The sequence below is a fragment of the Sturnira hondurensis genome, unplaced genomic scaffold, assembly GCF_014824575.4.
Source record: "Sturnira hondurensis isolate 20B ecotype Veracruz unplaced genomic scaffold, ASM1482457v3 Scaffold0020119, whole genome shotgun sequence".
NCBI classification, from domain to species: Eukaryota; Metazoa; Chordata; class Mammalia; order Chiroptera; family Phyllostomidae; genus Sturnira; species Sturnira hondurensis.
In genome coordinates this window covers 97,190-158,137 of record NW_028092750.1, presented here as the reverse complement: position 1 = coordinate 158,137, position 60,948 = coordinate 97,190, and the positions used below count along the sequence as shown (strand labels likewise).

Genomic DNA, 60,948 nt, shown 5'->3' with positions numbered 1-60,948 from the left:
TAAACAAAGGATTAATTTGCACTAAAAGCATTTACTGAGAGCCTACTATGTGTGAGGTACTATTCTAGACATTGGGGATACAGCACAGAACAACAGACAACATTTTCTATATTATATTGTAGCAAAAGTACATAGATGAAAAACAAATACATAAATGAAAGTCTTCACTGGCCAGGTGCTTAGCTTTCATTCACCAAGTGGAAAGTGGATAGGAGAGCTTAGATGTATTATATGAAGGGATATGCAACGTAAAACAGAATGTGCAGAGAAGATCTTAATGAAGATGCTATTTGAGGAAAGGACTGACAAAGGTGAGGTATGGAGACCTGAAGTTGAAGTGACAATATTTGTTCTGGGCACAGCACAAAGGACAGAGCAGCTGGAGAGAGCTGAGGGGAAGACGAAAGGACGAGATTCAAGAGTCACAGGGTGCCAGACAGCGCGGGACCTGTAAATCACTGCAAAGAATTTAGCTTCTACTCAGATGTTAAGCCTTTGGGATATTTTAAGAAGAGGGACCACACGAGATTGCTTCCATTTTAAAGGGAGGTTCGGTTCCTTTGGAAAATAGACTGTGAAGGAAAGGCAAAGACGGAACAGTAAAACAAGTGATCAGGAAGTTGTTCTGACCTAGGTGAGAGATGACTGTGGATTTTTCTCAGAGAGGTTGCAGTAGAGGCCATGAAAAAAGGTTAGATTCTGCATGTATTCTGAAGGATGAGCCCATAGTATTTCCCGACCCTTTGTGCATGGAGTGGGAGAGAAAGGGAGGGCTCAGGACAGCACCACAATTTTTGGCTTGAGTAGCTATATAGATCGACAGCATTGCCATTTCCTGAGATGAGCAAGACATCTGGAGGGACAGTTTGAATATATTAAATTTTTTATTAGAAAACTCCAGGGACATCTGGAGGTTTTTTTTGAATATATTAAATTTGTGATACCCAACAGACATCAAAATGGAAAGGGCAAATAGACAACTGAAGAAAAAATATTTCTGGGACATATAAACTTGTCAATTAAGGGCATTATAGTAATTTTTAACTCATGTGATTCTGTCAAATCTCCAAGGGAAGAATTATAGACAGGAAAGAGAATAAATTCAAAGAGTGAGAACTGGGGCCCTCAGATGCTTAAAGGTCTGGGGTCTGAGGAGAAATGAGTGAAGAACGTCAAGTCAGAAGGAGCAGCTCATGAGGGAGAAACAGCAGGGCTGGACTTCGAGTAAAAGAATGTGTCCAAACAAGAGAGAGTCAAATAACACATCAGACATGACTGAGAAATGAAACAGGCCTGAGGACTGACCATTGAAATTAAAATCCAGAGATCACTGGTGACCTTGATGAGTAATTTCAGTAAAGTGATGATTACAGAAGAGAAAGTATCTTGTCCCCAGGTGGAGTGGATTGAAGAGAAAATGAGGATTTAGGGACAGTGACCGGAAGATGAGTCTTTGAGAGGACTTTGCCATAAAGAAATCAGAGAAATACTGAGGTTGCTGAAAGGACATGTGAGGTCAAGAGAATTGGAATAATGGGTTGAAAGATGAAGATAATTACAAGTTGTTGAAAAGTGAGGGGAAGGTGTGACATAGTTTTACAGGAGTATGGGACTTACCAAGGCTATCACCTCGGGCCTACTTATCCAACACAAGAATATCTCATTAGATTGCATTTCACTTTGTATTCTAAAACCATTCGGCTTTAAGTCTGTCCTGTTTAAACCATTTGACCTTACTAAATTTACTGTATTTCATAAAGCTCTTACAAAACACAGTTAAATTGAAGGTGAAAAATAATGTCAACCTGTTGACAAAATTGAGAGTATGTCTTGTGCATTATTCATTAATTATCATGCTTAACCCACACAGTGATCCAATGCTGAGAGTACTATTGTCCCTAGTTTTTCACGAGGAAACAAAAACTCTAGGAAAACTAAGCAAATTGTTCCATGTCTGTAGTGAAGTAATGGGATTATCAGAATAAAGAGGTGAAATTACCACACACTGTGTTTACTCTGCGTCTGCCATTTCCCCAAAATAACCTTGTCCCTTTGGGTGGCAGAGTGAGTTGATCTTTAATGACTCTTGTATGTATCACACAACATTTACTATGCATAGTAATTGGTAAGTCTGTGGTTACCATTGGAAAATATGATAGTGATAAAAACTCCAAATTTGTCATTATTCCGGTAGGTCAAATTTCTATTTACAGTGAAAAAGGTCTTAGAAAAAAATCAGTAAAAACATGAAAACATAGCATTCTGGTGTTAAAAAATGTATTAAGGGATCAAACAGTTTAACAATTTATAAATAAGACTCTGGAGCCCAGGAAGTAAGTGATCTGCCAGAAGCAGCAGAATTAGTCACAGGAGAATGTGGAGCTCCTGACTCTGCATCTAATGTTCTCTGCAGTGCACATAAAAGCCAATTAACGGGCTGAAATTAGCTCCTACAAAGAGAATTACGAGTTCCCCTTAGTTAATGTGGTTTGGGAGTACTTTTATAATGATACTTCTTTTAAAGTCAGACAGAAAGTGCCAATTTGTTGTTTCTCTGTGAAGCTTTTGCCAATGGTATTATAGTTTGAATCAGATATTTTTTTCATCATCTTTATTCCTTTGAATTTATTGTCCTTTTTCTTCCTGTTTCTCTTTACAAAGGTGGTACAAGAATACACATTTTTGGCCTGCTTCTTATTTATGACTTAGAATGTAATCTCTATCATCTGTCATCCGTTCTGCACTTTCACCATGATGAATTTAAGTCCTTAACAAGGTCCACAGGATTGCTTGCCAAAATGCTCACGAGAAGGAGAGAGGGAGCAGAACTGAGGGGAGAAGGGAGGGAAGGGAGCTCAGGAGGGCGAGACTGAGGGGTGTCTCGAATGTGAGGGAGGCCAAAAGGGGAGAGCAGGCGAGCTGTGTGCAGAGCTGGGAGTCCTCCAAGAGACATACTGCTGGTTGACTAGACTACTGTGTGAAGAAACCACCCTGGTGGCAACTGGAATGAACATGAGAATCTACAGCCTCAAACCATTCAGGGAAAGCAAATGGGAATAGATTACAGAACCTCCTATGAGAGGTTGCAGCACTGACTTGCCGCAGAGAAATAACAAGGGGACAGAGCATCCCACACTTGTCTAATCTTTAAGATCTGCAGTGATGTGCAAACAATGCAGTATATGGATAGTGTACTGTGGATTTGTACACCTGAGACCTATATAATGCCACCCTAATATATTCAATAAAAATAAAAAAAATAAAAATCTTTTTTCTAACATTTGGACTCCAAAGAGCCCCCTTGATACTGGAACCTGTTTCAGGGATCATTGTTTTTTCTTTTAAGCTTTACATACTTTCAGTGATCATGCTAATTTAGACAAGAGAGCTGGAACCTGAGAGTGAGAAAAAAATTATGGGCTATTTATGGTATAATATTACACTATTCTACACTAGTCACTTGATAGAGTTTGAAATTGAGAGATTAATTCTAGATGATGACGAGAAAGAATAAAGTTTGCTTCCCCTCAAAAAAAGAAGCACCAGTGTGTTATTTTTTAGAAAGAACACAGAGTCAGGTAGAAATTTTCTTTTAATCTTTTCTTTTCACTTACTGATTGTGTGGCTTGAGTAAGTTACAAAATTTTTTCTCCTTTGGAAGTTCATGGTTGTTTCACTTGGGTTGACTATAGATAATGCTATACCTTTAGTACTTAGATATGCTAGAAATTAAGGCTGGCCATAACTTGCTCAAAGATATCAGACAAATGCCCTAGAGCCTTATCATTTAACATGACACCATAAATAATTAAGATTTTATGAGTGGTATTTTTAAAAGTTGTTCATCCTCTTGTATTTTCCACAATTTCAACTGTAATACAAGGAAGCTCATAAAGTCTTTATCATCCAATAAACAATGTTCTTTTTGACTGTTATAGTGAATGGAGCTGAGAAGTTTCATTTGACTTATGGAGAAATGTGTTTGGTAACCACTTAGTGTGCCCACCAGTCTTCAACCATCTCTTGTATTTGGATAAAAGTTTTAGTTATGTTCAAACTTGCTGGAGACATACAAGGATGGAACCAGACACTAATCATACTAGCTAACTGCACCCAACATGTTTATGTTGAAGACAATGTCTACACACAGGCACTGCTTGGTGTGTGTGGGGACAGAGCAAACGAAACAAGCAGAGCCTTTGCCTTCTGGAGCATCTCATCTGCTGGAAGAGACACATCATCAAATAACCAGATAAGCAAATGTGTGACAGACTGACATACATTTTCAGGTAAAAAGAGAATCTCGTTTCAGACAGAAACTTGGTCTAGACTGTGGGGTTGGGAAAGGCTTTCCTGAGTGAGGAACCCTTGAACTGAGAACTGAAGAAGGATGAATTATGATGATTTGGCCACAAAAAGACAGACGAGAACTCCAGGTAGAGAAGCAAATATGTCCAGGGGCCCTTTAGTGGCAAAAAGCATGGTGTGTTGGGCTGAGGAGAGAAAGCCAGAGAATCTGAAGCTCAGAGAAGAAAAATGAAAGGTGGGTGAAAGTGGTGAATAAAAAGTAATAAAAGCCAAATTAGCATTAATATACCTCTGAAAAAGTAACACGTTTCTAGCTTTTAATATGTATCAGGCACTGCTTTTGAATGATTTACACAAATTACTTCCATTAATCTTCACTACAACTGTAATGAGTTAGGGTACCATCGCTACTCTGTGGATTCCAGAAACTGAGGCAGAGGGAGAGTGAGCATTGCCCAGGCCTACAGGGAGGAACTGTCAGTGCTGGGTGGGACCTGCACCCCAGTGGGCTGGCTGCATCTGGAGGTGTCCTTCTATTGACTATACTATCTAACCTCCCCATAATCAAAAGCTAAAAAAATAACTATAGTTTCCTTTTCTTAGGTGCTTACCATTACTGGGTATCTTTCCAAGTTCTTAAATGTACTGCAACCTGTCATTCCAGGTAGTGAACAAAACAGACAAAAATTCCTGCCTTTATGAAGCTACATTTCTAGAAGGAGAGGCAAGCAATTGAAACATAAATACATAGCCCTGGCACATGTGGCTCAGTTGGCTGGAGTGTTATCCTATAACCACAAGGTTATAGGTTCGATCCCTGGTCCAGTCTGGCGGATACAGAAAAGCAACTGATTGATGTTTCTCTCTTGCATTGATGTTTTTCTCTTTCCCTTATTTTCTCCCTTCCTCTCTCTCTAAAAGCAATGAAAAAAAAAATGTCCCCAAGTGAGGATATATATGTACACACAATATATAAACAAGTAAATATATAGCATTCTAGATGGCATCTAATGCAAGACAATGAAGGGCTTAAAGGTACAGGGTGGAAGTAAGCATTTCTATTTTGCATAGGGTTTTTGGAAAAGACTTCACTGACATGATGACATTTGAGTAGGGACCTGAAGACAGAAAAAAAGCAGGGCATGTGCCTGAAAGGAGAGTATCCCAGGCAAAAGAAAGAGCAAGCAGAGATACTTGAAGGAGAAGACTCTTGACATGTCCAATAAATAGCAAGGTACACAGTGACAGGATTAGATTGAGTGAAGAGAGAAGCAAGAGGAGAAGCCAGAGAACATCAGGCTATTTCATGTAGGTCCTGGAGGCTGTGGTGGTTCTCCAGCTGCCACTCTGAAAAGCCACTGCAAATGCTTGAGAAGAAACACATAATGTGATGTGTATTAAGGAGATCATCCTACATGATGTGTAGATAATACATTGTGACAGACTGGAAGAAATAGAATGAGATCAATTAAAAGGTTGTTTAAATAAAGAAGGGTAGAGATTGGTTCAATTTGGGGGAGTACTAGAGGGATAATCAATAATGTGAGCTACAGGTGGAGATAGAATCCAAAACCCAAATAAGGGGTTGTATCGGCAAAGGGATATCTATTCTGATGCAGCAAGAGAACACAGATGGATAGGAAAGTTTACACAGGTCCTTTGCATACTTACCATTAATGTTTTCTTTTTCAGGTTTGATTAGAAAGACTTCAATATTATAAGGATATGAGGACTTTCCCCCTCAACTTTTATTATATATGTTGCATGCATTTCTAGAGTTTTTGTTTGTCTTTTAAATTAATTTGCATTTTATAGCATTAATAAGTTTCCATCAGTGAGTTTGGTTGAAGGTGGTCAAAAGGCATGGTCCTAAGATAAATAAGTACTAGGGATATGATGTTCAGCGTGATGCTGCAGTGGACACTGCTGTATGATACATGGTAGGGTTGGTAAGGAGTAGATCTTAAGAATTCTTAACGCAAATATTTTTATCTTTTTTGTATCTCCATGAGATGATGGATATTAACTAAACTTATTAACATTGTTTCACAATGTAAGTTAAATCATTATGCTGCACGCCCTAAATAGTGCTGTGTATCAATTATGCCTCAAAACTGGAAAGAAAAAATGATAAAGCTATTTCTCTCTCTCTCTCTCTCTCTCTCTCTCTCTCTTTTTGGTTGCCCCAGTGCTGCCTGGGTTCTTTCATCTGGGTGGGAGTGAAACAAGGGTTCCTGTCTTGTGCTTCATCCAGCACTCTAATGGCCACTGTAGCCATGGCCCAGAGCTTGATTTAGCTAGAAAATAAAAGCTCTCAATACTTTCATCTAGTTTGTTTTATCAAATTCTCCTTTACAGGTTCTACATGTGGCATTTTGCATAGAAGTATCTTTTCCAACCAAAGTTTATATAAACATTCGTTGGTCACTTATTTCTAAGGCATATATGACTTTTCTCTCATTTTTGAATCTTTAGTGCACCAGGGATCAGTCATATTTACAGTAGGAGTCAAGGAGGGGTCCCTGCCCAGCCTGCCTGCACCACCACCACCACCACCACCACCACCAGGAGCATGGCAGTCGCTCTAATTAGGACATGATGTCCACCCTCCAGGCTTTAACCTCAAGCATCTCACCAATTGTGCAACGTGACCCAGGAACACTTCCTCGAGCCGGATTAAAACTGCCAATCTGCCTGGTGGGTCCTTCATCCTCACTGTGGAAGCAAGGACAAAGAACTGTGAACACTTGTTCTCAAGCCCACACACCCTCTTCAACCAGAATCATTCAGAATGCTTCTTGGGAGTTTATTTTTCATGATTCTACTCACTTCTCACATTACAGGTATGTCTTAATCTTTTCTTATTATGCTAGGAGAGAATGTCTCTTTAATCACAAAGTTTAAATTGTGATCAATAAAAGCATTATATCTGCTGTGGAGAACACAGTACAGGATTCGAGACCAGATCCAGGCTGCCCCTGTGGTTCTGAGATTCGGGTCCTCCGAACGCTCCGAGGATCCATGCGGAGGAGGCAGGGGTGTCCTGAGCATCTGTGGTCCGGCAGCCACTGTGCTGCCATGAGCTGCTCTGTACAGTAGCTGGCTCAAAATTTTATATCATGACCTCTGCTTTCCAGAAAAGGAAACTGAGACTCATGTCGACGGATTAGAGGGATGAGATTGCTACTCGTGGCCGTACTGCTAATAAACTGGTAAAAACTTGATTCAGATAAGAGCAGATTCCACACTCCCACACTTTCTCCTCTATATGGCTCTTCAGTGAGCGTGAAGTGAGTGGGGCTCAGCTCACAAGTGACCCTGGTGTGGCGGGAAATGTGTGCGTTGTATTTAGCCTTGATTGAGAAGCACCCAAAATCCCTTTAACCAGGGAAGCCTGCTATTCAGCTACTGGAGTGCAGACTTGAAATGCAACTGTCCCTAGGAGGTAAAAAGCAGCTTATATGGAAACAGTCTGCTCTGTGAAGAGAAGTAGGTGAGAACTGAGAACAAGATGAAAAGATGGAAGACGCTGACTTCTGTGCCTCCTTTCCAATTTTACTTGTATTTTGCCTGCTATGGAAACATCTGTCTGGATGTCCTTCCCTGTAGAGTGGGGGTGCTCTTTTATAGAGATGTTGTTGATGGCTGCTAATTGGGAGCAACTGAACTCTTGTAAGAGTGACTCTGTTATCCAGTCCCCGTGGTGAATGTTAATGCCCCATGTATTTCCCCCTTATGCTTCTTCTCAGAAAAGGCAATCCTCCGAGCTCAAGGTCAAGAACTGGTTTATCCTAAAAGGCTCCCCCTGATACAGAAGCGAGATGTTTGGCACACCCATGATGATGATGTACAGGTATAGATTTTGAAATAATAAATAAGATGTATGGCCTTCACAGGCATGTGGAAAGCCACCTCTGTTTCTGATTAGAAGCAATCAAGAGAAGAGTCTCAATTTTTCCCAGGACTCACTCTCAGCTTAGAGTCCATGCTTGGGTGGGTGGCAGGGTGGCAGGCAGAGGATGAGAGGAAGCAGCCCCTTGACAGATTGAGAAACAAAAAGGAGTGAAGTGTGAGTTTTTGGGAGTGCCATGAAACATTTTCCAGTTTGTGTGAGGCCTTCCACTAACAGCTTTCTAGATGGGTGGAAGGCAACCTCACTTGCCCTGAGCTGACTCCCCGTGCATCGTGATCTCAGGGTGCTTGCTCTCCAGTGACCTGATATGCAGGCTTATTTGCCTTCCAGATTCTGCAGCAAAGTTAGATGGCTTTCACAGGCACAGCAAGGCCTTCTTGGACAGTTGGCTGGAAGGGTGCTTATTCAGGTATTAAAATTAAAGACAGTTATAATTTTATTTTCAACAGTAATTGAGGTTTATTTAGATAGAAAAGATGTAATACACATCATGGGGCACAAAGCTTAAAATGGAGTTATTTTCAATTCCCACTATTGTAAAAGACTTTCAATGACTGCCTTTGGAACCTCGGGTTTTTAATTTGGCCCACAGAATATGGTCACTTTGCACCAACACACCTTGGGAGGGCTAAGCTTTCCCATTGTGATGGCTTTGGTCTCTTCCACCACCAGAGGAGCCAGCCTTCCAGGCTTTCACTTATCACGCTTCTCAGTGGTAAATGAGGCACCTTCAACTATCCCAATGGTGCCACTGAGGCCTCTTTGACACGGCTTGAAATGATGGAAAGCAACTCTCTATCTGCTGCCATTTGGAGATCGCGTCTAAACATTTTGTCTAATAATCTCCTTACAGACAGATTTGTTTTAAACTCCAGTTCTTTTCTCACCTTCTCAAACCTTTTACTGGTTGAATGTTGGTACTCAGCGAAGGGGCAAACCCCAGCGTTCCACCACTCATTGTGTCAAACCTGGTGGGCTCTTCTGGCACCTATTATCTTAAGACTAATCAAGACTGAATGAAACATCCTGTAATGAGTTTACAAGATGAGCCTGAACCCAGGCAGGAAATACACAAGGTGAGTTTGGAGCACCTGGTAGTACAAGAAAGTAAGGAAGTTGTCAAACCAGCAAACAAAAATCCAAACCCCCTGTGAGGGGAGGATATTAAAAGAACCCAGGAGCCAACTGAAATAGCTCCGAATGGCCAAGAAAAAACAATTTGAGAAAAACAAAACAAATAACATAGATTTGGATGATAACGTAAAGTATAAATGAATATCCATGACACTATATTGATATAAATAATTAATAAGTAAATAAATAGGAGCTGGGATAGATAAATATTTCATACAGAAGAATCAGAAAGTTGCGGTAGTTATTCCCCACCCTGGGAGGTGGAGCATGACTCCTCACCCTGTATGCATGGGCTATGCACACTGACTGCCTTTCAAAGAGTAGAACAAGAAGGCAGGAAGGTACAACTTGACCATGGAGAAAGCTGTCAAGTGCCACCTCAGCCAGTAGAGCAAGGCAAACCTCTCCAGTGATTTCATGTTGCTAGTATGTACTCTTGTCATGATGTGATGAAAATGGCACTTTATTTTGTTTTCTCCCAAATGTCCCTAACCCCATCCCAAGCATAAAAAAAAACACATAAAATCCTAAATTAAGGGACAGCCTACAGAATAGCTGGCCAGTACTCTTCCAAATAGTCAAAGTCATCAAAAATGAAGAAAGCCTGAGAAACTGTCATAGCATAGAGAAGTGTAAGGAGACATGACAGTTAAATGTCCTGTGGCATCCTTGATGGAATCCTAGTGCAGTAAAAGGACATTAGACAACAACTAAGGAAATCTGGCTAAGTGTAGACTAAGCGCAGTATCAACCTTGGTTCATCAAGAGGATACGATGTTAATCAACAATATGGAGACCTGAGTTGTGCGGTACAGGAGAATTCTCTGTATTGTCTTTCCAACTTTCCTCTAAGTTTAAAATGATTCTACAATAAAAATAAATTCACCCTGATTAGTGACTCAGTTGGTTGGAGCATCATCTCATACTCTAAAAGGCTGTGAGTTTGATTCCCGGTCAAGGCACATGCCTAGGTTGCAGGTTCAACCCCTGGTCACGAAGTGTATGGGAGGCAATCAATTGATGTTTCTCTCTCTCTCTCTCTACCCCCCTCCTTCTTCTCTCTCTAAAATCAATAAACATATCCTTGGGTGAGGATTACAAGATATAAAATGAAAAAATACATTTAAAAATTAAGTTAAAATAAATAAAATCAGAAATAAAATATAAAATTTAATATTCTGTTTATTAAAATATTTTAGTGACAAGATTAAACATAATTGTATCACATTTGCCCCTATAAGACAGTTCCTCAATATTAGATAACATAAAAATCATATTCAAAGGGACAAATTTCAAAAAGTCCTGATATCCCGTCTTGTTACTCACAGAGACACAGACACACACCTACACATCCACACAGAAAGGTCAGCCTATTGTAAAATGGGAGTCAACCCTTATTTAATTGAACATCTGTTTCTTGCCTGCCCATGGTGAATACTGTATCTTTATAATCAGGTACTAATTTTATGTGAAACTTGCCATCAAAAAAGCCCTAATTGATGCACACTTCACATTCAGTAAACACAAAACTCCCTTCTCCCTCCCTCAAAGCTGCTTCTCTCTAACTAAACAAACCAGAAACCTGAAGTAATTCTTGACTCCTGTCTGCTGCCTACCCCATCAAACAATCTCCTAGCCTTGTAGATTCTAGCTTGTAAATATCCTTCAGAATGATCAACTCTTCCTTATTCTTGCTGCCACTCCCCTGCCAGAAGTACTATGTTCCATCCATAGCCTTTAAATGTATCGCCTGCCTACAGTCATGATTTCTGCTGAGCCATGACCTATAATAAGGAAGTATCTAAAATATCATACCTACTGAGTTATTCTGCCCAAACTTTTTGCTTCCCTTTGCCATTAAGATAAGGTCTAAATCCTCTTAGGTGACTTACTAGGCTGTACATGATTAGGCTCCTTTCTGTCTTTTCATTTTTTATTTCTACTCAACTTTGACTTTCCAGCAACATTGAACTTCTCTCTGTTCCTCAGACATGTCAAGCTCCTTTCTACCACAGGACCTTTGCATTTGCTGTCCTTTGTCCCTGACTCCTCCTTCCAATAACCCTAGCACAGTCTCTGTGATGACTATTCTTTTATGATGCTTACAACACTCAATTACATTTGCCTGATTTTCTTTTTTGCTAAGCTGTGGCTTCCATAAGGGCAGTGACCTTCAACTCATACACCATTGTATCTTCCCCATTGTCACTGTGGCTGAAATAACAGTGCTTGAATAAGTGAATGAACACTAAACTAAAGAAATACGTAGAATATATGGCCAATAACTATGAATTCTTAAGTTATAAAGAATTCTTATTAATTATAAAGAAATAAAATGCCAGAAAAGAAAAAAGGTGAAAAGACATAAATTAGAAATTTATATATGAATCTACAAATAACAAAAGAAAATGTCAATTCTAATTTTATCAAAGGTAGTGGTTTTTCACAATATTATTTTATTAATGATAACATTTAAGACAAGGATGCAAGAGCCACTGTAAATTTCTAAATTTATACTTTTGTCCTTCAGGGCAATATGGTAGTATTTACCATGAGCTTTACACTTTTCCTGTGTTGGACAGTGAAATTCTGTCCAACTATAGTGTGTATAGCCCAAGTCAAGTTTCTGATCTAAATGTGGGTTAAATAAATTCACATTGTCAGCCATAAAATTCAGACCATAAAATAATACTTGTTGGGATAGAAAAATGGCCCTGGCCATGGTTTACTTTTATGTGAAAAAGTAGGCTATAGGATAGTATACATGAAATTGTTCGAAATACGTAAGCAGAGATTTATTGGGGGTTGAAACTGTAAGAATATATAATAACATATCTCTGGATAAGGGGACAGTATAATTTTTTCACTATTTTATTTTTTCAGCTAGAAAAAAACATAACAATTTAATTAAAATTATTTGAAAGCAAAATCCAGCATATATTAGCTCTCTTATAAATTCAGCTTTATCCATATCTATCATTTTGCCTGAAAGGACAGTCTTCCCAGAGGTCGTCCACCCAGGCTTCTGCCCCATTATCCACCCTGAGCCCACACTAAAGCAGCACACATTTAAGTCACTTGATGGATATTGTTTTTCAGGAAACTTATGAAGATGAATTGTTGTATGAAATAAGTCTACATAAAAAAATCTTAATACTTCACCTTTTAAAATCAAGGTAAGTTTTATTATGATTCAATAATAAGATTTATTAGTCTATAGTGTTAGAGTTTTCATAAAAACTGCCAATGAAGTTAATTCCTCAAGTCACTGTTATCTGTACATAACATGAATTCTTACCCTCCAGTTGTAAACTCACCTCACTTCAACAGCCTCCCATTGTGGACATGGTTCTCTAGTTCATAATTCACACCCTACATGGGGTACTGGAGTGCTCTGAGGTCCACGTGCTCTAATGAGAGATGAATGTACCGCTGCTTTGTGAACCAGTGGATCAAAAGAAATTTGAAAACCATGCCTTCTAAAGTAACTTCAAAGCTATGTAAAATAGATACGAAGCCAAGTTCTGTTTATGCATATACAAGGCTAAATTCATAGTGAACATTCATATACCCAGTAATATGAACACAGACCCATAATCCCATCAATATAGACATGTACACATATGTCCATTGTTTTATTATGCTTGTTTTATATCAGAATTCCTTGTCTATTCATTCAGCTGTCTATCCTCCATTATTTTTATGCATTTCAAATTATATTGCACACATTAATATACTTTCCCCTAAATAACAAGCATATCATTATAGTTTAGTATTGAACATTTTTTCGATGTAAGACTTTATAATGAAATGCACAAATCTGAAGTATGCATTCACTGAATTTAGAAAAATGCACATACCTGTGTTATCTAAACTTCTATAAAAGTGAGCTACAAAAATTTTATTTTAAATGGTCTTTATTTTTTCATCATTCTTGAAGGCCAGTTTTTGTAGAGTTGAAATTAGGGGTATAGCCAAATACAGGTCTGGCCGCCTGCCACTATGAAAGTCATTACTCGAGAGGCAGGTGCTGATGTAAAGGCAAGTGGTTTATTTTCAGGTGCCGGCCACCTGGTTTGTCATGCTGGCCCCATGGTTGGAGGTCAGCAAATCCCCCAGAGCTGGGATGCCTGACGGTTGGAGTCTGTGGCTTCTGAAGTTAGTTCCTAGGATTCTTACACAAACGTGCCATTCATCTATAAGCTACATATTAGTCAGAGTCAGCATTCACAGAAATGAGGTCGAAAGAATGGAGGAGTGGGTTAAAATTTCCCACCATTACATATTCCCACTGTTACATGGGTTGACAGAATTTTTATTTCTTTTGACAAAAGATGCTGACATTTTCTCCTCTCCTGTGACTTTTATAGTCTCTAATGAGATTTTTTGCATGAATTTTGATTCTTAAGGTGAGGGATTTTTACTACAATAATATTTTCTCTAGGTTCTTTTCAAGGTGCCACCTCACTGAAACTGCCAGTCTCTTTTTCTGCCTCTTCTACAGTCTTTTGCCAAACCATGAAATCTAAGTAGAAAGGTTTTTCATGTGAGTGAGATTGATTTTGCTTATCCGTTTTTAGCCTAAGAAGATTTCCTGAGATTTGAAAGCAGGCCGGAGTCTCTTGCTCACATAATGTTTTTATCTATTAACCTTTTAAAATGAGTAGATATGAGTACCTCTTTCTCCTCTTTTCCAGGGAGTTCCTGGCCTCAAATTACAGTGAAACACACTACTCGGCAAAAGGAGAAGAAATCACCAGACACCCTCAGATCATGGTATCTTGAAGAACCTTCCTATGCCTCTTCTCTGAAACTGTCATTTCCTTGTGTGATTTGCAGCCCAATTCTAGCTTCAGAGACTGTTACATCAGAAATGAATCCTACATTGACAATTGTCACTGAATGATCCTAGAATAGGAACCATGGCCCTTTGAACTCTGGAGGAGATTGATCACTGCCTAATGCGCAAAGAGATGACTACTAACGTATTTTTCTTTACCAGACTGACTCTATGAATCCCAAAAGGTACAGTAGGACACCAGAGGAGCTTAAGGAACCCTGGTGAAATTGCAGTCAAGTGAAATGGACAAAACCTAAATAGATGAAACGATTTTAAATCTTCCATCTGATCAACCCTTAAGAGAGTCACATCCCCTTGCCCCATCCGTCTGGTGCACCAACACAGAGGCTTCCCCTTCATTCTCCTAATAAATCTGTGTTTATTTATCATTAGTATTATTTCAGAGGATACCAATTTTATTTTTATAATTTTATCCACCTTTCTAGAACATGCCCTCTGTGGCCTTCTGACCAGGAAAAACCTTATCTCTCTTATGAAAAGTATATATTTAAAACCTCTTTTCTCTATTTAAGGCTACTGTTAACTATGAAATCTAAGTCATCGTGTAATTTTTGTAAAATAGAACAGGAAGAAAAGTGAAGAATATTCTTTCGTGTAGGGGGTGGTGGTTGGTCTGAGATCCTGGAGAACCATGGAAAAGTGTCACACATAGGTGGGAGTTGAACAGATGGAAATGATGGAGATAGTTATTACCTGACAGAATCACCATGGGCAGAGACCAAGTAGGAAGTAATAAAGATACCAGCTATGCCTCGCTGATGTAGCTCAGTGGATTGAGCACGGGCTGTGAACCAAAGGATCGAGGTTCGATTTCCAGTGAGGGCACATGCCTGGGTTGCAGGCGAGTTCCCAGCAGGGACAAACGTGAGGCAACCATACATTCATGTTCCTCTCCCTCTCTCCTTCCCTCCCCTCTCTAAAGATAAATCAAAATCTTAAAAAAAATAAAAATAAAAAAGATACCAGCTCTGTTGAAGCAGAGAATCAGGACAGAAAGGCATAAGGGAACCTGGTTGAAGGATGAGACCTAATTTTAACAATCATAGGCAACACAACTGGGGAAAAATATAATAGCACAGGAGAGTAGTTTGGTTGAGATTTTAGGAAGGATTAAAGTAGTAATATTAGAGAAAGTAATCATGCAATTAAAGTAAAAAGACTCTAAAGTAGTTTCAAAATGAAAGAATGCATTGAATGAATGCATGGATGAATATAAATGTAATTTGTGATACTGAAATGCTGATATAGTGGGAACATATAGTATGTAGATATTTTATTTGTATACCAATAAATGTATTTACGTTAATAGCCTCCTCACATGTTTCAGGATCACTGTTTTTACCAAGGATCCATTATACATGAACATGATTCTGCTGCCAGTATCAGCACATGCCATGGCCTCAGGTAACGCACACTTTCCATTTTCTTTGAGTTTTCTTCTGGATTTTTAAAGAAATTGATTTCTCACCTTTCTTGTTAACAATGTGGTAAACAGAAAAACTAATCAAGAAAAGTTACTGTATATTTTTAGCATGAGTTCTACTTTAACCCATTGTTTATGTTCACCTTTGACAAAAAGATGTCTAATGCCAGCTCTAAGCAATGAAAGCTTTTCAGTATGCGATCAAGAGATTCAGAGTTGGAAGTCTGCTGGAAATCTTCTGTTATAGATCAGGACACTGAAATAAAACACTTGCTCCTGAACATTCTATTTGCTAGTGGTGGAATTTAGTCCAAACCAGGTCTCCTGACTTAGAGTTCTGTGAATCCCTGCCACACTTCAACACTTCTCAGTGTTTTCATTGTCTAGGAAGTAAAACATCGGAAGTACAACCTATAGAAGTTCCCTACAGATCTTGGGCTCCAGGACAATGGAGGGAGATGTAGAGAGGTAGTGGGTAGAAAAACAAGAAAATTGTCTTTTGTGATGAGGACTTGGCTTGGGTAGTTCCTGGTATTTTCAAGTATGAGAACCCTTTAATAACAAAATTATCACATAATAGTACTTATAAGTTAGTACATACCCTATAATTAATGCATGATGGGCATAAAAATTTGCAGCATTTTCTAAAGAAATCTGAGACTTGCCAGGGATCTACAAGCCCAGGTGGGAACTGCTACTCGACCTGAAACACCAAAGTAGAGATTGGGGTGTCAAACTTCTGAAAGATCCAAGTGAGCTGACTCTTACAAAAACTTAGTAATTCAATCAAAGACTGTATGTTATCTCATATCTTCATCACTCAGAACACTTGGCTGCACCCTCATGAGTCTCTGCCCTTAAACTTCTTCTCCTTTCTTAAAAGGCAACATCAATAAAAATGGGACAGAGTAGTTTTATGTAGTAACGTAGTAGTAAAAAGTCTTAGCTATACGTTGTATTCTCAATTTCCACAGGGGATTCTTCAGGGTATATGACCAAAGGTACCTCATTGAACCAGTGAAATACTCAGATGAGGGAGAACATTTGGTGTTCAAATATAATGCAAAGATGCAGTATGCTGCCAATTATTCTTGTAAAGAGCTCAATTTCACCAGGAATTTCACAACTGTTCCAAACAATAACACCAAGTCCATGGAAGACTCTCAAATGGAAGTGAGTGCTTTACTTTCAAATTACCTTTCCTCTCTTCCTTTATGATCTCAAGAGGAAAATTGTGGCCTCAATTAATGAAGTATACATTCTACTTGGGCTGATCTCTTAATTGTTTGAAATCAGAAATGTCAAACATTTGCATTTGTTATCTATATAGAAAGTGATAGTTCTATACAGTAAATTTCAGTTTGTCCCATTGAATTGAAGGAAGGGCAATATCTACAAATGCATGTCTAGGTACACAGGATTAGGGCAATAAATGGCTAGAAAGAATGAAATTTATAATGTCTTGAAACCTACCCTAGATATTGTCTGCTCTTGTCTCTCTGACAAGAGAGACATTATCAGGGAGTCGATAGGCCAGGCTCTCTCCCTTTCATTGGGTCAAGTGTTCTAAATGTTAAGGACATTTAAGAGTAATAAAAGGTTCAATTTCTAGTGGGATTATTGCACAAAAAGTCCTCTGTATTTTAGGCTTTTCTCTACAACCAACTGGTATCTCTTTAAATGCCCCCCCCCGAATATTATTCTTTAAGCTTTAAGAGTGTTCATCTTCACATATCCATAGTCCAGACAGTGTCTGAAACACACTAGACGCCTAATGGCTGTTCTCCAATTGAATGAATCAACCAATAAGTGATTACATAGTCTCCAAATATATGGTGATGGAAGCTGATTTGACTTTGGGTGGTAGTTATACAATGCAATATACAGATTATGCATCATAGACATGTATACCTGAAACCTATATGACCATGTGAACCAATGCCATCTCAATAAATTTAATCAAATACAAATTAATCTTTGAACAGTATGTCTTCATTTTATACTCAAAAAATATGTATGTACTTCAGTACATGCCACCAAAAGCTGAAAATGCAGAATTTCTTCATATGGCTTTTTTATAAAAGATCTATAATTAGCAACTTTTATACACAGTTGCTTGGCATTGAGACTCCTGCAGCAGAGGCAACTTGGAGAGAGGAGTGAGGGTAAATGGAAAACAATCAGTCCTATTAGCCAGACTGTAGGCTAAACTTAGCTTTGTGTTAGTTCTGAGCTATTACAAATGGGTGATTTTCTCTTTTACAAGAGCATGCTTTGTAAGTATTTATTTTGTAAGTGGAAAAAACCCTAAATGTTGAAAACTAGATTTATAATTTTTTATTTATAACTTATTTGAAAGACTAAACCAGGAAAGAAAAAAATAATCAAACATAGAATGTTGGTTCAAGTTTGTTACAATCTGATGTCAAGGCCACATATTTTAATAACATAATAAGATTTATTTAGATAACTTCCTAAAATTATTAAGCATACATCTATACCTCACTTTCTTGTATGAAAAATTCATATTTTTCATGTTTTTATGGTAATTTAAAATGTTAAGATAAGAAATATTAACTAGACTTCATTAATATTTTTAATATTATCAGAACCCTCATAAGGAAAATTATGTTGAGCTGTTCATTGTTGCCGATGATAATGTGGTAAGTTTTCAGATGAACATTTGCTTCTTCATTCATCCTTTTAAAACTAGAGTTGTGATTCTAACCAAGAAAAAATATTTTAGTCAGAATTTCATTCTGGGCTCAAAGTCTTGTTTTTAGCTCCTGCCAGGTTTATATAAGAGATAATTAGGTCCTTTGGCAGTACAGCAAACTAAGTCAAAATAATAGAACTACTTTCCATATTACAAACATATGAAAATGCTGAACAACATATAAAGAAAAATAAAACTATATTCATAGTCTGCAGTTGAGCTTAAAAAACAAAACAAAACAGGGAATCCCCAAGTGCCAAAAATGAGGGAGATCTTCATTAGAGTAGTAAATAACATTCAAAGGCTTGGTGACCCACAATATATAGAGAATGTAGTGCATGATACCCAGAGCCACGAAGGGCTGGTCAATCCCTGAAAGGGAACTAGAAAAGCTCTGTGCACTAAAAATGCAAAGAGGAAGGAAGTGCTCTGGCTGTTTGCGGCTAGGGGCAGTAGATATGCAAGCGGAAAGCAAAAACCCTAGGTCTGTGTCATGCATGGTGTGGTATTGTATTTTTTTTCCAAAGCAAAAATGCTACGTCAAAGTCTCCACATAAAAAGTGGTCAAAAACTTGATACTTCTAGAGTCCAAATCAAATATGCTTTTAAAGGACATTTTTATAATCCTAGGTCAAACTAACTGCATGAGAAAGAGTCAACCAACATAATGGAAAGGAAAATAAACTGTTTGAGAACTTTAAATCATCTAATGATATTTCAGATTATACACTAATGTCTTAGTCTAAAAAGATATACAATAAAAATGACAAATTATAGAAAAATAAGGGGTTTTGGCTGCCATCTAGCAGAAAATTTTAGATCAAGCAGGAAAAAAATAAACAAAAATGGAAAAGATTTGAGCCACAAAAATATAGATTTTATTTAATAATTTGATAAAATGTCCTATAATTATTTTATACAAAAATAGACAACATATATTATTTTCACATGCAAATAAAATATTTTCAGAAATTAAACTGACAGTTGGCCACAAAGAAAGTACAAAGAAATATGAAGGTGTAGATACTATAAAGATTACTTTTTTAAAAACCAGAACCAATTTGGAAACTATAACAAAAATTGTTACATGAATCCACTAAAAGATCATTGGTTTGCAAACTAAAACAACATATATTTTCAAATATTAACAGACTAAAAATTAAATCTGAAATTATCCTGATTTATCCAAATTTATTACAACAAAAATATTCACTATAGATAAAATTTATTAGATGCATGTGACAATGCAGTATTTAGAATGATATTTGAGGATAAATATTTGTATTATAAAAAGAAATTTAGTAAACCAAAAGTCAAACTGGAAAAGTTAGAAAATAAAACAGAATAAATTCAAAAAATACAGAAAAATAAAATAATTTTGACAATGAATAAAATTAATAAAATACACAATCAAAAAGAAACAATTGAGTAGATCAGCAAAGCCAAACAGTAATCTCTTGAAAAAATTAATGAAATAGAGGAACTTCTGACAATACTTATTAAGAAAAAATAAAAGTAGAAGTAAAATTAGGAATAAAAGGAAAACATAACTGTAAACATAGTAGAGATTACGTGTCATTTAAAAAATGTACAACATTGAGCCAATAAATTTATGAGCAGAAGCATGTAGTATAGTGTTAACTTCACTGACTTGAGAAATAGGAAATAGGAAATAGGAAACCCCACAAGGATTATAACAAATTTATAAAGTTAAATAAGCAGCCCACAATCTGACAAATAAAGACACGGGTCAGATGAGTTTAAAGACAAATTTTGCTAAGATTTGTTATAACAGATAACCCTATCTGTTACAAACTTTTTTAAAGGATGGAAAAGAGAAAATATTCTTCACACATTTTATAGAGTTACCATAACCTTCACGTTAGTTACCTACTTCTGTGATACGATGTTCCTAAAACGTTGTGCAGGGTGTCTCTGCAGCTGCCGCATCTGGCCACTGCGCTGGCCTGCCTGGCTGAGCAGAAGTGGCCGTAGTCACTGCTTGCTATGCAACGTCAGTTTCAGTTGGTCACCTGTCTCCAGTAGGCTGGCCTGTGCTTGTCATAGCTGAGCCTCAAAACATCAAGACAGAGGCCAGAATTCAACGAGCAAGAGCTTTTCAAGCTTCTGCTTGCATTACATTTATTAACGTCTCACTTGCCAGCCCTATGATCAAGCCTAGGATTAATGTTAGAGGGAGCTACCTAAGGGTGTGGACATCTAGAAAAGTAATTTCCTAAAGGGTCGTTACTGTGACAATCTATAATGACACTGATAACACATCCAGACAAGTGAAGTCATAACACCCATTTCACTTACAAACACAACTTCAAATATTCTAAAAATATTTGCACACCCAATCCAGTGCATATTAAAAACTCTGCATGACAATGGCAATTATTATAAACCATGTATTCATCTCAAGTATCATATCTATATCTCAAGATTCATAATAAAACTCTTAGCAAATAAGAAATGGAGGACAATGAAGAATATTTACCAAAATTCTGTCCTGTGTAAATGTTAAACTTAACAAATAAATGTTGGGGATTTTCCTACAAAATTGGGAATCGGGTACATCTGTTCAGTGTCAATAGAGTTTTTCAACTTATTTACTGAAGTTCCTAGTCAATGTTAGAAAATAAATAAGGTCTATGCTAATTAAAAAGAAAGATACACTATTGTTACATGTGTAAAAATAAGAAAAACTACAATTAAATTATATTTTTAAAAAAATGCATTAGTAAGTTCTAAGCTAATAGAACTTAATAAGCTAATAGAACACTAATCAATAGACAGGCTTACATTAGCATGTTGGTAAGAACACATATTAACTAACTTTTTAAAGTGCTAAAGTAAGTTTTATTCTTAATAATAATTTATTAATAAAGACTAAGAGCAAGTGTAGTTCAGTGAGATCAATTAGGAAAAACAAAGGCTGCTTTGGGAAACAAGTTGAGGGTTTTACACATTGGGAAAGCAAAGTGATGAGTCTTAAGCAGCTAAGTAGAGTGAGGATTTGAACGTGTAGACCCAGAGTTAGCGAGTTGAAAGAGAAAGCAGAGCACAGATGTCTGACCTTGGGGAACACTAAACATTTAATAAAGGCTTGAAAATAAAAGTTGCAAGACCCCATAGCCATCCCTCTCCCTTATCCCCAGGGGCTGAACTCAATGACTAGTAAAGTACCCAGTGCCTGTAGTCCCTAAAACAGCCTCAGAGCCTCTTTCACCTACCCATTTCAGGTGTGTTTTAGGCCAGCCCCATCCACTCATCAACAGGAATCCTAGGTGAAACATATTTGTCATCTAGATTTTAAGGGGATGGTGGGAAAGAGAACCCTGTGCACAATGAGACACTAGAAATGTGTATGATAATAGAAATCCAGATGATAAGAACATTCTTGAAAGAGAAAATGGTCAATATTACATGTGAACAGGATAGCAGGAAGATGAGGAACGTGTGTTCAGAATTGATAATAAGAGGACATTTGTGGATCTATCAAGAATAGTTTCAATGGATGACAGTCAAGCTACGAGTCGTGAGTGGCAGAGTGGGTGGGAGATGACAGTCGAAGAGATTCTAATGGTGTTTCTTTGAGGAATGTAGATATTTAAGGTAACAGAACTGCAATGAAGCGGTAACTAGAGGATACTTGCAGGATTCAGAAAAGGCATATTTCCTTGTGTTTTTATTAGGTAAGAAGCTTGACCATTTGCATAAGGATACCTTCTGTTATGGTTAAGTATATTTTATTAGGTCGAAATTGATAATGCTGAGAACAAGCTCCTGACGGCAGAAAGGGAGAAGTCATTTGTAAGAAGCGAATAGAAGTCCGAACAGATTGGACAGGAAGTTGGCGCCACCTTCCTAGTCTTTTCCCAGAGAGAAGGGCAGGCCACAGCCCTTTCCTCAGAGCTCTGGCTCCAGGGGGCCCCGTGGTGAAGTGTTCCTTGGTTGGTGACCACCACGGACACAGAAGGGCCGATCGAGTAGCTGTTTCCCGCAACATCATGGTTGCTGTGGAGCTTTAGTGAGTTTTGTTTCATCAGCATTATAAACGTGAGCTCTAAAAAACATATCAGCTGGTTTGATAAGTATGTAGTGTAATAAAATGTAATGTGAAAGGGGACAAAGCTATAAAAAGTTTTAAAGTAGTTGTTAAGTCGAATGTGTCTTTTGAAAGTGTGGTATCTATTTTATATAAAAAGTAATTTCTGCTTAAGATGCCCAGATTTTTAGCTGACTGAAGGAATGCCAATGAATTTTTTCTGTTAAGTATCTGATAGTGGGTAAAATACTTTACTGTTTGTGTTCAACTCCTATTATTAATAAATGTCAATCTGATGTTTATATTTTCAGTATCGCAGGAATAATAATCCCCACAATAAACTGAGGGACCGAATTTGGGGAATGGTCAATTTTGTCAACATGGTAAGAGTTTACGCAGTTTAAATCAAGCTAAAGTCACAAGTGGAAAGAAACTTGTAGAACAGATATTGCTGAATTTTTGTGGTAGGTCCGACACTGAGACAGCCCCCAAAACAAAAATTCACCCAGTAAACTGATTAGAAAAAATTCATTGAAAAAATGACAGCGACAAGGGAACCACAGGTCTGAGTTTTTGTTTTCTAAGTAAATGATATTTAATACTTAAACCTTTAAATGCATTTCAAATATTGGTTACTGATCACAAAAATTTATAAAGCGATGCACAAAGTGACGCCCTTCATGCATAAGTCAAATCCACTATTTTAAATTACTGCTCCACAACTTTGCATAGCAAAAAGGTTTTCAAGCTATAATTTATTTTTCATATTTTGACATAGAAATTAAGGAAATATTTTAGTAAAATGTACTAAAGTGTTTAATTTGTCTAAAACAGAATTAACTATAACCTTTCTTTAAAAATAATGCTGTGAATTATACATTTTGTACAATGACCTCTTCCAAGTCACGAGCTTCACTACCAGGCCCAAAGGAAGGCGCCATAATCTCTTAGTTCGGCCCCACCTGGGCCAGCGGTGGTTCGTTCACCAGTTGAAGGACATTTGATCAGTTTCTAGTTTTTGCTATAATGATAATGATTTCCTTTAAACATATGCATAGAGACATATGTGAAAACACAAATTTTTATTTTCTTTTGTCAATGACAAAGAAGTAAGAATGCAGGGTCAAGTCGTAAGTATAAGATCTTTAGCCATTTGTCACAAATTTTGATGTTTTATTTTTAATTTTTGTTCTATTCAAAAATATTTCTAATACCCTTTATGACTTCCTCTTTCATCCTTGGTTATATGTGTGTGTGTGTGTGTGTGTGTGTGTGTGTGTGTGTGTGTGTGTTACTTGATTTCCAAGTACTTGGAATGTTTTATATACCTTTATGTTAGAACTCTGCCTACCACATCCGTATTTTCCACCAGAGCTTTAACATACTAATAATTGTTATTTTATGTTTCCAGTCAGATAGTTTCAACATTTGGATTATCTCTGAGTCTAGTTTCGCTGACTTATCGCTTGAACAGGGGATTGTTTTTCCTCTCCTCCCTTTTTTGTGTGCTTTTTCATATTATCTTGAGTACTGGATGTTGAGTATAGAATAGTAGGGACAGAAATGCTACTGATGCCTGGAAGTATAAACTACTTTTACTTTTTTGTTGTTGTTGTTGCCAGACCATTAGCAAATAGGATTGAATCAGCCTTGTCAGCAATTACACTGGTTTGAGGTCTTGCTGTTGCTATTGTTACCTACATGCACCTTGAGCTTCAGATTCTTGTAATGTGACCCTGGCTTAGGGTGGGTCCTGAATTTTTGGAGAGGCTTCAGCCTCAACCTCAGGCTAGTGCTCACAGAAGGTCTTCTTTCACCTATGTATCTCTTCTTCAGTAGTGGTCTGTTCTTGTTTCTTACTCGGTAATTGCTGGGCTAGTTATGGGACTCGAAGTGTTTCCTGTTATCCTGGTCTATCCTTGGCCTACGAAAGTCCTGCCCATGGGTCTCTGGGTGGCTATTTCTCAATGTTCATGTTCTTCCTCCCTCGATAGAAGACCTTGAAAGGTCTGGCGTTGTGAGACTTTCTTCCCTCTTCTCTCGGGGTAGGTGTTTTTCTTTCCCCTTTTTTCCAGCCACAACAGGTCTTCACTTGGGCTCTGGGGTGTAAAAGAAAAGTTTGCTGAACTTCATATAGCAGCTTGAGGCTTTTGTTTCTCAAGAAAGAAGAGTTTGATAGGTTTTAAGATGTTTCTGCCCTGGTTGGTGTGGCTCAATGGATTGATCAGGCCTGTGAACCGAAAGGTTGCTGGTTCAATTTCCAGTCAGGGCACCTGCCTGCATTGGGGGCCAGGGCCCTACAGAGGAGTGTGTGACGGACAACTGACCCATGATTCTCTCACACATCTATGTTTCTCTCCCTTTCTTTCTCCCTCCCTTCCCCTCTTTCTAAAAATAAGTCAAATCTTAAAAAAAAAAAAAAAAAAAAAAAAAAAACTGTTCCCAAGGCAGAACTTGCTCCCATCCTCCAGGCCTATATCACCAAGGGAGGACAGCCCATCTCTGACCCCCAATGTATTCCTTGAGTGTGCATGTGCGTGGGCACGATTCCTTGTGTCCGTGTCTCCCAATGGGTTCTGCAATCTTATTCTATCCCACATTTGCCTTTTAGCAATTCCTTAAAAATGTTTGCCAGATTCTTATCTGCCTGTTTGGTGCAAAGCATCTCTTTTTCTCTTTTTCTGCCACTGGGAGGTGCTGTAGTACCATTTCTCTTTGAAGGATTCTTTCCTTAGATTTCAGGCTACATGTTTGCCTGGTACCTCTCAGCTCTCACAGTTTCAAGGAAAGATAGGATTTTGCAGATTCCCTGGCTTTTTCTTTGGGTCAGGTAAGAGCAGTACTCTTTCCAACTGTGTATATCTTAGCCAGAAGCAGAATCCCTCAATCCCTAAATCTAAACCTATGTCTACAGAAATGAAAAATCCTTCCTATGACTTTTTCTAAAATGTGGGAGCAACGTGGAGCAGAGTGAGTGTATCTCATAGTCATTTCTGTTTTCTCCTATTTCTTGTATCTCTTAGTTGGCTTTATCATTACCCTAATGTTGTCCAAATGTAAGACTCAGTCTCTTTCCTTGGGTTTTCAGCTCCAAAGTAAGGATAAATACCAAATTGTTGCTCATTGCTGAATTTTTGTTAAAGACTTTCTGTTTAGATTAGGAGGCCATACCACAAACAATTTAAAGTGACATTGCCTACAAGTTCTCGACCCTTTCCGTCATATTGCTTTTCACGGGCCTCCATCCCCCGTGTTGCCCACAGTGAGGGGTCAGACCCTCTTTGGGGTCTATGGGAAGCGATCTCCATGCTGTCCCAGGTCTAGCCTCATCTAGCTGGAGAGTCTGTCATCAGTCACCTCACTGAACGGTCTGTCTCACTGAACGGTCGGTCCCCCACAAAAGAAGTGTCTTTATTTTATGTTCTTTTCTTACTAGAAGAGAACACATTCATAGGATGACAAATATTCCCATTTGCACTTGCAACCAGTTTTATAAACCTAAAGTCCCTCCACAAGTGTGGAAAGCCCAAAGAGCTCAGGTTGAAAAAATTTTTGCTCTGTGGGACCTGACTCATAAGGCTTATTCCACGAGATCAGGACCCAAAGCAATAGGTACCACGGGCTCCGGCATAGATTTGAAATGACGATTTAACTGAAGGTCCAACTTCACTCAAGTTTAAAAGAAACCAATTCTCATGGTTCTGAAATGACCTTGTTATTGGGCTAGCATGCTGACACATGGAATTCAATATATTCATATCGTGTAGGTTAAGACAAGTAGAAAATTAACATGGGGTTACTGTTATAATGTTATATTAAATGTTTTAATCACCAGTTACATTCTCTATTAATATTATATGAGTAACCTCTCCTTTTATGTTCTTAACTCAGCATTCATAGTTTATCATTCATTCTTTCTTTCATCCTAGCTACTACAGAATATAAAATTGAGATAACACCTAGCTCTTTGTTTCAATGTCCTCATAATACAAAGTTGCTTAAACTCTGTCTCTTTCTTTTCTGGCATCAAGTATCCGTCAACTAGTCATTTACAAAAGCAGATGGGAATAAAGGTGAGAAGGTTTATGAGCTACAGCTGTTCCTTCCTGCTTTGAGCAAGCCACAAAAAGATTCCTTAGACAACAGAGTAGTTCCAAAAATCTAACATGGAAAACGAACATGGCAGCCAACAATTGGTTTTTGAAAGCCAGTGTCAGCTTCTGATCTGCCACAGAAGAAAGTGTCTGGAAGTAGAGAGTTGAGCAAAGAACTTTCATTCCACTGTGTGCGAATGTTAGTCAATTCACATTCTCAGTTCAGTCTGGGACCTCAGAGCTTTATTCGGTTTACTACCTTCTGAGTCTGGTGCCTATAAGGCTTATGATAGTTCAGGGGGAATCAGATGTTTTCAGTTGAGTTTCTTTGCTGGCCATGGCAATCCACCGGGTGTTCTGAGTGATTCACGCCACATAAAGTTTCACTACAACTGTTTAGTTTGAGGCTGCACTTTTTGTTTATGTCCTTCACACATTAAAATTAATTTTTAATATAAAACTGTATAGCAATGATGCAGATCCTCCTATAACTTGACTTTGTGGAAAATTATTTTTTTCTTGACCAGATTTATAAAACCCTGGATGTCCGTGTTACATTGGTTGGCCTTGAGATGTGGACAAATGGAGACAAAATAAAAGTAGTTTCCAACATAGATACTACTTTATTGCATTTTTCATTTTGGCAACAAAGGGTCCTTAAGAAAAGGAAGAATTTCGATCATGCTTTATTACTCAGGTATGTAACTGCTCTATTTTCTTGCATACCTTAGAAGGAATATTAAAAGAGAAAATAAAATAAGTGCAACTTTTTAATGCAATTGACTCTTTTGGACAGTGCACAGGAAGGAAATGTTCTGTCCAGCTGCATAGAAAGTTTCTATATGAGCTTTTTATTGATCTATCTTTGGAGGGAAAGGGAAGGAGAGAGGGAGAGAAATATCGATGTATGGTTGCCTCTCGTGCGTCCCCTCCTGGGAACTGGCCTGCAACCGAGGCATGTGCCCTGACTGGGAATTGAACCGCGGTTGTTTGGTTTGCAGGCCCACGCTCAATCCACTGAGCTACACCAGCCAGGGCCTCTATATGAACTTTTAATAACCTAACTTTGTAATAGGAAGGAAATCCTAGGAAGGAAAAATATGATATATTTATATTCCTGGGCAGTGCTGAGAAGTAAAAGCCTTTTAGAATTCATTTACTCTACTTCTCCTCTTTCCACACTAACTCCCTTCAGCCTTCCACACCATCCTACTCCAATTTTCCCCACAAAATTGACACTTCTGGGAAAACACCTTGTTCTCTGGACATTTCCCTTCAGCAGGGAGTGACCATCTAGTGACAGGTGCTCAAAACAACAGAGCAGTAACGTATTAGTGATGATTAAAACCACCACAGCTCAAATATTCCTAAGAAAAAGTCTGAATTTATTTAGAGTACTTGGATCATTAATTTTTAGAAATAGGGGCCATTTTAAAAATCATTTTTGGTTTTCAAAATCTCTGTTCTTCGAAATACTCAGTGTATAGGGAAATAATAAATAATGTGTAGCTCAACTGACTTCAACCTTGTGTTGCACATTGTCCTGTATAAGGAACATTAAATTACAAAAAACATGCTTTGGAGCGATGGAGACTTTTGGGATCTCCCTTGATGCCCTTAAAGCTGCTGTAAAAGATGGATACCCACTTTACCTACTCCATCTACCTGTAACACCAGTGTTTCTTTAAGGTCTGCAAACACAGCCTGCAAATGTGTTTTTGACCATTACCTTAAAGCTAACTTTCAGTCTGAGCTCAGAACCATGAAGCTTCCAAAGCCTGGAGTCAGACGTCAGGTCCAGCCCTTTGTCAGAATGGTGAGCGTGAACCAGTCCTCCCAACTACTACCATCTCTGATTTCCATACCTGGGCTGGCCCACAGCACGTATTTCCAGGGGAAACATGCACTTAGCTTGGGCTTGGCTATTCATGAACTAATATAGCCCAAAATCATAAGGGGTAAAGTAAAATATTGCTATAATCTTCATAGTGGGCTTGTTTAGCCCTTATGCCTATTCTTTGGACATGTGTTTTAAAATACTTAATAAATTAATCTAAAATATTTAAATGGGTATAAGTGAAAAACCTTTTACTTCCATGGCTGACTCTTACTCTGACCAGTAACTTCTCTTACCAATAGTGTGTCTACAAACAGAAAGGATGGTTGGAGGGTGCTCTAAATGTCTAACGGGGCATTATATTTGGGCATTCTTAGGTGCTGAGCTCCTTACATGCCTTCCCCGGTATAGTCACACAGGTCCAGAAGTGATGAGGCACGATGTATGGCACTGTCAGGCCTGACTTTTGGTTTCAAGTGGCAGCCAGCAAAATCAGGATCTGGACGGTGATTTCTTGGGCGCTTCGTCTCCACAGGTGCTGTTCTCCTGGGATCTCCAGGGCCTGGGGAGACCAAGCTCCCCCAAGATGTACAGTCAGATCCTGACCCTTTGATGTGGGTACAGAAGGAAATGTTATAAAGAAAGGAATGGAACACATCTTTTCCACCCAAAATTTAAAGACTGAAGGGGGGCATCTAGCCTGACCATCTTTCTTATATTCATGTCCTTCTGTTGCACTCCGGTGTGGCTCTCCAGCCCAGGGGAGCTCTCTTTAACGAGTTCCAGCTCTGAATGTTGTTCTCAAAAGCGCGCTAGATTTGGGTCCCTTTCATATATACACATCAGTGTCTAAATTTTAGGTAATCTAGACATAGTACTGTCTCTACATGACAACTGCTTTAAATGGTGGATTATAGCTATCAAATTCTCTGAGTCTTTATGGTCGATGAAACATTTTTAAAGTTTTTCAACCACAGCTAGTTAATTACGGTGCTGGTCCATTCACTGTGTTGCATTTTCACCTTTGAACATTTTCAATTTAATTTTTCGTTCTTTTAAGTGACTTTGTCCAAAACTGAGTCGGGGGTAAAGTAAAATCAAGGAAAGTGGGACTCTGTTTGGGGTTTTTTAGAAGGTACTTTTTATGATTTCAAATTCATATTGTACTGACTTTCCCAATGCCACAAGTTTAAAATGAGCTGAATGTCAACTGAGGCCATCCCTGCTGCTAGGGAAAACGAAAGGCACTTCCGTGTGCAAGGCACTAGCATCTCGGGGGTCACGGCAGCTCAGTCTATGTGCTCATTAAACTGCTGGCTCAGCCTCAGGAGTGTGTTCTCATCTTGTGTGTAGTGGGAAGTGGCTCTATACCCACGCGCAAGGAACTGCCTACCCAGCGGGTATGTGCCTGCCCGTTTATTCGTCCAGTGTTGTTAAGGTGAGCTGTGTTTTATTTACATTTTATTGCATAATAAAAAGTTTGAATGAAATTTCAGTAATTTGCCGTGTCCTGTTGAAAGGGACTGCATATACATCCCTCCATATATTCCCACCAACATATGTCATGATCACGCTGTTGTACTTCCTTTATTAAATGAAGAGAAAATGTTTTATAAAAAGCCATAGATGAATAGTAACGGTAAACCAGTGCACAGAGTTTAAGAGAACATCATGTTCAGACTAACACACACAGATTAGGAAGCTCTTTTGCATATTAGATACAATTGTATACAAGGATGTGTAAAGTCCACTGAACTTGGCCAATTTACCAATTTACCAAGTGAGGATAATTGTTGCTATGCTGAAAAGAAATTGCACAGATCACTTGAAGTATCATATCAGCCAGACTTGGAATTCATTTTCCAAAAGCCTAAGGACTCTCAAACTGCTGATTCCTCTTGTTTATCTGACCCTTTCACAAGGCACTAAGCTTCTAGTAAACACTGTCCAAGTGACCATATCTAAGAAATTCTTGAAACCTCAAGATTGGATTGTTTTTCCTTTAATATCTCTGCCTAGCCATTACTATGCTCAGCCCAATCTTGTTGAGGCTTTGAAAGTAAGCTACTACTTATTAAAATGACTTAAATGGCCTTATATGGTTCCTTGTATGATTATGTCTTTTGCCTACAGAATTTTAATAACATAAATTTTTCATAGAGAGCAAGTATAATCTAATACAGGCTCTCACTACTCCAATTATGGTATATAGCCCAGCTAGGACACATTATAAACTTCAAATGAGCAAGATGAAATGACCAGATTAGGAGTATTTTATGGTAACCCAATACCGCACCCCTTTGGAAATTAATATTTTTCATTAATGTAAAGATCAAAACATGAAATAGAGCTACAAATAAGCAACAATCAATTCTGCTTTGGACTTTGCAGTACTGACCTGCTGCTATTTTTTAATAGCAGAAACCCCCTTCTCATGATTGTGCAAAAATTTGATGCAATTTGAAACTATACATTGAATGCATGAACCATGTATATTTTTATTTTTACCCCTTTGAAAACTAGTATATAGAAAACAAACAATAATGTTTATTTTACTGGGTAAAACATTTGTTAATAATTTTTAGCAATTGCTAAGAATGTGTCCCTGTAGCTCCAACAATGACCATTATTGTGCTATGAAAAACAATTTCAAAGCGGTGGAGTTAGAGACACTCAAAGCATCATGTGTCTGACCTCATTATGTAATTAAAGAAACTGTGGGGCTGAAGAGGGAGATAGCCAAGCCCATGGCCTCTCAAATAAGTATTAGCTAACCAGAGGCTAGAACACAGGTCTCAACCAGTAGTACGAAGCTCTGTGCTCGGCAGTGTACTCTTTGTGAAAATGTCTAACGCACACCTCTTTTGGCTTCAGGACCTTTTGCCTGACCTTAATGTAGTTGCAAGCAGAATGGCACACCAGCTGGGCCACAGCCTTGGGATGCAGCACGATGATTACCCGTGTACCTGTGCTTTGGGAAGATGTGTGATGGACAGTAGTGGAACGTAAGGCTCATTTGATATAGAGAATGCATTGAACTACTTTGGGGGTGACTTTTGATTAAAACTCCATATTGCAGGGCATATCGTGATTTTATGGAGTTCTTCCTAATAGACTCCAGAAGGTGGATGACAAAAGCAGGCATGGAAAGATGTTTCCTTTTGGCAGCTAAATCTTACCCCTGGGTAGTGTCTCTCCTAGTGATATGGTGAAAGGAATCCTAAAACTCCATCCAAGCATATTGCAAGAGTACATGGCAATCAATTAAAAATTATACCAAGGTGCTTAGGAGAGGGATACACTCCACATGCCTTGATTTATCACCTTTAGTATAAGCTATAATTTAAATCTTCTCTCAGACATCATTTTCAGAAAAGCCTTCCCACCCACTTGATCCCATTTAAAAAATATATATATATTATTTATTTATTTTTAGACAGAGGGGACGGGGAGGAGAAAGAGTGGGAGAGAAACATCAATGTGTGGTTGCCTTTCATGTGTCCCTTACATGAAAAGCCCCAGACACATGTGGGGTACTCCATAGATACAGAATGAGAGAATGTCCAACCTCTTTCCAGCTTGGAATTACCTGCAGTTCTGTCCTAAACCTTGTATATCTTTGAGCCTTTTCATAGTGGATACATGTAGTGCATTGCACACAGAAAGAAAAATGCTTGTTGATGGTGGTCAGTGCTTCTATATTTTGATTAAATTGAGTAAAGTAGCTAAAACACCCAAGCACGGCGACTGGTACAGAGGAAGAGTTCAGTAACAGATACCTACTTTTGTATTATTATCTACATAATTAGTCATTTATTGTCAGGGTCCCACCATCCCTCCCTAACAATCGAACGTGTTCAGGACTCTAAAGCCCTTTTGTATTTAACCATTGTGTCCATCGTAATGGGAAGGGAAACAAAACCAAAGGAGGATGGGAGGTGAATTTTAGTATTTTTTAAAATTTTCAAGTTCTTTTTAGAACTATGTTGCATTCCTGGAATGAGTGAGATACTACTAAATAAATAGTTTGTTTCAACACACTCTGTTCCAGACGTTACATCAACTAGTGCTTTTTCTTTTTTTATCTGGATGTGAGAGAGTCCCTGCATTGAGAAGCTTGTAATCTTACCTGGGTGATAAACAGCTGTGTAGACTATTCAAGAAGAACATGTAACAAGTGATACGGGAGCACGAAGCACAGACAATCCGTCTAAGCCGTGGTGCGAGGAAGGGATTTCGGGAGGGCACACAGTCAGCATTTTCACCCGAACGGCAGTGCTGGCTGTGCGTCGTCAGTAGGGCGTTTTTGTAGCAAAGAGCCCGGGTACTCTGCTATCACAGTAAAACAGAGTAAGAAAAGTAAATGGACTTTTAGACTTTGTCGTTTACAGCTGTTCGTTCTAAATTATTTATAAAATGTTCGCGGTTGTTCTACCGGTACGCACTGAGATTCATCTCTACTTTCAACTCCTCCTATCGCCAGCGTTCCCGCACTGAAATTCAGTAAGTGCAGCAGAGTCCAGTACCAACAGTTCCTGAAGGACTATAAGCCAACATGCATGTTTAATGTTCCATTTTCTGATAACTTGAGCGATTCTCCATATTGTGGAAACAAGGAGTTGGATGAGGGGGAAGAATGCGACTGTGGCCCCGCTCAGGTATTTGCTGATGCTGCTGTCTGTTAGTTACCAGGTTTGTGCTCAGCTGGAAGCCAGGCAGGGGTGTAGCCATTAATCAACCACGGTATTCCTTATAAAGCGTTTAAAAAATGTGCTTTCCCCCATCGTTTGAAAACAAGCTGTTGTTGCAGCCTTATCAAAGGCTTCTCACCGAGTCATAAATTGTGTGTAATGATTCCGCTGGAGGTCCATGCCATCCAGTTTGCCTGGTTTACATAGTAATTGGCTCTTCTTGTGAGAGGGGCCCATCCGTATTACTGTCTGCTCTCTCATGGACAGTAGGAGTTTGTTCTACAAACTTCTTCTCAGTCAGTCCAGCTGTACTCCAGAAGTTGTGAGGCTAGCTTATATGGGATTGTTCATGCTATAAGAAAACTGTAATTGAGTAGGAACCTCCTAACTTTTCATATGTTTATTGCAATCTTGGCCTCTGGAACATTTACAATAATTTCTTGAGGCAAATGTTAACATATTTCTTAATCAGCTTTTCTCCAACATAGAAGTTATTTTGGTCAAGAAATTGTCTAGGACAATTATCAAGTGCAAACAAATCAGCTGGGGAGGTTGGAGTGGGCTGAGACCCTTTCTTCTCACCGATTTGCAAGGTTAAGCTGACACTGTGGGTCTAAAGACCGCATTTTGAATGTCTGCCCTCCAGATGTGGCACAATTCAAACAAGTCTCATAGGATGACAATTATGAGATTCCATGATCAGAGTGGGACCAGGGATGCATTCAGAGGTTATAACACATCAAGTCTTCTAATGTCTCTTATTAAATGTAAAGAGAATTTAGCTTTAGAAATTGATGCTATTGTCCATGCACCTTCTTCGGAGTAGTTCTACAGTTTCATTCTAACACTTGAAGTACAATAATTCAGGAGTCCCCAACTCTTGGGCCATGGAGCAGTACCAGTCCCTATCCTGTTAGGAGCCAGACCACACAGCAGGAGGGGAGCGGTGGGCCAGGGAGCGAAGCTTTATCTTACCCCGCGTTGTTAGTGTTACGGCTTGAGCTCCATCCCACCCCTCACTCCCCAACCCCCGTGGAAAAATTGTCTTCCATGAAACAGGTCCCTGGTACGAAAAGGGTTGGGGAACACTGCAGGTACATGACAGGATGCAGACAGTGTTGTCTGCAGTTCAAATATTGTTTGAGCAGATAAAGCCTAAGTGTCCATCCCCCCACTGTTAATTAACTAGGTATTAAAAAACACAAAGATCAAGCTGAAATACTTGGCATCTGGAGGAAAATGTAAAATCAGATCTCTAGAAGTGCAGATCTCACATCGCACCTTGAGCACAGAGAAGCAGCAGGGTGCCCCCAGGGAACAGAGGTCATCGGGGCAACGGGAGATCCCACACTGGGTGTTGTGGGCAGCCATGAGCACTCGCCAGCCCCTGGCACTGAACAGCCACGTGGGAAGGAGACAGAGTGAAAGTCCCGAACAGCAGTGGCAAGCAGGGGTCTTTATGTAAGGTTGAGCAAAGGTTGATTTACAGTTGCTCGTACAGAAAACAATGTAATAGTTAATAAATGATAATACAAGAATGAACTTTGTGTTTTGTGTACTCACAGCTGTAAACCTTTTTCTGCACCCTGTAGAGATGTGATAGCCGAGGACCGCACATTTGTATCTGACTCTGGAAGACAAGAGCTGCTACCTTACACAGGAGCATGACTAACTAACCCCTCAAACATGAGTCAAACTGCAGATTGATTTCTGATCTTCAATTTTTGGTTCTTGCCAGGAGTGCACTGATCCATGCTGTGATGCAGACAAATGTACGTTGAAGCCAGGGTTTACCTGTGCAGAAGGAGAATGCTGTGAAGCTTGTCAGGTAGGAACCTTGGCTAGTACCGGATTTCTCTGTTTTCAGTTTAAGTGAACAGACAACCAGAGAGTTGTCTGACCACTGAATGACCCTACACCACTAATCCCAAACTGTGGCTAGGCTTGCTTGGACACAGCCTCTTCGAAGACGCGCTGACTTCTCAGCACTGGGCGGTATTGTGATCTGGAAAATGGAGAAGTGGGTAAGCAGTGCTTGGTCTTTCGGGAATGGAATCACCATGGCTATATTTACTCTTTCTCCATCGTAAATCATTACCAACCTATTCAACTTCGGCTTGGGGTGATCCCAGTAAGAGTGAACTAACAAAGGAAAGGATGATACTGGAACTGGAGATATATTTCTAGGAAACATAACCAGAAGCCCACATGGCTCTGTTCAAGCATTTATTGATACTTCTTCCACCCCACTCAACTGTAAAGTCACAGAGGAGTGGAAACATGTCTTACTCATCTTGAAATCTTTCCAGAGTTCAGCATAATTCAATGGATATTGAATGGTTGAGTCAGAGAATCCTTCCAGGTCATGCCCTCCAATGAGAGCCAGGGAATTTTTCTACTTCATAGGGGGAAACCTGATTTCTTGGGAATGGAGAGTCCTCTGGTGGGCAGGGGCTCCCAGCTGTGTGCATGTGCTTGTGAGTGTGTGTGCATGTGCTCATGGAAGTTGGGGGAGGGGAGAAGTGCTGGAGCAAGGGTTGAAGAAGATAGAACATTTATTTATTTCTCCAATTTACGTCCATTCCAACTCTATCCAGCGCCGTTCTAATACCATCTCATAAATTTCATAAACACCATCTTAGCACTGCTTAAATTAATAAAAGCCAAGGCATTCACAAATGATAATAATTCTCAGTGGAACAGCAAAGCAAGGTGTGATTCAACTAAAACTTTTTTCACATAAATCAAATGGGTCAACCTTCCTCCTACTTACAAACCTTACCTACCTAAATGTGTCCAGGAGTCAATCACTTTGTTTTCCTTCAACAGATGAAAAAAGCAGGGTCCATCTGCAGACCAGCAAAAGATGAATGTGATTTTCCTGAAGTGTGTACTGGCCACTCTTCTGCGTGTCCCAGGGACCAATTCCAAGCAAATGGCTTCCCTTGCAAGAATGCGAAAGGCTACTGCTTCCTGGGGAAATGTCCCACCCGGGATGGCCAGTGCTCTGAATTGTTCGATCACGGTGAGACAGCGTCAGTGGGTGGCCGCTGGCGCTAATAGCCATTATCTCTCTATGATTATCCCATGCTGGGGGGCAAAATGGGAAATGATGCTATTTGGGAATGTATTTCTAGATATTATCTAGCATCTCTTCTCCTATTTACCTTTTATATTAATTATTATTACCTCTAATAATAATTCACTATCTCAGTATGTGGGTTATGGTATATTTATTACTTTTTTATAGCCATATAAAAAGAGCCTCCTATGGGAATAGAACAGTTTTTAATTATTTACTTATCCCATTCCGCTTCACTGCTACATAATACTGAAATTTCAGTGACCCCAGAAAAATAAAGTGCTGTACGCGCAGTATAATATATATATAATGAACAATGCTTTTGTTGTTTCACTTTTATTGAACCGTCTTGCATCCAGAGGCCAAAGACGGTCCTGATGTCTGCTACATGATGAACAAAAAGGGAAACCGATTCGGATACTGCAAAAGCAAGGGCGGCAGATTGATCCCCTGCGAGGAGAAGTAAGTGCCCTCTCAGAATGCGCTGCGCAATCAGAGCGGCTGTTGCTGTCACTGTTGCATGGAGGAGGCTGGGACAGGGAAGTGGCAAGGGCAGAGCTCCCATCCCTGCCGGTGTCAGCTGGCACTTGTGCACCAACCGTATGTACTAGCTGAAGGCTGTGGACCAGGAGGAGGAAAGATGGGAAACGTTCCAGATTCTTAATAGAGAAAGGGAGGGGGAAAGCCTTCAGCAAAAAAGAGGAAGGAGTACACAGGAAGAGGGATAAATAAGTAGAATAGGGAAATGAGGGAGAGAGAAGGAAAAGCGTGCAGCCATAGAAAGAAAGGTAGATGTTGAAATTGGAAGGAAGAGGAAGAGTTGGAAGTCAGACCTGATTTTTAAAAGCCTTGCTGACACCTGGCAAGGCTTTTTGTGAAATGGGCTTGGACTGATAACAACTGCAAAAGCCTATGGTCGAGTTCACTTTTGCTCCTAAATACACTAGATGAAAATGGCCAATTGTTTAACTTTCCTTATTTCCAGTTACTTCATAATCTTTAAAATGGGGGTTATAATAATAATGAAGCTTAATATGAGAATCAACAGATATGCTCTATGCAAGAGAAGTTAAGAAATGTTAGCATCCTGATTAAAGTTACACTAATTCAAATTACTAATGAAAACATTCTTCTGTAAATTTCAGCTACTGGGGATGTGTGAGGACCACAGGGAGATCAGAAACAATGATCATTTTACATCTTTACCTGTTCCTCTCAGTTCCCAGGGTCAGGGCTTGGCTGGACAGGAGTCTACCCTGCTCCTCCTGGCCCTCTGCAGCTGGATGGCCAACCTGGGTCTAGAAAAGAGTGGCCAGGGCACTCCCATTTCTGGTCCCAGGTCTGAGACTGTTGTCCCTTTTCTTCAGAGATGTCAAGTGTGGAAAGCTATACTGCACTGGCGGGCAGCACTCATCTATCCTCGGGGAAGAAAAAGTCTACCACCTTCAGGCTCCAAGAAAGAACATTACCACAGATTGCAAAACCTTTTTTTTATATCACAATTCTAAAGATTTGGGCCTGGTTGCTCCAGGAACAAAATGTGCTGATGGAATGGTAAGATGAAAGTTCTTTCTTTTATTAAAACTTCTTGGTTCAGTCACTTTAAAACTCCTTTGAATCCTATAATTGGTTCCAGAGGGCCTATATATGAGGAAGCAGGGGGAAAAAATAAGGTACCATTTTTATTGAGCAGAGTAGCAATAACATTATCACAAATATTCATTTTGACATATCTTTGTTATACAAATGATATGTAAATGTTATAAATGTACTTAATTAGTATCATACGGTAGATATCTAATGGAAATTATAGACACAATTTTTTAATTAACTAGACCATAAAGTAGCTGTACATTTTTTATTTATTTTATTCATTTGGCCATGTCTACCAAGCACATTCTATACAGTGCAGGGGTCTGGGCAAGACCCAGAGGATGCAGGGATGAGCGCACTGGAGAATTTCATAGGTTAAATGAAGTATGTGGAACCCAGCACAAGTGCTTTCACAGTGGTCTGACCAACGTGCACTGGAGTCCAGAGGACTGACTTTCCTTACAGAACGTGGGATGGCATCTGACGCTGCCGTAAACGAGTGACATTCCAGCTCTGACTAATGAAAATTTTTCACCACACAGAGAATGAGGAAAGACTTTTTGTAAAGAAATACCTACCTAATATGCCATGCTACAAAGTGTAGAGCATAGTCAGATGACTGGCCATTTCAGTGTAACTGGAGCTTTGGGTGAACTGAAAAAAAAATGGAATTGAACTGGTAGAATGAGGTCATATTGAAAAGGGTTTCTTATTCTAACATGAAACTTTAGAATGCATATTAAAAACAATAGCCAGTTCTTCAAGGTTTATAAATACAGGAAAATATAGAAAACATATAAGATTTTATTTAAAACTTAACTATTTTGAAATTGAATAGTTTTTTTCTGTGATGCGGCTTCCCCTCCTTATGCCAACATTCATAAACATTACAGTGTCCTTCGTATAATGTAATAGAGAAATGATTTGGAAAGCAAAAACTCAGAATGTAAAAAAAAATATTAGAATTTAAGAGCTTAAAAATGAAGATGAATATTTCAAGTCCAAATATTTAATTATACAGTGTCTCATTAAAAGGACTAAATAAATACGAAACTGATAAGAGATCTCTATTGGTGAAAGTTGAGTTATGTGTACCACAATCTAGAAAGTTCGGGGATTTTCAAAGAGTTACAGTGTGACACAGCAGATTAAAACAACACCAACCAACTGTTTATTCACTTCAGGTAAGGAAAGTCACCCAGCAGTCCGAAGTGGAAGTACAACATCCGCTTCGTTCAACCCCACTAAGAGTGGGCTGGACGAAGGGGCGGGTAGGGGAGCAGTTGCTAAGGAGCACACCTTGATCTTACAAGTACATTGTGACCATGCACCACCACACAGAGCGCCTGCTTTTGCAAAAGCAGTCTCAGTCCAGAAATTCACTGATCACAGCGGTGCTGTTCTCGAACCGGTTCCTGGTGAGGGAATGGATCCATGTGTGGCTAATGCCAGTCTGTAGAGGTCTCACCAAGACACTAGCTACAGAATTTTTCATTTTATTTTTACATTGACACTTTATTTTTAGACACAAGGAACTATAATGAATAAAAATGCATTATAAGTTAATTTAATTTGTCAGAGGACCAGAGGGCAAACATCTCACTGCCCCCAGTGCCCTCTCCGTAGTTATATTGCAGAGCTTAGGGCAGAGCAAATGAGAAAAGAAAAGGAAAGGGAAGAGAGAAGCGAAGATAACAGGATGGAGGGGAGAAGAGGAGTAGAAGAGAGGAGGGAAGGAAGGAAGGAAATTAATCTGTTCTCTGACACAGAAGAATGGCCGTAAAACTTTGTAGTTATTTCTTTATTATACATACGACAATTTAAAAATAAAAATAAGAAATATCTCGCTATTTCCATGTACTAGAGATCTACATGGGTTTTAAGCAAAGTCCCCCGTGTTCAATCACGCACATCATGTGCTGTGTAACAACGTTCAGGTCATCGCCAGCCTGCATGTGCAGCGGGGGCCCCTGAGGTCGGGGTGGAGCTGAGTTTCCTGTAGAAATGGAAGGGCAGGTGGTTCAGAAGAACTTTTCTCTGATGGAAGCAGTATCTGCAGGGCTTGGCAATAGATTCCCTGCCACTGACAGCACCCAATTTTGAGTGCACAGACTGCATGGCAGCCTGTCACCGCTGACCTGGTTCAGCACAGAGGAGCCTGTCCCCTGTCCCTGCAGCACTGCACGTCCAGAGGGCGCTACAGCCCTCCACCCAGCTTGCTTGGTGTCAGAGCGAATGGCTGCAAGTTCCTTGCTGAGGACCTAAGATCCTGTGCAAGGACACAGGTCCACAGGAAGTATCTGAACAAGTATTTTTCTTTAAATGTGATTTTTCCAGTTTATTATTTTTAATTTTTTAATATTATTTTGTATTAGTCTCAGGTGTGTAGTACAGTAATTACACAATCATGTACTTTACAAAGTGATTCCCTGATATTTCCAGTGCCCACCGGGCTCCATGCATGGTTATTACAATATTATTGACTGTGATCCCTATGCTGTACTTTACATCCCCATGGCTATCCTGCAACTACCTTTACCTTCTAACAAGTACTAAGTACCATTGCACATCAGCAAAAAGCTCCCTGTAGTAGCCTGTTCCTATACTTTGAAATATTCTCAGATTGTAACGATGTGAAGCATGGATAAGTTTTATCTAGTCCATTAATTTAATGACGGATGGAGCCCTGTGTATCAGGTAGGATCAATAAAACCAACAATAAAATTCCAAAGTAAAGATAGTAGGTCCTCAATTCTACACCTTCTCCATGTCAAACCACCCCTTTTCTTATGAATACCACAAAGTTCACTAACCCAACCACTTTTCCAATGTCCAATGGCCAAAACCACATCATCCTGACTCTTCCCTGTGTCCCTTCATCCCTCCACCTTGGTTTCTTCTTCTTGCTGATCCTTGGGCTGCCTCTCATTCCCTCCTGACACTCACTGAGAAGTAAACCTATGCATATAGAGTCAACTAATCTTTGACAAAAGCACCAAGAATATGTAATGAGGAAAGCACAGTCTCTCTAATAAATGGTGGTGTGAATACTGGATATCCACATACAAAAGAATGAAATTGGATACTTACCTTATGCCATGAACAAAAATGAACTCAAACTGGATTAAAGATTTAAATATAAGGGATGAAACAGTATAACACTTAGAAGAAGACATAGGGGAAAAGCTCATTGACATTGGTCTTGATTTTCTGGATGTGACACCAAAAACAGATGCAGATTACATTTCAAGAATTAATAAGATGTAGACATTTCAATGATTAAGGAGTCCGTGTATAACAATATTTGAATGTAGAGTACATTATTTTCAAAAGACCATCAAAGTTTAATAGAAGATTTCTTATTCCACATAAGATTCTACCCATGACTTTTCACACTAAAAACTATGCAAGAGCATAGTTCTACGAGCACATCATTCCAATTTACCTTGGTTATATCATTTCTAGGTGTGCAGCCATGGTGAATGTGTGAACATTGAAAAGATCTACAGTTCAGCCAATTGCTCCTCTGAGTGCAATGAAAATGCTGTAAGACTTGACTCCTTTTTAAGTTAATGTCTTACCAGACATTTATTTACATAGAGCTTATTCCTGGCATGTATGTGTGTGCATGCGCATATGTATGTATGTATGTATGTAGGCATGCATAGTGAGTTTGAAATCAAATGTATGTTTGGGAACCACTTTTTTACATATCGTCAATAAAATTGATCCAAAGAGATGAACCATATATTACATATAGATATTGCCAGTATTGCAAGTATATATTTTATTATTAGACTGATAATCAAGAAATCCAGTAATTTATGTACATATGAAGTTTAAACCTAAAGTTTGAAGTTGGACCTATTATAATATTACTTATAGTTAACTTATATAAACTTCAACATTTGCCTAAAGCTTTTGAAAAAACCACAAAACATTACACATTTTTTACTCAATAATAGCAGTACCTAGTAGCCATGTTTGTGGGTAACATCTTTTCTAAGCTCAATTAATCAGGAACACTTGTCTAGAGTTGCTTATGTGTCAGACACTCTTGCAAGCACTTTACACACATATTAAATTTTAAAAGCTTCATCACAACTTAAAAGGTGAGTCCAATTCCTATGCCTACTTTTACAGATAGAGAACGGGTCATGCTTAGTTGTGGTGGAAGGAAAAGCTGAGATTTAAACACAGAAAGAGTGTGTGCTCTTCACCATTCACAATGCTCTTTGATGAACTGAGTGTTGCTCCATCACTTCTATCCCTCAGTGATATCACCTCTTTGTTATTAGGCTTAGGGAGATAATAATAGGCCCAGATAATATTATGCTGTGAATTAGTCAGTCCTAGAAGGGACTGTTCCTTTACTAAAACTGATGCCTTCTGGTAGGATCACTCAAGCCATCTTGTTTATCTGGTCTTGAATTTGTCTAAATCATTCTCTGGTTCAAAGGCCATCTTCAAAGGTGGTAGATTTTTGTATTTAGTTTGCTTATTTCTTTCCGAAATTGATTTTAGTGTGCAGTTTAATTCATTGATTCCTTAAAAGTTTGAGTGTATCTGTGTGTGTGTGTGGTGTAGAACTAGCTAATATCAGGCTAAATGAAGTGCAAAATATAGCTTCTGTCAGTCATTTGAGAAAATCATGTGGTTGACTCCTCTTCCAGGAGGATGGCAGCGACCTCGAGTGCCAGTGTGAGGAAGAAGAAGTATTTGTGGATTGGGAAGAGACCATAAATGTTACCAGTAAGCATCCTAGAATATACTGTCTTGCATATATCAAAAGCCTAGCCAGTGAAAAAGCTTTTTACTTCTTTTCTGAGTGTACTACATATATATTGTGTTTCTGTATACATTTGCATGGTCTTTTAAAATTGTTTTGCATATATACATACCAAAATTTGAATTTACTCTCATTGCTTTTTAGAATTGATATATCTTCTCCTAGTTAAATTCCAATTAGGTATTCTAAGAGCCCATAACCAACCGAAGCTTTTTCTATAGTCTATTAATAACTGATAACCAAAACTTTTCTGCTGATTGTGGTTTCCTTACACATAATGGAATCTTGGGTGGAGCAGTAATTGTTAATATAGATGATAATTTGTATAATATTTTGGCCTTTGGTTTATATTTTTAAAAAATTGTGGAGAGGGGAAATCAAAACCTTTAATAAATGGAGAACCAGGCTTGTAACGGCTCAGTTAAATGTCATTATTCTACCATCCTAAAGTTGAAATCCTAGTTGAAGCTCAGTTTTTTTGTTTTTCTTTCCCATTCCAGATATCTCCATCCTGGTGGTTGTGCTTGTCCTGGGTATTATCGGTGTTGGGGCTATTACATTATTAATCCGTCACCAAAAATGTATTAAACTGAAACAAGTTCAGAGGTATGTCTGTATTTTCTGCATGTTGAAGAAGAGCGTGATTGAGAATATATTGGCTCTGTGGCCAGAGAGGGTCCCTGATAGGTGTGAAGTACAACCTCATATCAAAGACCAAGGAAGTGTAGCAGTGAATCAAGTTCTCATGTTAATACTCATCTCAATGGTTTTTTTTAAATGCTAATTTTGGTTGCTCCCTCACAGTTAATTGTTATAGAATATAACCTGAATATCAGTCTTTAAAAAACCCCGTAGATGGCTTAATGTCAACCACAAGCTTCTCCCACATCGTGTGTCAGTATTTGATTTTCTTCCTGACAGCGCCCCTCGAGATGTGCAGGGAGTGGAGAATAAAGGATACTTCGGCGATGAGCAGCAGACGAGGACTGAGCCAATCCTACCCGATATCCATCCCCTACATGTAAGACAATTTTGTTCTCAGTAGTTGATTAATTAATTAAAAAGCAGTTGAGTGTGTGTTTGAAGTGGAACCAACCCTAAAGCTAAATGAGGTAGGAGATGCAGAACAGTTTAACACAGTTTCACACCACCAAGTTCAGTCTACACATGGGAAGGAGCAGATGGCAGGACCCAAGCAAAGCAGATACTACTTCAGAGCAAACTACATTGGGTGAGTAAAATATTGCTCTATGAGCCACAGGGAAAATACAAATGTAAATCGTATTCTGAAACAAAAACAAGTCTTAATAAATGTAAAAGAGTTGAAGTCACACAAAATATGTTCTCAAGAAAAATTGTATTAAAAATCAGTAACAGAAAGATACTGGGAAAATCTCCAATTAAAAATTAGAAAAGTTTCAAGAAACCATGGACCAAAGGAAAAAATTCAAAGAAAAATTAGAAAGTATTTTAAACTATAAGAAAATGAAACACTGCATTTCAAAATGTATAGGGAACAAGAAATTAGTAATTTAAGGAAAATTTATAGTGCTGTTTATGTTAGAAGAGGAAAGGAGCAGATCAATGACCTCAACTTTCAAAACTTTAAGACACTAGAAGAAGTAAAACAAATAAAGAATCAGTGTAAACAGAGAACAGGAAAAAATAAAGTATTAGACTGGTTACCAATTAAATAGATAACAGAGAAAATCAATGAACACAAAACCACTTTGTCGAGAAAAATTAATAAATCTTATAAACCTTTAGCCAGAGTGATCAGATTTTTTAAGTGGTAAGCGTGCCTTGCATTCCAGATTATTTTCTAATAATAAGAGAGCACAGACTGTCAGGAATTGTGGGGGCGACTTTGCTCGCAAGTCCTGCCATCCACCACGGTTGAAAATAAAACTTCCAAGACATCATCTGCTTGGGGATGAGAGGTGGGCACTCTCTCACAGGAGAAAGACCAAGAGCCCCTTCCTCAATGACTTTTATTAGGTTAGGTTTGTAATACACAGGAATACAGGCAAAGCTCATCAATCAATGTCAGACGGCAAGGATCAAACAACAGATAACATTTCAAAGAGATCTGAGGGCTTAGTCTGAGTCAGTGTCTGTCAGGTAAGGGGGTTGCAGAATCTTTGGGAGACATGCTCACTTCCTGCTCGGACCCTTATCATATGAATGCAAACACTCTTAGCAAAGCAGGCTTCACAGGACTTTGTGAATTCTTTCTTATGCTCGATCACCCCGGATCCAGCTCTAGCTCGCAAAGGGCTGCACGGCCTTCCTCATCATAGATTTTAGGCTTAAGTGGATTAGAGCCAGGAAGCACTTCTCCCAGACAGAAATGGGGACTCAGGCTATGTCAGAATAGCTGGAGTGTGAGGGTTCATCACCCTCTCTTTGTTGCAGCCCCCCAAGTCCTTCCTTGAGGGCCTCCCAAGTGATCGTGTCTGGCTTAGGTTGCCCCTCCTCTGAGGGGTCTTACCTGTCATTAATTAACTGACCAAGCTTTGGGGACCAGAGATGGATGAAGCAGAAGCAGAGCTCCTGCCAGGGAGATAAGCTTTGTCTCCTTGGTGGTTCACAGTCTGAAGGTCACTCACTCAGCCTTATCCATGGGGGGCAGTTACAACTCCTGAAACCAGGCAGAGTGGTTCCCAACAAGGAATCAGAAGGCGACATCACAGGAGATCATACACTTATTAAATTAGAGGATATCATGAAAAAGCATAATTTCAATATAACAGTGTAATGAGAGAGTAAACTTTTTGGAAGTTACAAATCACCAAGCTTACTCATGAATAAGTAAGCAACCTGAATAGTCCTTTATTTAGCGAAGAAATTGAGTTTATAGTAAAAAGCTTTCCACAAAGAACACACTGTGCTCATATGGTTTTACTGGTGAATTTTACCAAATGTTTAATGATGAAATAATATCAATTCTATGTAAACTCTTCTGGAAGAAGAGAGAAAATGGGTACTTCCCGAGTGATTTCATGAGGAAAGTATTTCTCTTTTATCCTCCTAGACAAAGTTATTACAACAGAAAACTCTGCTTGCCAATACTTCTAATAAATATAGGTGCACAAACTATTATTAAATTTTAGCCAATTAAACCTCACAATATGTCAAAAGGATAATGCATTGTGACTGGTTGGGGTTAATCCCCAGAATGCAAGGCACACTTACCACTTAAAAAATCACTCTACCTAATTCACTGTATTATTAGACTAAAATAATACATCATATAACCATCTCAATAAAATCAGGAGAAGTATTCAAAAAAGATCTAATATCTATTCCTGATTAAACTCAGTAAACTTGAAATATAAGGAAACCTACTGAACCTGATAAAACGTATCTACCAAGAAAACCTACAGCTACTGTCCTGGGTGAAAGGCTGGGTGCTTTTCCTCTAAGGTCATGAACAAAGCAATGAAGTTCACTCCCATGACTTATGTTCAATGTTTTACTTGGGATTAGAGCCATTACAATAAGGAAAAAAATGCAAAGAAAAAATAACTTCTTTGACTTACAGAATATGCAATTATCTACAGAAAAATCCTATTATGAAAAAGTAAATTTAATAAGACTTCAGGATACAAATTAGTATACAAAAATCTGTTGTGTTCCATATATAAGCAAAGAACAACCCAAGAAAAGCAAATGAAATAACAAAATAGCATTTACAATAGTATGAAAATGTGAAATACTTCAGGATAAATCTGACAAAATTGTAAGCCTAAACATAGGAACTAAGAAACTAAGAAACACCATTGAGAAAAATTTAAAACAAAGATAAATGGAGTAAAATACATGTTTATGAGTCAAAAGACTCACTATTTTTGGGTTGCCAGTTCTCCACAAATTGATTTTTTGATTCAAAACAATGCTAATTATAATACCAGCAGAATTTTTTGTAAAACAAAAAAATAAATTTAGGAAAGTTATAGAATAAAAACAATTAACAAAAATTAACTATATTTTATATACTAGCAAAAAATGGGAAAATAAAATCTAAAATACAATGTGAAATACCACCCAAATATGAAATATTTGGGATAAATATGACAAAATATGAACCAGAACTTTACATGGAAAATGGTAATACAATGCTAGGAAAACCTTTAAGAGGCCTAATCCAGGAGGTGCAGAGAACCACCATCTGTACGGCCAACTGAGTTTTACAAAGTGCAAAGGCAGTTCAGTAGTGAAAGAACAGCCTTTTCACAGATGGTGACAGAGCAATTGTGGATCCACACATACAAAGGTTAACTTTGATCTAGTCCTCAAACAATAGAAAAAATTACACAAACAGCAATAGATGCATAAGTGTATGTATATTTTTCTTATGAAAATTAAAACAGGACTAAATTATAGGGTTGAGAGATCAATATTTGGGGCTGAGACTATAATGACCTGCAAGGAAGAGATCATTATTTTAAATAAGGAAAGTGACTAATTTGGGGGCATAATGATAGGAAACTTGAAATGGCAGTTTCATTTCTTAACCAATGCAGTGATTACACGGATATCCACTGTAAATGATTCATGAAGCCCGGAATCTGTTTTGTGTGTATGTTGTTTTATCTGTATTGTATTTTCCCATGAACTGATTGAAAATAAGTAAGGGTTAACACTAGCCATTGCCAGTGGGGAGATGGGCAGGGAAACCGCTCACAGGCAGCAAATGAAGATGTAAAAGGTTTAAACAATGGGGGGAAGCCGGTACATGTTTTAGAACCAGTCATACATGCGGCCATGACCCAGCTGTTCCTGTCGCGGGTGTAACCCAACAGGGATGTGTACACGTGGACACCAGAGATATTTACAGTCATGTTCTCAGATATTCATGCAGTGGAACACTAAAGACTAAGAATAACAAATGAAGTACCGATACCCACAACAGCCCAGATAAATCTCACAGACTGTTAAGCCAGACAGTCTGGCACCAGATTCACAAGGAAACTGTTCGATTCAGTCGATATCAAGTTCAAGAGCTGGCATCACTAATCTGTGGCGTTAGAAGTCAGAGTACTGGTGACAATAGAGAAATGTGGCTCTTCCGAGCAGGAGATAAAGCTCCATTTTTAGATCTGGACGGGGATTGGCCACACAGAGTTACTCACTTGTGAACATTCATCCACCTCTACACTTGGTACTTGTGCTTTTTTGTGTATATTTTGCACTATTGTTATTAAAATAACAACACATATATATGCATATACATATATGTGTAATATATAATCTTAGCAATATATGAAGACCTAAGAAATAAACTGACAATCTCTGCAGGGAGCGGCTTGTTTAGTGCCTTTAACAACAACTATGTTTGCCAGTGCATTCAGCTCACAAGAAAAGCCAAAACAAACAACACCTATGAGTGCAGATTAAGAAGCTATAAAGGCATTTTTAATTTCTTCACCAAAGAATTTATTTATTGATTAGAGAGAGAGAGAGAAGCATCAAACCACTGCCTCCCACATGCGCCCTGACTGGAGATTGAACCTGTGACCCAGGTTTGTGCCCTAACTGGGAGTCAAACCCACAGACTTTTGGTGTATGGGACAAGGCCCCAACCAACTTAGCCACCTGGCCAGGGGTAAAGGCATTTCTTTGATAAAAATCAATTAATGGAAAAAGCATTCTTGATAAGATTATACCTATCAACTAGCACGGGCTGGTGTGGCTCAGCTGGTTGAGCACTGGCCTGCGATTCGAAGCAAAAGGTTGCTGATTCGATTCCCAGTCAGGGCACATGCCTGGGTTGCAGGCCACATCCCCAGCAGGGGGCACACAACAGGCAACCAGACATTGATATTTCTCTCCCTGTCTTTCTCCCTTTCTTCCCCTCTCTCCAAAATAACTAATAAATAAAATCTTTAAAGATTATACCCATGAAATTGCACAGTGGGACTTTTTTGGAAAGTATAAACTTTCCATTTTGAAGCAAACTATCAACTGACCATCACTAGGTGCCAATGCCAGTGAAAACATAGTGATGCCAGTATTTTCAACTGGGGGGTTCGGGGGCTCATGGTGGTCTGGCTACACAGCTCCAGGGGTCTGGGGTGCTTTGCCCCAACCCTGCCTGGCCCGTGAGCCCTGTGTTTCCTTCCTGCACAACAATGTGGAGCATGCTGCCACCCTGCCCCCAGGAGCACACCTGACTGTAGAGCAGAAAATCTACTGACCCTCACTCGAATATTTAGGGACAGACAGACCATCTTTCTCCAACTGTATGATGGCTTGTTATTTTTATCCATTTGTTCTTTTTATTATGCCAGTGGTGACCCAAAGGTGATGAAAACAAGTCTTGTGTCCAACCGAATGGATAGAAAATATCATGTGATCATGTTTTAAGCTTATACTACGATTTTGTTAGATGAAACCATATGTCAATGTTATATAATTGCCTGAGGTTTAAGTGAGAAAGTGTATGTAAATGTACTTAGCACAGTTCTTGGTATATATTTAGCACTTAATGTATGTTTATTATCAGCTATGCATCATGTACAGTTGCAGTACTTTCATAATTACAGTTTCCTTAAGTGAATATGCAAAGCAGGTGCACTCCCACAGAAGTGAGTGGGGGAAGGTGACCTGAGCATGTGACTGGTGACATAGTGGCAGAAGCCACGGAGGAGTTTAAATAGAACTGGGACATATGGTTACTTTCTAGAATGTGAGCTTCTGAAGGACCTTTGGCTTTACAGTTAAATGAGGAACTTGATAAATATTTGTTTAATATATGAATAAACTTACTACTAACAGTGTATATACCATAATACGTTATAAATGTAGATTGTATAGGAGAGTTTGGGCCCTCAAATCTCATGTTTAGGCTTGTTGTATTATTTGTCATATAATTATAAACATAATAATAATTTAGTCAGCGCTTGTCTGACACAATATTTACCTGTCAAAGAGCAGTTCTCAGAAAAATTGTTAGGGAACAGTGTGTCTTTCTCGTCCTTTCCCGGTTGCATTAATGGTGCCTGGTTACATTTCCCTCTGGTGCCAACGCCTTCGCTTGGTCCTGTTGCCACTGGAACTTGCTTTCTGGTTATATTGCCATCCACTGGTGGTGACAGAAAGCACTTTACAGGGGTGACCTCAGTCAGGCACATCTGCGTTACCACAGTAAGTTCCCAAAGCCCTCGAACACCCTCAAGGTGCAAAGGGATGGAATTGCTTGGGGAGCCGCAGGCCCCCAGGCAGTAAAAGACACTGAGATTCGGAGGCTGACAGACTTGCCTTGTGCAACTCACAGCCTGATACACAAAGAAGTTTTCGCTCCTCTCCTATGTGAGTCTAAGGTCTTAGACTCAGCTATCACAGAAGAACAACCTAGGGAAGAAGACTGTTTCTAGGTATTTTAATATTTGTACATTTACTAGGGCTGTGCCCCAGGGATGGCTGGAAAATTAATTTCACAGGCTCGGGAAAGAGATGTACTTGCTTGAATACTAATTGCAGGTTCATAGTGTGACCTTTCACAGCAAAGAACTGCAGAGTCCTTGCAGAGAGTTCCAGTTGGTTCTTCCAGTCCTCACTGCATCACACTGGTAGAGTCCCTTGCCTCCATTCTGTTGGTTGTGCCAGTTGGTTCATTTCAGTAATAATTTTGAGGGCACTTAACCATTCACTGGGTCCTGGAAATGATCCAATAATATCATTTTTGGATAGAGCACTTTCGATGCCTCAGCAGGGCTGGGATTTGGACAAGAGGAGCCCAGTCGCTCATGCAAGGACATGGTCAGGTGCTGACTTTATTTAAAATATTGATGTTGCATCCATCATGAATTCTTGGAAATTAGCTTTATAATATTATCACAGTGACTGAGTCTGAATGTGCCTCTTTTCACTGTTGCTTCAGAGTTGAATGCCTCGCTCACCTCACCCCAGTCCTGGCCCTGGGTTTCATGGGTCAAAACCCAGTGATGGTTTCCAAGGAGGCCTTAATCAGCCCGGGGACTGTCCACTGACTGAGGAGATGTGTTCTCTGATCAATACTGACAAGGGAGAAGCAAATAAGCCAAACGAGCACACCCATGCACTAGAGACTGGGTCACAAAAGAGATATCACAGGATCTTTAGGATCCACTGAAATGCTACAGTCTCTTGGTCGCCACCTGTATTCTCAAGATCAGAGGAGGGTAGTTCTTACTCAGAACTGGGTGCTGAAAGCACCACGACTCTCAACTGTGTATTTTTAAATCTAGCAATTATCATTCATTGTCTTTCTTTGTGGCTAAAAGGGTGTAATTGAGATAGTTTTCAGCCTGTACTTCCTCAGACTCTGCCTATCACACGAGAGGGTCTCAAGGGACGCTGCACACTCGGCCAGCACAGTCAACTTCCACAGGAGGCTTTCCTCCAATTTCAACAGAGAGGCTTTTTGAGTGAAAGCTCTAGCACTTGAAAAATGTTTGGGAATCTCTTACCAAATGTATGGTTGAAGAGATTCACAACGCTCACAAGGAAAAATAGTTTCTGATAAGACTTCCCTTAACCGGAACCATCTTCCCCAGCCTGTCCCATAGAAATTTACATACTGTCTTAGATTTTTCATGAATGAAGAAAAGGTTGTCTGTATGTGTCTGTGCTCATGTGCATGTGTGTCTACGTGTGATAGCTGGTGTGGTTCCTGACACAACATTTACTTACTGTAGAAACCTGCAATTAGAGAGCGAAGAGGACTCACAGATTCCATGGCAGGTGGTCCCTCCCTGTTTTCACATTGTTCAGGTGCTAGCATCCTTCTGTGTTCTTTGGTGCATCTTCATTGATTGGCTTGGGATATCCTCCGCTCTCATCAAAATAATAGGATAGTTGAAATATTTTCCCCTGATATGCTAATGTTTCTAACAACCCAGCCGAGCATGTTTTAATTCAAGAGTTTCCAACCCCACCAAAGCAGTGAGCTGGTTTGGCTTATCAGTGCTGATGCCATTTAGAAACAGCATGAAAAATGAAACTTCTTCCTCAGACTTTTTCTTGGCCAGAGTATACACACCAGTGGGTTCTCGTGAAGTGTTTTAAAGGACCTAATAGTACTGGTAATGACAGAAAAGGTATTTCTAGTGCCGATTTTCTTCGTAATTGCTTTATCAAAGTTTTCACTTACCCAACCAATAAGTGATTGTATCTGAGGGATTATTTCACTTTTGAATTATTAAGTCTGTGTTAGAAAATTTATCAAAAATGGGATTTGTGTCAAAGGGAGACAAGGTTAGGACTGTTTGGCTACATCTCAGAGTTTTTGTTTCCTTTCCTTCTTTCGTTTGTTCCTTGATTTTGGCTGAGCTCCTACAATGTGCTGGGTGAATACGCAGCTTTCCCCCACTGACAGGAGGCCCTGCTCAATGCACTGTCGTTGTTGGGATGGAGAAGGATGTTTCTAATGGCCCTACCACTCCACGGCGGTGTCTGTCGCCTACCAGAGAGAGAAGAGGGACACTCCTCGTGCAAGCAAAGTGGCTTCTTGTAATGAAAAACGAAATGATTTTTCCTTTGTGACAGGCCTGTTTGTTTTACAATAATTGCCTAATTGGCCTTGGTTAAGGAGAGCCAAGTACAGCAGAATCCAGAAAAGTTATTATCATTAGTAGATATGAATAAGTAACTGAAGTAGAACATGTTTATAGATTTTACCAAAAATGACTCATTTTTTAACCATATGTTTCTGTTTAGAGTTTGAAATCGGATATCCAGAATGGCTGCACAAGGCTGGGCTGAAGCTCTTGGACGCAAGGCCTTCACAACACTTCCTCGGTGTGTGCTACACAGATTTGGGTAGTTTTTCAAGTGTTCTTTGTCTGAACAGAAAATGTTGAAGAGAGACAACTTCCTTCTGTCATATTTGCCTGTTCAATTCATAGCCCATAGTGTAGACATGCTATAAAAGTTATATTTGTCAAATCTTCTTTAGCTTAATACAAACATAAACATTCTCCTTGCTCTGGTATTTTCTTATAAAAATACACTACACTCTTTAAAAAGAGTCAAAACCTTGAGGATAATAAATTACACTCTGAGTCCAAGAAGCAAAAAACACTTTATAAAATTTATTTCTTTGGAAACCTAGAAGTACCTACTTATCTTAATTTGAACATGACATGATTACCACTAATTCTGGTTTAAATGAAATTCTCTCCTACAGAAATACCGAGAAACTCAGTGCAGGAAGGCATGAATTCCACTAGGTAATTAAAAGCAGATCGCTGTTTTACTCATTTCCTATCAGGAAGGGGACAGGACAGTCACCCTAATCACAGAGCAGTCCTTAAAATTCTGTTGGGAGCAGCAGAGGACTTGGGATGTTCCTAGTGAGTTCTCGGTCTCTAGAATGTAATTCTAAATTCCCTAATCTTTAGAATTCCTTAAGAACCTGATGGAGAGGTCATAGGGTTACAAGAATTTCAGAAAATTAACTCCAGCAGAGAAGAATTATGATTCCCACGAAGGGCTGCAAGGTCCTTACAATGTATGGACTTGGGTGCGTAACAAGGGACCCCTGTGCTGTCTCCACAGGCCCTGACAGTCGGTTCCGTGGGCGGGGTGTCCTGAAAGTGGTTTCAGCTACTTTCCTACACTGATGCTTTTCAGCGTGTTCTCTTGCGCTCGCTGCTTTCTTTTTGTTAACTATTAAAGCCGTATGCCATTTTTTTATTCAGTGAAATAAAGTTTTCAAGTGCTAAATGCAATTTTTATGATTAAATTAAATAAAAGCTGCAGGTGGAGGAAGAAGGCTGTCTCTGGGTAAGGTTTTTGTTGCCCTGCTGGCCGGCTAGAGAGAAGCAGTGAGCTCAGACAGCAGTGACCGTGCACTTCAGACCCAGGAGACACCACAAGGGTCTGTTGTTCCGACGAACACCATTCCTTTTAGAAAGAACATTAATAAATGAATGTATACTGAAAGCAGAAGATGCGAGTGTAAACATTTTATGTAAATTTATGAAAAAAGAGAAATTCCACATAAAATATAAAACCTCATATATACTAACTAGCAAACACTAATCCTCTGATGTCCAAAATGAAGGGATAGTCACGTATTTGCATTCACGGGGACAGTACTGTGGTGGTGCACAGTGCACGTTTTGGTGACGTGACATCCCTCCCATAAAGGGATAGCCTTCTTGATCTGTTATTGTTCCCGTTACCGTCCTTCCAGAGAACTCACTGTCACCAAGCACGTCCTCTGCCTTGGGCTACACATTCCCCCAACTATTCATTGCTAGTGACTTTTTTCCAAATTTCTTCTCTCCCTCCAATTATGAATATTTCTGCTATCCCATATTGTCCTGTCTCACTGCTTTCTGCTCAGATAATCACTCTAGACTTCTAACCCCTTCTATTTGCCTCTCTTCTGAGAGTTAAAGCCCTCTTCTATTTTAGGGAGTGTTCTTCCTGCCAATCCTCCATCTACCAGCCCTTCGAGGGGTTCCCTGCATGCCTTTCGATTGCTGCCACAGTCTGCTCTATTTCTCAGGGACCTCCTCCTTCTCACATGTGTACAGCAGGGGAGTCCAACCGCGGGCCCCCCTGGCTGCATGCGGCCCAGGATGGCTGTGAATGTGGCCCAACACAAAATCGTGAATTTATTCAAAATGTTACTTGGTTTTAGTACTGAGTTGTATACTAAGTTCTATTACTTAGATAGGTCCATTTTCTATATCACTTGATCACAATCTTGGGAACTGCTTGATGATTTTTAAAGATTTTCAAAAGGCCTGCTGCTTAATTAGGGTTATTATGTGAGGACTTTTTGCTTATTGGTGGTGGCGGATATGACAAAAATTATGCACAGACTTTTTTTTAGCTCATCAGCATTTGTTACTGTTTATGTATTTAATGTGGGGCCCAAGACAACTTTTCTTCCATTGTGGCCCAGAGATGCCAAAAGGTCGGACACCCCTGGTCTGCATATTACAAAGCCCCTTCAACCTTCTCCCTATTAGTCAGTGGTCCCCTTGGAGGTCCTGTTCTGTCCCTGGTTCTGAGCCAGTTATGATTTCATAGTCTTACTCTTTCTGGTTCTTGCCACCTTCAGGGCTTTGAATTCTTTCCCTGGAACTCACAGCTGCAGACAGGACTCCTGCTGTGCGTGGACAAGCCTGCTAGGCCTGTAGTCTAAGTCCACTCTCTTCCTCCTGAGTTCTGGGAGCTGCTGCCTGCCCTGCCCTGTGCACAGCTCAAGAACCCTTTCTGACACTGGCACTTGCCTAAATTTAAACTAGACTGAACCTCTGACAGCCTTGGAATGTGGTGTCTCTGGGTCCTAGGCTATCCTCTGCAGCTGGGCCATATACTGTTGGCCTTGGACAGAGGTGGATTTATCTGGAACCTAAGAGAGCTTGAGCTTCAGGGCCCATGACATATACTGTCCCTTCCAAGACTTTTTATCTAATTTTGTGTTCGTATTTTTTAAAGATATTCAGTGAGCTGGGTTAGGGTTGGGGAGGAAGAATTCAAACGATTAATCAGCAAAAGCGCATATAGGAAAGAAATAGGACAAAGATGCATCTTTGTTAGGCTGAAGCTGCAGTCTCAGCAAGAATGATGAAGCGCAGACCAGCTCAAAGCAGAAAGGGGACTGGGGCACCTGGGAAGAAGAGGAGGGTGGCAGGTTTGACCAGTGACCCATACCCCCACCTACTGACCTGAAAAGGGCCTTTGTGGGCTTGAGTACCCAGGAGCATCACACAGAGTGAAATCCCAGACAGGTAAAAATTGGGTGAGTGAGCTTCCTTCCAATGTGTTCCCCACCCCGTGTGCAGACCAGTGGCCGAGGGCAGAGCGTTTACCAGCTCAGGGACTTTGAACAAAACCTCTGCTCAGATCCCTGGCCGCTGAGTGACACAGATCCAGGGCAACCCACAGAAAAACAGCCTGAAGTATAGAAATATGAAGTAAAACCTGAGCAGAGACATCAGATGTACATCTCCATGGGCGGAGGGTGGACAAGACTCACAGCTGAAGTTCTGGCAAGTCATTTAAGAAACACTATGAAAGATAAATCAGAATCCATATTTATTACTATATATATATATATTGTCGAAATGTTACTGCACCAAGGAAGATCTAGCGTGTTTTTACCTCAGTTCTGCCAGGAATGCGGTGGGGGATATCGAAAGAAAACAAAACCACATGCCAAAAGAGCATCAGTTATTCTCCAACATCAACAAGCTGCATGTACCCACTTTGCCTTTTTCCCAAGGCATCTGTCATCATAGTTGTGGAATTATACAAAGTATGTTGGATGCACTAAAACTGGGTAGTCATAATCTAAAGAAATTAATCATTTCCTTATTAACCTGCACATGGGTCTGTACCTGACAACCCATCACAAAGTTCCTGAGATGACCACTAGGTGGCAATCTATCAAACTAAATCTGTGAGCTAGAAAATTCCATGATTTCATCCCTTCGTGGGACAGCCCTAGGCCTTCAGAATGGTGACTTTAAATCAACTTACTAAAAAATTTGTTTAACAACCTGGTTGCTAAAGATGTAACTCTGGGGGGAATTTTGCCACACACCACTTCCTTCTCCACCCAGGTTGTGTGATGCAGACCCAAAGATGGGCTATGCTCCTAGACAGAAGCAGGGCTGGGCGGGCACCTGAAAGCTTTGAATGAGATTTTAAATTGGAAAGATAAATGCTCTTTACTCTCATTTCTGAATTTCAGTCTTCTAACTCAAGTTGACTTGTCAATGGCCCTTGACTGACCCAGCCTTCTGAACACTACTGTGGGTATCTTGGTTTTGTTTTTTGTTTTTAATTTTACAGTATCTACTTACCTATGTCTTTTTGAAGACCAGCAAATTATCCAGTGCCACTATGGACTGAAGAGCTCCCCATTCCCCTGGGGACGCATAATGGCTAGTACATGTCTGGAAAAGCCACAGCCTGTGTGACTTATGTGACTTTGTGATGGCCATTGACGACAGCTGATGTCTCCCCAGTAATCATCCTGGAGGAGTGAGAAACATTGATTAGCCTCCTGAGCTTATTGGAAGCCTCCTGATCACTTTATAACGGAAGGTCAAGCTTTCAGGAAACTTAAGAGCTGTCAGGTAGGGAAGTGGCTGTGTCCTGGCCTTGACGGAGTCCATTAACATCTTTCCCCAGGAAAAGCTGTGACTGTGAGCTGGGCATAATGGGTATTGATTGCTAAGAAAAGAAGATACATATAACATTAAGCCCCAGGGGGTTCTGGGGATAAAAGGCATAGGAAAGGGGCCTTCGGGATCTCAGGAGTGCTAGGTTGGAAGCAATATGTCAGAGCTGCCTCATGGAGTCTTAGGTCAGTGAATTTAGAAGTCAGTACTTCTTGCTCAAGGATACCAGTAATTTGCTGCAAAGAGAGCAAATACAGCATTTACTGAGTACATGCTATTTGTCAGGCACTATTCTAAGTACTTCATGTGTATTACTTCATTTAACTTAAAGCAACTCTATGGATTAACTACTATTATCATCTTCATTTTACAGTGTGAGAAAATCAAAGCCAAAGTCAAATAGTTTGCTAAAAGAGATAGCCAATTAAGTAGTATAGTCAGATTATCAACCCAGGAAGTCTAACTCCAAAGAATACACTCTCAATCCTCACCACGCTGCTGGCGTAAATATCATTTTGTTCAGGAAAAGTCACAGACCTTTAGACTTATCTAAGAGAAATTAGTATATCTCACTCCTACTCTCATTTTCCATCAACCAAATGCCCCAGACTTCTCAGTGACAGTCACAACCACACATGGGTTTATGTGGCAAAGAAGAGAAAAGGAAGTTAGGCAGCAGTCGCCTCTCATTTCAACCAGACCCTGGCTGAGACACGGGTCACCAAGGTGGAGCTGTATTGGAAATGCACTTGAGACTTTCAACACTTTTTACTGCTCTCCTGGCCACAACCTAGGGGGCGCTAGTGCCCCTGAAATCATTGCGGGTTTTACAACTAAGTTGTGAAAGATGCTGTCTCAATAGAACAGGGCTGTGCCCGAGAGATGTTTTAGTCCAGTTTAGTGTGCCTGGGAAGGCTCTCTGTTGCTGCTTCTACTATCTGTGTCCAGAGGAGGAAAGCCAGCCTGGTTATTCACACTTGGCAGTAGCCAGGGGTTGAGAGGATGGCAGAGGTCACTAAAGGGGTGGAGCCCTAGGTGACACCTTCTTTGCCTTACTAAAGTGAAGAATGTGCCAGATGAGCCGGCACTAGAACACCTAGGGAAAGAGAGTGTCTGCCCTGGACCCTTCAGACTCCAGGTACCTGCCAGGCCTTCCCACGTTTCCATGTGCTGCCCACTGCAGAGCTCAATGATGGGTATTTTGCAGACGAGGAGAGTGAGGATAAGAGGTCCTCACGACTTAGCAGCTGTAAACAGCAAAACAGAACTAGGAGCATAGGCCTCAGGCCAAAGCCGCAATGTGGACTGTTACCCACTCCACCCCGGAGGCTGGCCTGTCAGGTACTGGTGTGCCAGTGACAGCACAGGCGACTGCTAGTTGACTTGAGCTTACTTCTGCGAAGAGTGACTTTGCAGTAGAAAGGGTCTGACCGGCAAAGGCCAGTGGGTGAGTCAACATATTTGTCATAAAGTGGTAGGGTGTTCATTTTACTTCACATTTTCCCCAGGTTCTTCAAAGTAATGATTAGAGGGAATAACATGTTGAAAATCTTCCCTCTGTTGGTCTATTGTCATGTCAACAGGAATCAAACAGTGATCACCAGATATAAAATACACCTTATTTTAAACAAATCTTCCAACATTTAAAATCATTCTCACCCTGTACTTACACTGATCTTTTTTCTCATGCGATCAGCATCAGCCTCGGGATACAGAAGTTTGTGTCAATGACCCAGGGAAAATGGCATGAAATGGTAACAACCTAAAGCTCTGACTCAGGGACATGCCTCTCCTGGTCCACCAGGGAGAGGAGCTGGAGATTAATTTGATCTTCTCTTAAATGGCCTGATGCTCTCTCCAAAGAAGGACATAGTTTAAAATAGCAGTAACTGCTGCAATCTTTAGACTTGGGAGGGGGGGAGAAATCATCTAAGTAGCACACTGAGCAAATTTGATGCCTGAATACTGAGGCGCTGCCAAGCAATTCAGGAGAAAGATAAATCAATGCATCCCATCTCGTTAATGCTGCCCTGATAGTTTACCAGGGTCCTATGCTGAAAGTAACACCAGCTGGACTCACTCCATAGCCCACCTTCAGGAATGAACTGTCAGGCACAAGCCCAACCCGATGCCCTACACCTCCCTGGGTCCACCGGCCTTTTCAAGCGAAAGAGCTTCAGACACAAAAGAAAGGTAAAATGACAGACCACACAACGTCATTTGTGGGATCACAGCACAGCCAAAGTCACGATCTTTGCACCACCTTCCTCACCCTTCTCCTCTAGGTGACTTTCCTAAAAGCAATGAACAAAAACTAGAGAGAGAGGATAATCATACTTGCAGACTTCAAGGGGAAATTGGCATGAAAATACCAAAATATATAAATATGGATTGATACTATTTAGTTTCTACTTGGTTAATTACTCATTTACTTCATTTTTAATTTTTTTCCCATTACTGATTCTAGAGAGAGGAGAAAGGAAGGAGAAAGAGAGGGAGAGAAACATCGATGTGAAAGAGAAACATCAATCTTGCATGCACCTTGGCTGGGGACCGAACTCTGACGTGAGCCCTGACCAGGAATCAAACCCACATCATTTTGGTTTTCAGGACAATGCCCAACCAACTGAGCCACATGGGCTAGGGCATTCACTGCTTTATTCATCATGCACTCAAGGTATTGTGACAGGTACATGAAATATGCAGGGGTATAAAGCTCTGCCCTAAGAAACCCAAGTCTCTTGGGAAAGCAAAACAGGCTTCTACATGAATTATCACAAAATAATGGGAGGAATGGCACAAAGGAAAAAATTTAACACATAGGCTAAGGTTTGCCGAGCAAAGAATTAATACCCCAGGGAGCATCAGGGTGCATGCCTACCAGAGTTTCATTTCTAGTGAGTAGCTAACAGTGTAGCTAAATTGGGAGGTGTTTGGGAAAGTGTGGCCTGAGGGCTCGTTGCAGGTAGGTTGTATGGGGTATCCTGAGCTGTTTATCTTAAAGGCATTTAAGTGAATTTAAATGACAGTAAAATGATCAAACTGGTGTGTTCTGTCCAGGTTGGAAGTTATTAAACTTGAGAGAGATCAGAGATGGTAGAAACAGAGAGGGGCAGACAGCTCCCTGAAGCTTTTCATTACATAGTGAGGGGAGAGGGATGAGGTGCAGGGACAGTTTAAATTGGCCTTAGGGTTTTGTTTGTGTGGATGCGGCTTCATCAGTCCCTTCACCAACGAAGAGAATGTGCTTGTGGATGAGCAACAACCACCAACTGCCCTTTGGGACCTACGCTCCACCCCATGTACTGCTCTGAGACTGGCCAGCCTGTCCCTCCCCTGGGGTTGGGAGCTCTGGGATCAAAGGGATGTTTTTCTGTTGGGCTGACTTTTAACTTAAGTGTGAACCTAGCTCTGCAGATTGCTGCTCTGTGACTTGCAGTGAGAGGCTCCCTGCTCCGTTACCTTCCTCGAGTGTTGTAGCCAGTTCCTTTCCAGGTGGGTCTGGGCAGTCACTGGACTGGTGCATGGGAACAAAAGAGAGAATGTAAGTGGGGAGGCAGGTTAGGCTGAAGGTCATAATGAATGACCTTTTAGGCATTTTTGGCTGATGTATAAATAAGTACAGTAAATTACCACAATCATAGGAGCAAATTAGGGGAAATTATTCAGGAAAGTTTTCCCTAAAATGGCACTTTAAAATATCTTTTCAGCTTATTCAATTATTGAGCTAGAAGCTGACCACCTGTTGCAGAATCCTGGACTATTGGCACAGGGTAGAATACAACAGAGGCTCATCAAACACCAATTTAGATGAAAGAAAATGTGTTTGTTTTTTAGGTGAAAAAACAAAGCCCAATGAAGTTAAGTAACTAGTGGAAAATAACCGAGATGTTGATAATTTTGGAAATAGTACCCAATCCCCCAGAGATATGCTCATATCTCTTCAATGAAATTGATTATTATGAGAGAAATTTTAAATTAGGCTATTTTAACTCAAGAAAAAATGTACATGGAAAGAAATGTAATCACACAGAGTATGCTGCTCAACTATGATGGATATTTAAAACAATTTCGCTAAACTTCTGGGAAGTTTAGGAGACAGACATGATGAGAAGAAGAAGGTTAAAAAGTGATGTCTTACCTTTTTTAGTTAAAAGAAGATAATTCCTAAAAGTGGCTAATTTACAAATGGGAGTGTAAGTATATGAAATAATAATTTCATATACTAAGAATTTCATACTTGGAAATATGGAGATAGCTGGTAGTGGAAATAACTCACAGTATTGAATATTCAGTGTGTAATGAGTGGGGGCCAGGAATGAGA

General features: G+C 39.6%; 1 protein-coding gene across 1 annotated transcript; it reads left to right on the top strand.

Moving 5' to 3' along the window:
• Positions 1 to 241: 241 nt before the first annotated feature.
• Positions 242 to 52,275, top strand: ADAM7 (ADAM metallopeptidase domain 7; the record flags this gene model as incomplete). Its single annotated transcript, XM_037028662.1, has 22 exons — positions 242 to 311; positions 8,058 to 8,161; positions 12,455 to 12,531; positions 14,053 to 14,131; positions 15,544 to 15,620; positions 16,614 to 16,812; positions 18,249 to 18,302; positions 22,718 to 22,789; positions 27,028 to 27,197; positions 29,691 to 29,775; positions 31,212 to 31,342; positions 32,821 to 32,995; positions 34,767 to 34,856; positions 35,858 to 36,053; positions 36,470 to 36,572; positions 37,478 to 37,664; positions 41,169 to 41,249; positions 42,377 to 42,455; positions 42,993 to 43,098; positions 43,414 to 43,513; positions 51,174 to 51,249; positions 52,195 to 52,275. Coding segments are annotated over exons 1-22 (2,392 nt in total), but the record flags the coding sequence as incomplete, so codon positions are not given.
• Positions 52,276 to 60,948: the final 8,673 nt, after the last annotated feature.